The following is a 72,089-nucleotide window of genomic DNA, read 5'->3' on the forward strand; positions in this document are numbered from 1 at the left end:
TACTAGCTACATGAGATTTAACAGACCATCACAACGTCCAGGGCCCAAACTTACCATAGTTGTTTCTGTCACAGTCTGGTATGGAAATTATCTTCTAACGGTCTCAGAAGATTTAATGCCTGTTTGGTTCAAATAAATCAACCAGCTTAGTTCAAATCCTATTTGTCAATATGGAAAATGAATTCCTACCCATGGTAGAGTAATGCTTGGGTTACATCCGACCGACCCTTGCCCTCACCACGTCTTCAACAAGGCCGACGCTGTCATCGCACCCCACCTGCGGGACATCATCAACACCTCCTTCAACACCGCTACCTTCCCGGAGAACTGGAAGCACGCCGAACTCAGCGCCCTACTAAAGAAGCCATCAGCCGACCCCACCGACCTCAAGAACTACCGACCCATCTCGCTGCTCCCGTTCCCCGCTAAAGTCATCGAGAAGACCGTCAACAAGCAGCTGGCCGCCTTCCTCGAGACGAACGGATCCCTCGACCTCTCGCAGTCTGGCTTCCGGGCCAACCACAGCACCGAGACCGCCCTGATCGCAGCCACCGATGACATCCGAGCTCTGCTCGACAACGGAGAAACAGCGGCCCTCATCCTCCTAGACCTCTCCGCGGCCTTCGACACTGTCTGCCACCGTACCCTAGTACAGCGCCTCAGCAACGTCGGAATCCAGGAGAAGGCACTGGAGTGGACCATCTCCTTCCTCACCGGAAGGACACAGAGAGTCCGCCTCCCCCCGTTCAGATCAGAAGCTACCGAAGTCATCTGCGGCGTTCCTCAAGGCTCCTCGCTCAGCCCAACCCTCTTCAACATCTACATGAGTCCCCTCGCAGCCATCGCACGCCAGCACAACCTCAACATCATCTCCTACGCCGACGACACCGAGCTGATCCTCTCCCTCACCAACGACCCCGCCACCGCCAGAGCCAACCTACACGAAGGGATGAAAGAGGTAGCCGAATGGATGAAGAACAGCCGCCTGAAACTGAACTCGGACAAGACGGAAGTCCTCATCCTGGGATCCTCACCCTCCGCCTGGGACGACTCCTGGTGGCCCCCCGCCCTAGGCAGCGCACCCAAACCAACAGACCACGCACGCAACCTGGGCTTCATCCTGGACTCCTCCCTCTCCATGACCAGACAAGTCAACGCCGTCTCCTCGTCGTGCTTCAACATCCTACGCATGCTACGCAAGATCTTCCGGTGGATCCCCACCGAGACCAGGAAGACGGTCACCCAGGCCCTCGTCACCAGCCGACTGGACTACGGCAGCTCCCTCTACGCCGGAACCACCGCCAAACTCCAGAAGAGACTCCAGCGGATCCAGAACGCCTCAGCACAACTCATCCTGGACATCCCCCGTCGCAACCACATCTCCGGACACCTGAGAGACCTGCACTGGCTCCCGGTCAACAAGAGAATCACCTTCCGTCTCCTCACCCACGCACACAAAGCCCTGCACAACCAAGGCCCAGGATACCTCAACAGCCGCCTCAATTTCTACGCCAGCTTCGATCAACCGGCCACGCCCTCGCCGCCGTCCCCCGCATCCAAAGAGCCACCACAGGGGGAAGGTCCTTCTCCTACCTCGCCGCCAAGACCTGGAACTCCCTCCCGACCCACCTCCGCCTGACCCAGGACCACCTCGCCTTCAGGAAGCAGCTCAAGACCTGGCTATTCGAGCAGTAGCGGACCCTCCCTTCCCAAGCGCCTTGAGACCCTCCGGGTGAGTAGCGCGCTATACAAATGCCTTGATTGATTGATTGATTGATGCCATGGAAGCAAATGGTGAAGAGAAACACTTTTTTTTATTGTGCAAACCAAGTTTTTGTGGGATTTCTGAAAGGATTTCCATCCTAAATTTCAATTTGCAAAATGTAAATCTCTCTATTGATGCAGTGGAGTAGGCATGGTACTTGCTGTAAAGACAGTAGCAACTGCCTCTTCCTGACTCTTGTTTTGTGATTGCCTGGTCATTTTGATGTTGGATACTGCAAGGAAAACATCAGTAGTGGCTGCTACCGGGCAGTAGGGGTGGGGTTAAAAAAAGAAAAGTGGAAAAAAAAAACACTTACCTTCCCAGCAGCTGCCTCTCCTCCGCCCTTTTCGGTCAACGAAGCAGGAAGCACCCAGGCTCACATCTCCCCATGTCAATCACTACGCTGCCTTACAGCGGAGTTGTGATTGGTCACAACACCGTTGGTCGGCACTCAGAGAGGGACTAGGAGGCTAGCATTTTCTCCACCCAGGCTGTAATGCAGCCTGATGGAGAACATGCAAAGCACAAATGATGTGTTGGCTGGCCCAAGATGGCCAGCCAAACCGTCATACACACTAAAGAGAGTGCCACCACTCCTCCCCCTGCTCTGTGGGACACACAGCCCCACTCGCCCCGTCAGCACCTTTATATAGCCAGTAATAAAAAATAAAATGATAATAACAATGTTATATCATTTTCTTTTTCCTGTGGAGCAAGGCTCCTCTGCCTTAGCGGGAGAGAAGCCCTGGCAAACACCATAGCACCCATTCGTCCCATCACCACCTGCTTTTTTGCTGTTGGTTTAATGAGTTAATCTGTGATCATTTAACAGCATTGTTTTGCATCAATTATGTTTAATTGTTTGATGGGACGGTAGCCATTTTGAGTACCTATGGTAAGTAGCTGCTTCAATTTTTCCTTAAAGGTTGTGATATTTTCCACTGTTCCTTCTGAGGTCCTGGGAGTTCTAGGGGCCACGTGGCAGCCACAGATATTTGAATGAATTTTCCTCAAAGGTTTTTCCTAGATAATTCTTCTCCCAGCGTCTAGTAACTGGGAAAGGTGCATGCACACATACACAATTAAGGTGAATACCTCCCTGTTGGAAAACAAGGCTTTGTTTGTGAGGCCTGCACAAACAATATGTCTACATTTGACCTTCACTGGAACCCAAACACCCCATTGTAGCGCTTGACTCTCAGAGGGTAGCGTTGCAGAGCAGTCCAAGGCCTACTCAAGGGTGTTGGTGTGGGCTAGTGCTCGCCATTTACAGGTACACAGAAATAACACTCAATAATGGATTGTCCAGTCTGTACTGTGCTTTATAAAAAGGAATAGTACATTTATTACACACACACTACTCAATACTATGCATCAATTTACAAATATACATAAGCTGCTGGAAATACTTCTTGGCACTGCGTAACATCCCCACCCCTCCCGCAGGGGGGGTCTAGTACCGCCACTCACATGCATGATCATCATCTTGCCACCAAATGCAGTGGGTTGACCATAACCTGGAGCAAGGGCACCATCCCAGTGGCGACCCACCCCATTATCTCAAAAAGCATTTATAATGGGAACACCTGCCACAGTAACACATGACTCTGACTGAGCATCTCATATTGACCATACAGTATACACACTTAAATCACTGTGGCTGACAGTCGGGTTGTTCAACTAACACAGTAGCAAGAATACATGGCTCAGAATCACTTAGAATGACAGTACTTTTCATAGCTGATAACAGGTATAATGCAAGTCAATCACAGCCCCTAAGAGGCATCACATTTATAATCACAGAATTATGCAATTACAACCAGGTGCTCTGGCAGGAATGCCGTGAAACATATTTCAAAATTACTTATCATTTCACATATTACACGTGATTTCCAGTCCCCAAAAAGGAACAACCGTATGTAAAAGCACCCTCAGTGCAATTACACCTTTTCACCCGTAAGGGGTTTCACCTCTAAGGAATATCACTCTAAAGACATCCCCAGTTTAGCCTTGAACATTAGCACCAAGCTGTAGAACTGAATTTATAGTATCAGGTGACCTTCAAAACATAGCGGAACCCTTGAGGGGTTATTTTCTTCAAGTCTCCAGTTAATTAGGATGGGGAATTTCCTCTTCTGTGCTGGGGGAGTCTGCATTGCTCCTGCAGCTCCGACTGCACCTTTGCGAGCAAATGGCATTGGCCCCATCTTCCTGGGGCCACACACGCCGAAACAAACTGGTTTCCCGGCAGGCTTCACTATGCCCAGCAAGGCATTATGGGGAGCTTTCTTACTTTACGTGTATATTTGAGTAGTGGCTCTCCCGCTGCTTCGGGGTGAGCCGTGATGCCTCGCTGGTGGCCTCACGCCGCTTCCGCCCTTCTTCGGGGTGCCTGCGTGTAGGTAAGTTGGAGAGCAGCTCAGGGAGCCCACCCCCGGCTGGTCTCGCGGGCTCCCCAACTGGCCAGGACCCTTGTGTGCTGCCGCGGGAGCCGGCCTTCCATTCTGGTCTGCCCACTTCTGCAGGCAGGCTCAGAGGCTGCGGCCAGTCGGGCGGGGCCTCTGGGAAGTACGACTGCACTCCCCCCTCTGCCCTCTGACACCGGGGCCCAGGAAAGGGTCCTGGGCCCCACCTCACCTTTATGGGGAGAGCTACGGAGCTCCCCGACTTCGGCTTCTGTGGGGCCCGGAGTTGGGGACCCGGGCCTCAGGAATATCTTCATGGGGAGCATGATGGCGCTCCCCGGCTTCCGGGCACCATTTCACAGGGCACAATGGCGCTCCATGACTTCCTTTGTCGATGGGGGCCAGGGCGGGCCCCTGGCCCCGAGAGGATCCACTTCAAGGTGAGCGTGATGGCATTCCCCGACTTTACTTCATGGGGGGCCCAGGTTGGAGAGCATGGGTGCTGTGGCACCTCCCTGGGAGGGCGCGACGGCCTGCTTCTCCTTCTGGGGACAGCCCGTGGGACCTGATCCACCCCGGGGGCACATCCAAGATTGGCAGCGGAGCCCCACGCGCTTTGTCATCAGTCTGATCAGAGGTCAAAGGTTTTCTACCTTCTGGGGGGTATATCTCGGCCCCCGGGCAACCGATTTTCATATTCTTGGCCTTTTCTCACTCCTGGTGGCCATCCCTAGCCACTTGGAGCACTTTTGTCACCCTCCTGGCCTCCACGAGGGTGAACACAGGAGGGAGCTGTCTTCACTGGCTCCCTGAGCCAGCCTTTCACCTGGCTCTCCTTCTGGGCCTCTCTTCTCCTTGCGCAGAAGCCTAGGCTTCTCCTCACTGGCCCTGGACGCCCTCAAAGGTGCAGTCTAGAGTCCTGGGACAGTCAGGGGGTTACCCTTTCCAAATGCCCATGGTGCCAGGTTCCAGCGCCAGTCTTCCTCAGCAAGACCATACCCGAGAGTGAGCTCCTTTTCCGGTGCAAGACCTTTTAAGAGAAATTGGAGGGGGCTGGCAGGAAGGCACTTCTGCCCTATCCTGGAGAAACACATCACCCCTCTGCCCCTGCTCCCTTCCTCCTGCACAGGCCTCTGGGATACTTCAAAATGGCGTCGTCCATGGGTCTCTTGCCACATGGTTTCTGAAATGCCCTCTTCCTCCCTTGCTGACTTCATGACCCGGGTCCGGAGCAGGCCTGGTGCCTGGCACCAGGTGACAGCTGCTGATGGATAACCTGCAGCTTCACCCCCATGACTCCCTCCTGGAAAGAAGACCTTCGCCCTTGGAATGCTTGCATTGAAGGGCCAGGCCTCTGATGCTACAGCTTGGGAAGGAAGGTAATTAATCCAGCCTGGCAGGGTCACCCCCACCCAGGCTCTGGTTATGAGATGAGTCAGAGGAATATGACATTTCTGGATGACCCATAAGCAGTACAGATATGACTTTGGACTATGCAAAATACTCCTTTTTACACAACTTACAGTATACTTAGGTGCATGTCTGCAAATTGTAGGCCCTAGGGAACTGAAACTAACCCATGTGGTCTCTGTCTCCATAGGAGTGTAATGAAGTGTTCCTACAGTGAAATAGTAAAGCACACTGACTTTCCCTTACATGTGTCTCCCCACATTTTAAAGGCTATTCCATGCCAGCACCCAACTCTGCATAATCCCTGCCACACCATTCTATATGTAACAGCTCCTAGGCACAACAGAAATCTTCCACGCACAGCCCTTACACGGGTGCACACAGGTGTCCACATATAACCAGTATGGTGCCCCTTACCATGGCTGCAGCGCAGCAGCCTTATCAAACAAGGCGGACACCTGTGAAATCCACATGCAGTCCATTTCATCATGAGTTCACTGTGGGTGAGTCCCAGCTTATGAGGCTCCCCCAGAGTAAAAGCTCAAAAATCAGGTGTTCAAAAAGTGAAAAATCTGGGCGGCTCAAATGGTTAGAACCACCTTCTCACACTCACTTAATGCAAACCTGGTGCAAAGGCCCAGGTCTACAATACCTCTAGACTGTGACGCTTTTCTGTGCCCAGTGAATTTTGGTGGGTTGCAGGGACATGGAGAAATGGGAAGGTGTAGTCTGGTGTCTAAATGTCCAAGGAGGGAAGGAGAGGAAATCTTTAGCGAGGACCGACACACATCCATACCTGAGACCAATTCATAAATATGCGTAGTGTGCTGTTCTGACACACCACTGTACTCAGAATCAAAATGATGGAGTAAGCATCACCATTTGGCCATGAAAGGCCCAAAGTCTTGGAATGCAAACACCCTCACCCACTAGGGTGGCATCCTTCATCATCGGGCTTGCTCCTCAATGAGTGATCACTGCAAAACCCAGTGGGTCCCAGAGTCGCGTGAGAAATCAAGATGGCCGCCGAATTGTGAGCTCCGTGTCGAGGGGGCACGTTTTCGTCGACGAACCCATCTATTCCAGTCAGAAATTACTGGAAATTAACCCTACAGTCTTCTGAAGATTTACCTGATGCTGTGGTGAATTACCCTGATGTTTCTGACGTCGGTAGAGGTGTTTTTCTTCCTCCTGGTTCTGCTGCCATCTCTGCCTTAAGGTACTGCCCAGAGTTCCTGTCAGAGGGGCGGAGCAAGTGTTCAGGAAAGGCCTGGCTTTGGCTTAACCACACCCACAGTCTGTTTTCGCTGCTGCACCAGCTTTTTCCTTGCAGTATTTTTTCTACATTCACATTATTGCCCTGTACTTTGCATTTATTTGCTCCACTCTATTTTATTATACGACAATGGAGAATAACAATGTGCAGAATCCTAATAATAAAAGAAAGCGGCAAATTTCTCCACCTCCTGTAAAATCTAAAGTGGTGGAATCTAAAGAGCCCTCATTGGCATTAATTCTTGACAAGCTTCATGCATTGCGTACCAACACTGATACTATTGTGTCAGAGATTAAAAGCCTACATGAAGATATGGCTAGTATGTCAATGAAAGTTTCAGATAACTCCATTAAAATACAAGATACCAAAGTTAAAATTGATGCTTTTGCACCACTTGTGGCAAAAATTTCTCCTATGTCTACTCTTCTCCTGTACATGGAAAATTGTAATAGGCAATACAATTTGCATATTTTTAATCTACCAGAGGATGTTGAAGGCTCTAATTGCAGACTATATCTGAAAAATGTGTTACCTGGTCTGTTAAACATAACATTTCCGGAGAAATTTGAAATTGATAAATCGCAATCCTTGTCACGCCAAGCCAAGACAAATGATTTTTAAGGTTCTACGTAACCATCATTTGGTCTTGATACGAAAAGCAGCACGATAAATAACATCCTTAATGGTTAATGGCAATAAAATCTTCATTCAACAAGACTTTGCTAAAGAGATTCTTAAAATTCAAAAAGAATTCTCTGACATTCATCCTCAAATGAGATGTCTTGGCTTTAAATTTGGCCTATTTGAGCCTTCAACAATGCGAATCTGGAAAGATAATCTTTCAAAGTCCTTTCAACGTCCAGAAGATTTAAAGATTTTCCTGGAACAACACTCACAGCATTCTATGGATAGGCATGATTCTGCTACCTGAATATTGTGACAACATGTATTTCTGACAAATTTTACTGTACTCTTCACGCTGGGCTCCAACGGATCGGTAATGCTTGTAAAGCGCATGTGTGTTTCAAATCTGTTATTAATATTTATTTGTGGTCGTCTTTTATATGTTTGTCTCTTTTCCTTTCCCTCCTTTTCCTTATACATTGTTCTCGAACTACTATTTTCTATATTTTTCTTCAACTTTCTCTCCTCTTCTTAAATCTTATTTCTTTTTACTCTCTTTTGTTTTTCTTAGGGCTAATGTTCATAATGTTAAAATAACCTCTTTCACCCCTTGCCTGCATCGGACAGCCCCCGGCCGTCCGACGTCATGGTGGGTGTGTGCGTCGGATAGCCGGGAGCCGTCCGATCTGCGCGCGTGTGGGATTATCTCGCACCGCTGAGAAATTCCGGCGGTGGTCAAGGAGTTAAATGTCAAGGGTTTGAGAAATCCGGTGAAAAGTACAAAGATTTAAGATTATTTAGGTAGTTGTAAAACAGATATTTGTTTTATTCAGGAAAACCATATTGAAGATAAAATATTAGATCATATGAAAAAAATTGGGTTAATATTATTGTCTCCTCTGCTAAAGGTAGAAAAAAATGGTATTGCTGTTCTTTTTTAAAAGACTACATTATCAAATGTTAAGTAAATCATCTGATTTAGAAGGTAGATATGTCATAGTTAAAATTAAAATGTATGATTCTGTTATGTTTTTAATTAATGTTTATGGTCCAACTGCTGATGATCCTATGTTTTGGTCTAATTTAACTACTGAAGTTCTTGAGTTAGGTAATGTTCCTCTTATAGTTGGAGGAGATTTCAACCTTATTTCTGACCCTTTATTGGATAGATCCTCTCTCACTAAATTTAGACTTTTCTAACTTCTAATGTTTACCTTTTTCTCTAAGCCGCATAACTCACATTTGAGACTTGATTATTTACTAATTTCCAGACAATAAATTAATTCTGTGGTTACTCCTGCGATTGGTAATATTGATATATCAGATCATGCTATAATATCTTTTGTGTTACAATTTAACTCAAATTTCAAATCACAATCCAGATGAAGAATGAATTCTGATATTGTTCTCCATGACCAAAACAAACTGAAAATATTAGATGCTATTCAGGATTATTTTCAACTTAACCCAGAAGGTTCTACATCCCTGGTGATTAGATGGATGCTTTTAAAGCTTGTATTATAGGTGCTTCTATCTCTCTTATTGCACATGATGACAAAACTTGTGATGTAAGAATTAAAGAATTGGATACACGGATTGCAAAATTTGAAAGGGTTTTTATTACTTCTAATGACCCTCAGTATAGGATAAAATTACAAAAACTCAGATATGAGTTTAATTCCAGTCTTAGCAGAAGAGCTGGTATTCAACTCTCCAATTCTAAAGCCAAACTCTGTTTTAATGCTAACAGATCCGGACGGCTTTTAGCTAATTATCTACGCATTAAAAAAGATAAAACCCAAATGAATTTGATTCATGGCCCCAATGGGGAAATTGCCATATCGCAAATTGATATTGTTAATGAATTTCTAAATTATTATACTACTTTATATACTCAAGCTAACTTTGTTGATTCTTCTATAATTGATTATTTGTTAAATAAATGTGGATTACCCAAGATTCCCCTTTTAACTAACAATAAATGAGATCTAGCCATTACTGAAGATGAAATTAGATTAGCCATTAAATCTCTTAAACAAAAAAAATCCCCAGGACTAGATGGCATTCCAGCAGAATTTTACAAGGAATTTCAATGACAACGTAGTCCTTCATTTGTTTAATTTATTTACCTTTTTTAGCTCCACAGGGACTACTATAGGTTCTTTTACTGAAGTGTTAATTGTTGTTTTGCCTAAACCTAATAAAGACCCTTCACTTGTTTTCAATTATCGTCCTATTTCCTTATTAAATCAAGATTGTAATCTCTATGCCAAAGTACTTGCAACTAGGTTAACCTCTGTTTTAGATTCTATTATTCATCCAGATTAATCAGGGTTTATGAGAAATAGATATTCTGCAAATAATACAAGATCATTACTGCATGGTATTGAACAAGGGTCCAATTTACCTTTACCAGCAGTAGTGTTAGCATTGGATGCTGAAAAAGCCTTCGATAAAGTTCATTGGCAATTTTTATTTCGTACTTTATTTGCATTTAATTTTGGTGATATATTTATTCGTATGATTTCTGCGCTTTATTCTACTCCTACAGCTCGTTTATTTATTCATGGCCAAACCTCAAACCAATTTTCTCTTTTCAGAGGTACCAGACAGGGTTGTCTCCTCTCCCCGCTCTTATTTCTTCTTGTAATTGAACCTTTGCTTATTTCAATTAGGAATTGTAATGATATTTATGGTATTAATATCAAGGAGGTTAATGTTAAAACGTTAGCATATGCAGATGATGTACTTTTATTTATTAGTAATCCTATCACCTCACTTCCTCCTTTATTTGAGATTTCATCTTATTCCATAGTTTCTGATTATAAATTAAACACTAATAAAACTGTTACCCTTGCAGGATATAATCTGGCAAAGATAAAAATTTAAATACTTAGGCATTTTGTTTTCATCTTCTATGAAACTACGACATCATTAAATTGTGAGTCTATTTTAAGTTACATTAAGGATAAAATATCTAAATTGTCTTCACTTCATCTTTTGTGGTGGGGGAAAATGGATTTCATAAAAATGACTATAGCGCCAAAAATATTTTACTCCTTAGCCCTGATTCCTACCCAATTTCCTATGAAGTTTTACAAAGATATAGATCGGCTTCTTCCTAATTTCTTTGGAGCAATAAGGCACCTCAGATTAGTTATAAAAAATGTAAATTACCTAAAGGTAATGGAGGTTTTGGTGTACCAAATTTCTTGTGTTATCACAAAGCTTTTATATTAAAACAAGGTTTTTTGTGGTTTAATCATTCTTATTCGAATAATCCCCCTACATGCCTTTCTATAGAAAAGAGTTTAATTAAACCGTTTCCTTTACCTTCTTTGTTAACTATGTCCAATAAATCTATATTTTTCAATAAATCTGTTATTTTGAAGTCCACTAAGTTAATATTGCATGATTTCGATTTAATTTTCCAATCACCCATGTCTATTACTGAAGATATGTCATTATGGTATAATTCTAATATAAAACTTACCAAAAATGTTAGATTTTGCCACTCATGGATTAAGGCTGGTATTTCTTATCTTAAAGATATTTATCATAACAATGCTTTTATCTCTTTTGATGATCTAAAGGAGACATTTAATTTATCTTCTTCTGATTTGTTTAATTATGAATGTTTATGCAATTCTATTTTAGATTCATTTCCTCATTTTATTCCTCCTAATTCTCAGTCAAATTTATCAATTTATATTCAACCTCTTTCTACTTTGCCTCATGGTGTTTCAATATTGTATAAAAAGTTGACTACATTTAAGGGTGACAATATTAATATGCTTTTAACATTTTGGAATAATGAGCTTTCTTTATCTTTATCTTATTAAACATGGAAAACTATTTGACTTAATAGTATTTCAGGATGGTTACCTGTTTCACTTTATCAAACAAATTCATATATTTTATATAATTGCCTATGGTCTCCACTGAGATTGTTTCAAGCTTAACTCCTTGCGACTTCAAAATGTTGGCACTGTAATTTATATACTGGTTCCTTAGAACATATGCTTTTTTAATGTCCTTCTATTTTAAAATTTTGGACTGACGTTTGGGATGTTATAAAAAAGATACTTAATATTCATGATGATTTAATATTTGATTTGGTAATTTGGAAATCCGTCGTTCTTTCTCATAAATTAACTGACTTAGAAGGTAAACTTTTTAATTTCCTGTTATCAGCAGCGTTAAAATCCATCACCTTATGTTGGAAAGATATTTCATTATTATCTGTTCATATGTGGTGGTCATGGGTTATTTTTACTAGGAGAGGGGCCCATTTATCCTTGAAAGGTGTTAGTCAAAATTATAATTCTTTTCACTTATTCGGGAAACCTATTGATATCTATTTATCTTCTTAAAATGCATTTATTTCTATAAGTTACATATTCATTGATATTTTTGCATAGTTTCTATTTATTAGTAGTTCTATTTTAATGATTATTAATATCAGATGTATAATTGTTCCTTCTCCCTCCCTTTATAATTTTCTGTATTAATATCATAATATATTTTATTATATTGGGCCCATTATAACTTAATGGTGTTGATAATTGTCAAATATTCTTATTAGGTACTTTTATTGTACTATTTTTTGTATTGTCTATCTGTTAACTAAAAATTCAATAAAATATTCTGAACACTACTAAAACCCAGTGGGTCCCAAAGTTGCGGCTCTTTATCAGAGATCTTTTAACTCGATCCTCGCCTGGATTTTGCCACAGCACAGCTGCGGGGCCTGGACAAGTAAGCGCGGTGAGGCGGGGAGGGGCATGGGGGAAGCCGGCAGACAATGAATAGGTATTATTTATCTATTTAATTATACCTATTCCGTCGTCTGTCGACTTCAATCCCCCTCGCACCCCACCACACACCCGACCCTTCGCACAGCGTTTTACCTGTGCTGGCAGCCACTGAAGCACAGATGCCCTTCGATATGTGTTGAAGGGGGAAGAGGTTAATTGGGTGGTGGTGTGGTTAGAATTGGCTACGGGAAAATCCCTATTCTATACATTTTATTCCTGGTGAATGTCCATGCCAAGAATAAAAACAAACATGAACCAAGTGGGCATAGATATTATCACATGGTTTCACCGTGTGGTCAATATGTTTCATGCTTTAGTTGCCCAGAGGGTCATAGGAATTTCTTCAGGACATAAGGTAGAGTAAACCCCAATCTACTAGGTCAAGTTTCATTACCAATTCTGCATGTCAAGTGCCATTAAATGTTGCCTCAGGTTGCAAAACATGTGTAATAAGAAACAAATGTTAAATTTTCAAAGATTTCCATGTTGCTCCCATGACCAAATTGGGCAGAATGAAGGGCCTCTTAGGGTAACTCAGAGCTGCTAGTCCTCAAACCAATCGGTTGCAGTGGGACCGGGGCAAAGTCCCTCGGCTGCCATTTTTGGGAAAGAAGGAATCCTTAAACGAAACTAAAGGACTGGAAGTGCTCGGTATTTACATAACATTTTAACTTGTGTAACATTAACCGATCTGCTACAGTTTGATTTTGTCATTCTTATGTGACCCTCTTTGTAATTCAGCTAATGTAAGCTGCTTGTGTGTAGTGTGAGCCTAGGCCTATGTAAAGCGCTCTCATACCCAATTGAGTCATATTTGCGCTATATAAAACCAAAAAAAAAAGCAGGGACAAAAACTTAACAAATAAACAGAAAGGAGGCAGCAGAAGCAGGGCAGACAGAGCAGGGCACAGAAAACTAGGCCAATATGTATCAGTAAAGGCAAATTGATGTGTTTATGGCAGTAACTTTACATGTTGTCATACTGTTGCACTCGTGGTGTGCAATTTTTTTCTATGCATGGGTATACTCTCAAATAACTTTATTTCGCTAAGCCATAAAAGTGAGTACAATAAAAAAAATAGCATATCATTCTTGAGCATGTATAATTATAATAATTACACACAAATTCTATGCAAATAAATTCATACAGTATAAACTCGATAAATAAAATGTGTAAAAAATCTAATACAAATGAATTCATTAAACATCACAAGGTTCCTCAGCAGCAATGATAGCCCTCCTTTTGTCCCACATCAATCCCAGAAATGTTTGCAATAACTCATACGTACAATAATGATGTATCATAACGTAATTTTCTTAGGGCAATCGTATGGCTTGGGGTGCCCAGCGTCCTACACACTTGTGCAATCCAAAGGATACTTTGCAGGGTCCATCTTTGCACGTGACTCTGCCACTTGCACAGTTAAGGTATGTAAAATTACACTAAGGTATTAATGTTAGGCATGTTACCATCTGTGCCAAGATAGGTTCTCTATATCATTTTAACGATAAACCTTCTGTGATGTAAATGGATTTTATACAATATAAAAATAACGCGAAAGTCCCGATTTTCACGCAAAGGCCCCAAAGCGACTTCGCAAAGTTTTCCTTCGGTGGTACTTGCAAAGATTGCAGATTGAGAACTTTTCAACATCACCCACCTCTGGTTTACAGCGAATCAAAAGAGCATATCACTCAGTATCCTCTCATGTTCTGTTTTTGTATCTAGGACATGAACACATTTTTGTTTCAATTTTCCTCGAGGGTGGGCTGCGCCTGACCTAATATAGAAATTAGGCAACTTGCTCCAACGCAGGCACCCTTGCACCATGATGTCTGCATTGCAGGGATGATTGGGCTTCTGCAGGAAGAACCACTTTCCTGCACAAAAACAATCATTAAAGGCGTTTTGCTGTTGGTGTAGTGCCACCCAGGGACAATCGTAAAGTAATTTTGATTGTACTGCAGTGCCTTTTGTATTGTTGAATTTAAAAATGCCAATAAACAGATTTCACAAAAAAATTAAAGGCGTTTTGCTCTTGCAGAACACATAGAAAGAGCAAAAAACTAGGAGAAATAAAAGTATTTCTCCTCGTTGTGCCACTTTAATGCCTCTTTTTGAAAGGCATACACTTTTGGCACGTCCTCAGATTCACAGATACTTGTGAATCTGGAGCAGTGTCAAAAATCTATGGGTGTTGCTGGGAACGCACACAGGAACAGCCATTGCACACCCCTTTACCGCAGAAAACGGAAGTGCAGAGGGCCATATTTACAAGGTTGTGTTAAGCCATGCAAAGTGGCTTAACGGAGCCTTGTAAATATGGGTTAGCATGGAGCGCCACCAGGGCGTCAAAAAAAGTGATGCTTCTGTGGCACTAGGGGCTTGTAAATATGCCCCCATGTGTTACATATGTTTTGTATGGATTGCTCAAAACTTGGGGGGATATTCACAAAGAAGTGGCGGAGAGAGGCGTTAGCCTTCTTGGCTTAACGCCTCTCTCTGCCACTTCGGAAACGCAAGGCTGCCCCATATTCCCAAGGATATGGTGCAGCCTTGCGTTTTCCTCTGCAATGGCGCTTAGTTTAACAACTTTGCGCCAATGCAGGCACCCTTGCAGCAGAGGGCTAGGGCGTCTGTGTGCAGGGAAGGATTGTTTATGTGTAGGAAGGTGTCCCTTCCTGCACATAAACAACCCTAAATGCAATTATCTCACTTTCATATGTGCTACTTTATGCAGCACACATGCAAGTGACAGAATGGCATTTTTAGGAAAGGTTTGTTTATCTACAGGAAGGGACACCTTCCTGTACATACACAAACCATGGCAATTAGCTTGTTCCATGTGTGCTGCACAAGGCAGCACATCTGGAAAAAGCAAAAACGAGGAGAAATAAAACATTTCTCCTCATTGTGCCTGTTTAAGACATTTTGGTGCTGTCTCCTATCTATGCTGCTCTTGTGAATAGGGGGCAGTGTAAAAATCAATGAATGTTGCGGTGGAACACCCACTACACGCCCCTTTTACGCTAAATACAGCCTGAAAGAGTGCCTTGTTCACAAGGTAGCATTAAGCTACGTTAAGTGGCTTAACACTGCCTTGTGAATAAGGCAAGGCCCATATCGCCATCACAACGTCACTGAAAGTGGCGTTGTGGTGGCGAAAGGGGCTTGTGAATATGCCCCTTGGACTTTTCAGCAAAAGGCTTGGTTGTTGTTTTTTCCACTGGATTATCAGAAGTTGGAAAGGGCCTCAAACTGTATGAAGAATTGGTCACGACACCTAAAAAAGCTTTCTTATTATAAACAATAGGAAACAGGAAGAGCCATCCTCTGAGATAAAACAAAATACATCTGTTTTGCTTGTGCACAGCAACTGCTTTTGAATGACCGGGAGTTTCCAATTCCATTGTTGCATTTACTGATAGTCTTGTCGCTGTCAGTCAGTTGCAGCCTTTTCCAAGCAGAGCCAGATGCCTGTGAATGTTTAATTTGTGCCAGTGGTTATCAGTGGTGTCACTGGCATTCATGTTTGGGGACCGGGTCTTAATTTTCACTCTCAGGCCTTGACCCTGAACAAGAGAGAAAAATGCGGAAAAAGAATAAGGATGAGAAAGACAAAAACAATAGCAAATCGAAGTGATGTAAAAAAAACCTGCATGATAGAGAGAAAGAAGCAGGAAGTGTAGGGTGGTGGAAGAAAGAGACATGAGGTGGTATCAAGACTAGGGAACTCAGGGGCATATTATCAAAGGATTTATCTCCGCTTTTTTGGCTTTAAAAGCCAAGAAAGCGGAGATAAAATGATCTCCCTATTACCTAGCTGTCGCTAACACCAGTTAGCGACAGCTAGTAGGAGATAGCGACCATCTTGTCAGAGATATTTATCACTAATGACATGCAAAGTGGGCGTGCCAAGATGTTAGCGACTGGAAACAGTCGCTAACATCGCTATCTCCTATTACCAACATTTGGAGATATTCGCGCTAAGCGCAAATATCTCCAAAAGCTAACACCTGCCCTGAGCAGTTCTTAGCCATGTTATCCAATGGGAGGTGGATAACATGGCTAAGAGCATTAGCTCGGTAATGCATGAATATCGCTGACTTTACAGCGATATTCATGCATTTCGGCCGATTTGTATTGCTTAGGAGGTAAACCTTGATAATAGCAAGGCTCCTAAGCGATAAAAATCACCGCAACACGGCGATAAAATTATTGCCGCTAAGCCAACATAGCGATAATTATCGCTAGTTGTTGGTAATATGCCCCTTAGTCATTACAGTCCCTGCATTTGGCAGCGCCTGCAGAGTGCTCCTGAAAAAAATGTTGGGTCCCTGCACTTTTTCATTTATTGTCTGAGCTACTCTTTCTGCGCTGCTACTTTGTCATCTTGATCATGTGCATGTAAAGCAGAGAGCTATGCTCTGTGCAGGGAAGAATACCGAGGCCTACGTAAATGACCAAGGGTGGCTGGCATGACCCACGGGTGGGGGGACGAGCACGCAGGTGGGGTTTAAGCCGCAGGCTGCATCATATTAAAAAAAATAAAACGTACCTTGCAGCCACCGAGTCTTGCATCTTCTCTCCTGCTCACCTGTGTCTGACTCCAGGTCGGAACAGGAAGCAGGCAGCCAGGCTTCCATCCCAAAGCCAATCACAAAATCTTCCAATGGAACGTTGTGATTGGTCTGAGCGCCGTGGTATGGCGCTCAGCCAGGGGCTGGAGGAGTGGGCATGTTGTCCATGCAGGCTGCATTGCAGATTGCATGGAGAAGGGGAAAGTGCACATGACTGCTATGGGTGGCCCGAGAGGGCCAACCAAACAGTCATTGTGCTCTCAAGAGTGAGCAAGCCACTTCTTCCCTGCCCTACTCCGTAAGCAGAGCAGCCCCGCCCACCCACCCGCTGGCAAAATGGTAATAGCCAGAAGTTATTACCATTTTATGTTTTAGCTTCTCGCACTGCAAGAAAGCAATGGGGTGACGTTCCTCCGCCGTAGTGGAGGAGCCGCCACTGTAAATGACCAATTGCAATGATATGGGATGAGATGATTGAAACTTTTAAATCCAAAGAGGAGAGCACTGATTAGACTTCCTTCCCTGCCGATAAATATACAGATTTCCTCAGTTTTTGCTTACAAATCCCGAAGTCTGTCCTTCCATTACCGGTCCTTCGACACCTCATGTTGCCCACTGACATTCACAGTAGTACTCAATTATACTATACTGTCCCTAGGGAACACATGTGCGGAGCTAATAAGTCACAAGTAGTGGCATTGCTATATGGTTAGGTATGAGATACACTTGAGGGCATGGCTAAGATGGCGGCCACATTGGACGCTCTCTAGGTGAGCTCTGGTTGGGCCTGTGCATAATCTCGTTTCTTTGAGCTCCGCCGTCTGCCGACATCGGCGACTGCCTGCAGCAGTCCTCCCGAAGTCAGACAAAGTCTGTGTGAGCCAAGTGGGTGTTGAGTTCCTGAAGGCTGTGATCAGCCGCATGATTACCGTGCGGAGCCTATAGTACCATCATGGCAACAGGACCCCCCCATCTTAGCATACATCCCGCAAATAAATACACGCCACACACGTATTAACTTGGGAAAAACTGCTGCAGGTTTATTACATACAACGTTATGTAATCTTGTGGGTTAGCTTACGGGCGATCCAAGGGCAGGCAGTATTCTCGCCACCTGCCCGCCTGATGAGCCAAGCAGCACCGTGGCGAACCACCTATGTACTGCCCCTTCGGTAATCCCCTTCGAGGATCACATGACCATTGGTCCCTCGTACTCACGCCCCTTTCGGGGCGGAGCGTAGCTAGGCAAGCCCCCAGATGCTCAGGCCCACAACCGCCCGAAGGACTAACGGGGCGTCGACACAGGTTCCAGGAACCTCCCATGAGGCCCCTGGAGTTAGGCTCTGACACCCCTATGTGCCATGCTGAGGTACCCTTCTGTACCCATATGCTTTCACATCGCCCTGTAACTCCTCCTGCAATGATAAAATACAACATTAAAAAGTTCATTCCATGTCCCTTTACGCCGACACGCTGGGTAAAAGGTAGGGTGGGAGACAGCGTGTCCACCCCCCAGGCGGACACGGCACGTCCGGTGAATCAAGAGGCAGAAAACATGGCGAGGGGGACTTATGTACCCCTCGCCCTGCCCGGTGCACCGGGCGTGATGTAACATGCCCACGACCCCCGAGGAGACTCCTCCCTTAGCCAACCCCCCCCCCCCTTGGCGGAAAAAAGGGGGGGTCCTGGATTGGGGCCCCCCATTTTCTGGGAGCGAAAGGACGGCAGCCAACCCAGGCCTTAAAGTGGGTGAGGGAGGCTGGGATAGAGAAAGCTCCCCTTGGTGCTGATTGTTTGATCCCGGAGACCAGAGGAGGGCGGGCAGAGTGGAGCCCTCTGGTTGACTGTGTGATGCTTTATATGACATGGAGCCCCAACGCGACACTTGAAGAAGCAGTGAGCACTGAGGAGCCCCACACGGGCCTCATGCTTGCAGGAGGGTGCATAGTGGACTGGCAGCACCCCTGCTGTTCAGGCATCTGAGTGACTTGGCGACTGGGAACATCTGCGAGGACATGGATGGCATCAGGTGATAGTGGACATCTCTTGGAAGCCTGATGCTTCCAGGTTGGTGGCACTGTACTGGTGTGAGGCTCTGGACATTGCGTCTTGGAGGTCGGACTACAGATATGCACACCTGCACCTGTGGGGGCGTCATAGGCCGTGGCAGGCGCATGCACCACCCTGTCTTAGCACTGGTGGGTGGATGGCCCCTTTTGATGATGCTGGTGTGAGGGCCCGAGGAGTGCACCTGTCCTGAATCTACCACTGACCTATTACCCTGCACCAACGACATTTACCAGGAGGAGTCTACATTCCTAAGGGAATACTGGTGACCCAGAAGTGAGCTGCAGGCGGCCCCGGCGACTGTAGTGCTACGCACCTACAGGAGGCGTGACCTGCTGGGTGTCTGGGACTGATCCAGGGTGTGCCCATCCTCCTCCTCACCTCCATTTACAGATTGTAGGGCTGCAGAACTGAAGCTGTGGCAGGAGAAACACCCCAAGAAACTGTGCTTGTGCCCAAACTGTGCGCCTGACCCTGGGCGACTGGCTGGCTGGTGATTTTTCATTGACCAGAGACCCTGCGAGGAGTCTCAGTGGCGAAGTTCGCTCATCTGATCCTCTTGGATGCATTTATGACACCAGTCATCTAGTGGTATTAGACAATAGGGCACTCCTTACGGGATCTAGCTGTCACTCCTACACCTAACACTGTCATGATGGGGAAGCCCAGATCCTCGAAGAATCTGACCCCAGGTCCCGGAGATCCAGCGCCGACTTCTAATCCCAAGGACCTGGCCATGGGTACACCTCAGCACCTAGGAGCCCCACTCAACGTGCACTCCACCCAATTTGAGAAGGTCCTCCGTTCTATTCTGGACACTAAAACGTCACTGGAGGAGAAAATAGACACTATCTCCTCACATGTGACCCTCCTTGGGGCAGACCACCGGAAGCTGGTGGATCGCATAGATGATGCGGAATCCACTCTGACATTCATGCACACCACAGCTGAGAACTACAAACGCAATCAAGTACAATGAAAGAAGAAGGAGTCTTATTACATTGCAGGGCAGAGGTCACGCAACAACATCTGCTTCTTGGGTTTCCCAGAGTGCTCAGAAGGCCCCATTGTTGAGCTCTTCATTGAAAGTTGGATGATAACCTAGAAAATGAAGTCTTGGGTCAGATACAGATAACTCTAAGACCTCAACTGACACCACCTGTTATGGCCCAAAGCTCATGCCTCGGATGACTTACTGTAAATGCCCTCCCACGATTGACACTGCATTTTGGTAGGAGAGGGGGACTGCATGGGCATGCTCCGTGTTTGCCATTTGGGCCTACGACGGCAGGCCAGACACTGTGCTCCAGGGGTCGGGCCCAGCTCACAGAGGCCATGGAAAGAACAGGATCCACGCCTCCGCATGGATTCCAAAGTGAACTCGCTTTATTTGTTATTGTGTACTTACTGCCATTGTTTACAGGTTGGAGAGTATTGTACAGGGTCACACAAGTCTCCTGACCCAGGAGGGAAATGGCCACTTAGGCTTTTTGATGTTATTGCTATTGTTCTTGCATACATGGAGTCACTTTATGGGGCTGCTGGGTGCCGTTGCATCATCACCAGGCGAAGCTGGCCACAAGCGGACGGTTAACCTTGCGCAGGGGTATGTATTCATAGAGCACTTACACATGGGGCACGGCATGTGATGCACACCATTGCCATATACCAAGGGGATCAAGACAGATGGTCACACCCCACATGGTACGCGCGAGGCATTGCACTCCTACCAAGCGCTACCGCATCCACTTCTCCCTTAAGCGCCACCACATGCACTTTGGTATGCTGCAAAAAAGACACCTTACGTTAGCAGAGCTGCAAAAGCTCTGCACTAAATGGGGGGGGCAAGAATTTATGGCCCATCTGCATAGGCCTATGCCAACTTATTTAGGTTGCGCTGAGGGTCCTGTATGTAGTAGAAAAGAACAGGGGAGACACTGGGAGCATTTTGTTATTACCGAAAGGACAGCTGGATGGGGCTCCCCGACACTAGTGGGGGTGTATAACCATGCATTACAATGCATGGTTTTTACCACGCATGCCTTTACATCGCAGTTTTTACAACGCATAGCGTAAAGGGGTGCTGGATAGTGAATAGTTTAATTTACTATTCCAACTCCAGTCCCCGTGGATAGTAGGGAAGGTGTTGGATAGTAAATTAAATCTATTCCCTATCCTAGAGCGCCCCCCAGCGCTATGCATTGTAATAACATGCGTTGTAATAGTTGTGTCGTAAAGGCACTGCGTGGTAAAAGTTGCGTTGAAAAGGATGTTCCCCATATAACCCTAATGTTAACCAGTTAACCAGCAGGGCTTTCTGGACACGCTTACCCTTGTGCTTTTCCATGATTCTCACTCCCCGGAACTATGAGGAGGTGACTTCAATTGCGTACCGGATATAGCCCACAACCGCTCTGTTCTCCCGCTGCATAATGCTGCATGCGCCTTCACAGCTCATCACTTCAACAAATGGGTCAATCAGCGACGCCGACACAATGTGTGGTGGCTTGGGCACCCGTTGGACTGTCAATTCTCATTTTACTCTCCCGTTCATGATGTTCAAACTTGACTAGATCTCTTTCTGTGCACTGAACAGCTATGTGCGCTAATGCTACGACTGGAATATTTGGCATGCACCCTCTCGGATCACTGCCCTTTACAGGTGACACTACAATGAGGTAGACCATGTCCCTGGACACCCACCAAGAGGATGCAAATGGAGGAACTATCAGATCCTCCATTTGGGGAAGACTTGGCAAAGAGCATTACCCAATATTTTGACCTGAATAAAGGCTCTACCGACTCCCAGGCTCTGGAGTGGGATGCACACAAACTGCTTGTGCATGGCCACTGCATGGTGACTGCATGAGGAATATGCTGGCTCCTACAGAGGGAATTTATGTCCCTTGCACGGGACTTGCAGCCTCTGAAAAACAGAGCTGGTGAATCGGACCGCAACAACCAAGCAGCTTCAACAGATTATAGTGTGGGGAACGCCAATAATCAGGAAAAGACTCCAAGAGATAAAATTACTTCTACTTTATTTAAGTAATCAATGTAGAAGGAGCCCACATAAAGAACTGATAACTCCTAAGAGGCCAGGAAATAACTGACTCTCACAGAGTTCTAATCAGGAGACATTCTAGTGACAAGTAAGTATTCTTAACAAAACATTCTAATCCTTAAAGCAATATACATGTACATATACTACATACCCTCCCCCTTTATAATAAAACACAACAAGATACTAAAATAAATGAATAAAATCAATAAAATATATAATCATTGTACTTGACAGGTAATCTGCAAATGCGATGATCACTTACAGGTGCCATGGTACGTTAAGAACTAGAATAAGTAGAAGAGTTGTTGACACCATTTTCTGGAATATCATTGACTTGAGAAACATTAGTAGTGTTGGAGATTTCAAAACCAGGTCCAAAAGTGAAATCAGAATCATTTTCATCAAGTCTGTTGGCCTAGACCTTGTTAAAAAATATTGACCTGATTGTCATTGATTTTTACAACATTGTTCCTGAGAGAGCGCCATTTAAAGTGAATTTTGTAGAGGTGCACCATATGTACAAGTAGTCAGCACCCGGATATATAGAGGACCTTTAATCATGTTTAGATGCGATATATGACAAGGCATTTGAATGAATTGGCATCTGAAAATGTGCAGAACCAGCGTTACAAGGTGCAATTCCATGCTTACTGCAATGTAGAGGTATTTTGAAATGAAATCTTTCACTAATGATAGAAGTGTTTAATTGATTAATAACGTGCTTTTGGATAAACTACAGCGAAATGTATAATCATGCTTTATGTACTAGATAATTAGTTTAAGTTAGAACAAATGCTTTTGTCGTTAAGGTTGGAGGCCTAAGTGAACCAAGAAAGTGCTAAATGTAAAACGTTAGGCCTATAACCAGCAGAGGCCTAGTACATGGAAACGGCGCAGGCCTGTATGAAAATGTCTTGCTTAAACATATAAATGATAAAAATGCTTATGAAAGACCTTTTAGAATGTTGCAACATTTGTAGACTGTGAGTTATGTGCGTATTTCTTTGCAGGCGCCTCATCAAGCAGATAGTAGGGTAGAAGGGCCCATTGTGTATGAGCGTTAGGATGCTAGACTCAGACATGGAGGAGTAGACTAGGAATTTACAGAAGCGACTTGAAAGGATGAAGAGCCTGAGACCCAAGGACGTTTGAATGGACAAGGATGGACTCATGCCATGTGGAAATTTACAGAACTCAACACCTTCTTGAGGGGCGTACCAGAAGGCGTGACATTAACATTGTGGGGTTTGGTATTAGGGACAGTGCCCCGAGGGTGGAGGCAGAGCAGACGAGCTGAGGAGCTAGAGAGAGCGGTCAGATGGGCAAAGAGCATAGATGCAAGTCAAGAATGATAGTCTAAGAGAATGTGGGCGAACTTCACTTGGAAGTCACCACGGCTGACACCTTTTGGATGGGAGGGCGATTGTTGGGTAGGGATGTCATCTAGTATAGAGTAGGGACAGACTAACCTGAATTTATGTCTATTATCCTGATGAGTACCAGAACTCAAGTGATAGCAATTTTGTTTAGCCTGATGGTCCTGGAATTGATTCTCGTTCTATTCATTAGCCGACTGAGACTTTTCCGTAGGATTATGTTTGTATTAGTACCTGTTTATCTTTTGAACCTCTTGCTGAGGTGCCTGTATCTCCAGTTATTTTTGGTTATGTAATAAACCTTTTAAATTCAGTCTTTAGTCAGTGGTTCTTTGGGGAAAGCAATTGGGTATTTCGAATTTGATCTGTTTAGTGTCAACTAGGTTGCCTTATTCACTCTATGACAGGTAAAAAGGTCCAGTCGACCTGTGACGGGATTCTAGAGAATGGGAAGCCGACTCTAGAGGAGAAATCCCGCCGTATCAATTGGTAGCAGAGGATGGTTATCTTCTGAGTGAGGGTAATCTAGAAGTAGGTTGAGATTTCCCCGAGGCCCATAGAACCCAAGGATGAGTGTCCAGAAAATCGCAGATGGTGGATGGCGTTCCATGGAATCTGACGGAGAGTAACAGTGCGGCAAACAGCAGCAGGTCGGAGGAGAGTGAGTATGAAAAGGGTCATGCGTTGTTAGATTGCGGTGTCGTGTTGTATTGTATGTGTATTGTCTTGCAGAGTTGAATGCCTGTAGTGTGAAAGAGGACAGGTTGTGAGCGCGCGCACCCGGGGAAAATCTTAAGCTCAAGGGGGAGTTTAAGTGGTTCGGGTGTATCGAACACCCAAAGTAATTGTCGACCATAGTGAAAGGGGATCATGAGGTACCATTGATCGCCCACAGGACCGGGATAGGGGGAACGTGTGTGTGAGTATGTGAGTAACGGACGCTGGTCGGAAGTTACCGTGAGCTTGTAACCTATCAGAGTGGCGAGTGTCCGGTCGTTCGCGGTCAGACATTTGCCAGTTGGTGACAATTACAGTTAGACTGTGGCCGTACAGTCAGGGAAGTGGTTGCTTGGTCGGAAGCAATCATTTTCAGTGTATGATTGGGACGCATGCGAGACCGCGAGAAGAACGGAGAGAGGAGGGGAACTGCTGCGAAACGGAGGCGAGTGACGTCAGAAGGAGCCGTGCTGTGATAGGGCGGTTGGTGTGGAGCCGCGCTGTGATAGGGCGGTTGGCGTGAAGCTGCGCTGGGATTGGTGGATTGTCATCAGGAAGTACAGCGAGTGTTGTAAACAAGGAAACGTGTGGTTTTCATCATGAAATATTTTAAGATATTGCGAAAATGTTTCAAAGGAGAAAACAGGATAGAACCTCGGGGTGGGGAGGAGGCTCCACCCGAGGATACTCCAGCTTACTACATGGCAACGAATGTTGGGTTGCATACCATATTGTGGCTCGATAATTGGTGTAAGATGACAGATGGAAACGAGGAATTGACTTTTCCTAAATATGGAACGTTTAGACTAGAAGTGTTATACCAGTTGAAAGCGATTATGGCTGCATTGCGACCTTTGCCCAGACCAACACAGTTCGAAGCACTAAATGCATGGATAAGGGCAGCCCACGACAGGAACAGAGATAGGAGACAAGAAAGAGTGAAACGCTCGGTAAGGGCAGTTCAAGATGCTAGATGGGATGCCATGGAAAAGAGATGGAGGGTACAGACCATTGTAGGGGATAGGTTGTATCCGTTGCTGGAAAGTGCAGGCGATGGGCAGAAAAAGAGTACAGAGGATGAGGAAAGCGAGACAGACGACAGCCTGATAGAGAGGCTGTTGTCAGAAAGGCCACCCCCATACAATCCAGAGTTGCAGGGAACGCAAGCACCGGCAAAGCACTGGGAAGCACCAGTAGGGGAAGGCGGGGGTCCAATGGGGAATGGATGGGAAACCCCAGGGGACAAGTTTACCCCAGAAAAGGGAGAAAGGGCACCCCCACCCTCCCCAGTGTCGAGAGTAGTGGGACGGTTTACAGTACAGAAAGTTAGGGTAGAAGAGGGTGTTCATTCTCAGAAATTGCCAGATGCCCTGACAGTACCTGTTACCATAGGTCCTATAGTATCAGTGTACAATCCAGAACAGACTCAAGGTGAGAGTCCACCAAAGAAGGGGAGTGAGAGGAGTGCTAGTGAAAGTAGAACTGATACGGCAGATGGGTGGAAGACATTACCCAGACCGGTAGAACGTAGCACCCCTTTGGTGGCATCGGCAGACTCCTCGGAGGAGAAAAGAGGTCGGAGGGATTCGATGGATTTGAGAGGACCGAGGCCGAGGTCGATGAGGGAGTTAAGGCCAGATTTGAGAACTTGGGAAACAATTGTGGACACCCAGAGCGACAGATCAAGTAATGTGTTTGGGTCAGAGAACGAAGAGAATAGGATGGGTTCTCACTGTGCAGCTAGCGAAAGCAGGCAGGAGTGGGAAAACGGAGGTGTGGGGAGCAGGGGGACGTCTCATCATTCCTCCGGAGATAGGCGGCAGGAGTGGGACTGTAAGAGTTGCGAAGGTAGAAGGGTTCCTCCTAATACACCTGAAGAGAACAGGAGAGGGAGTCAGGAAGGTGGCGGAAGGGACTCTAAGGAAACCTCTAAACAAGGCACATTGAGAGCGGCAATAAAGGCAAGGAGGTTAGATGTGCTGAGATTAAAATCAGAAGTAGAGGAAATAGTGGAAGGTAAACTGCCACTAGAAAGGATTGAACTTTACGAACCAGATGAGTTGTTGTTTGTGGCCAAAGATGTTACTCGGAAGGCTAGTACAGCTCATGAGAAACTTTCTGAATTAGAAAACAAGTATGTGGTAGACTTGACAAAAACGAAAGCCCTACAGGGGGGGCACAGGTTACAGTATTCAGATCAAGATCTAGAAGAAAAGAGGGTGATCGGATTAAAAACCCATATTAGGGAACTGATAATGGGAATCCGGACATGGTCCCAGCTGGAGAAATGGGAGGAAAGGTGGTCAAAGAAAAAGACAGTCAGACGGAGTGCTATCGAGACATCGCTGGGAGTAGGGTTGATGCACGCGGAAGCGTACCCCTTGCGGGAGGTGGCTCATGGGGGATATGTACATGTACCCTGGAGCAGGGGAGACCTGGCTGCTTTTACGAACACATTTCCAAAGTTGAGAGAGAGCCCAGTGGAATGGTACAAGCAAGTAGAGAGGTTTGTTAAAATTTCTAAGGTGCTGTGGATTGATTTGAATACTCTGTTTGATATTGTGGTTCCAAGTGATTTGTGGATAGCATGCAAAGTCAGTGTCGAATGGCCCACAGCGGAGCCAGAGAGGGATAGTGCCACAAATGGACCGCCACCTAGGGTGATGGCAAAGTACGAGCAGGCAATCACGTGGTTAAAAACTAAAGTACCATTACAAGACATTGATTGGGTAAAGATAGATCGTACAAGGCAGGAACCAAAAGAGACGGTGCATGAGTACTATGAGAGGCTATTGCTGATTTTCAAGCAGTACAGCGGATTAGATGTGATGGATCCGAAGGATATGGGACAGTTCGTATCCAAGTTTGTGCTGGGATTGAGGCCTGATATCTGCCTTATGATACAGCAGCATTTGATCTGTTGGCAAAACAAACCTCTAGATGAGATTTTGAGATATGCGAAGTACTGCAGTGACGAGATAGACTCGAAGACAAAGAAGCTTAAGGATAAACTGATGTTAGTCCAGATGCAAGCGGGAGGACAGGGTCAGTCAGGCAATGGCACCATGGGAAGGAGATCAGGGGGGCAAAAGAAAGACGGGGAGGAAGGTCCGAGACCTAGAATAGACATAGAGGCCCTGAAGAAGACGACCAGGTGTCATCAATGTCACGAGGTCGGGCATTGGAGACGCGAGTGTCCCCATAACCCAGACAATCAGGTACAGGAGCAGGAGGAGGAGGAAGTCCAAGCCCCTCCGGCGCGGAAGGTGACAGTGCCTAAGTCTCAGATGACGAAAGGGGGGTCTTCAGCCCCTAGAGCTCAGGTTCCCCAGCCACCAAAGATTTCAGCAGGGAACAAGGTATACCACCAGATGCCTTTCATAGTCGAAGGGGATGAGTGCTATTACTTTGACCCAGTGACAGGTCGGTACCAGGATGGGGAGGAGGGTTGTACCCTTGGAGCAGTACTGGAGGTAGATCAGAGAGGACCGTTTGTGGAGGCAGATGTAGATGGACATCCCACCACCTTCTTGGTTGACACGGGCGCTTCTCGCTCCACTGTGCGGTCTGCGGTAGTTCCCAACTTACTCCTCTCAGGACAGACCATACAAGTGGTAGGAGTAGCAAACCGAAGAATGACAAACCCCCTGACTGAGCCGGTCCCTGTGAAGATTGGAAGTTTTAGAGATCGACACCAGTTCGTGGTGTGTGATTCCAGTCCTGTGTGTCTGTTAGGAAGAGATCTTTTGTGTAAACTTAATTGCACCATCTATTGTACCCCCAAGGGAGTAGAATTGCAGACTAATGATGACGATGCTGATTTTAAGGTTGCAAATACGCAAGTGTGCATTGAATTGTACCCTGCCATAACTGTGGATGAACTCCCATGGGATTTGAGGGATTCAGTCTCGCCGGAGGTGTGGGACTTTACGGGAGAAGAGATTGGACTGATCAAAGGGGTAGAGCCTGTCCGAATCCAAGTGAGACCAAATGCTGAGTTCCCGAGAACACCACAGTACTAATTGACCCCAGAAACACTTGCAGGTATAAAACCCGTGATTGAGTCCATGATTAGACAAGGGATCCTGAAGGAGGTTATGGGTAGTCCCTGTAACTCTCCGATAATGGGTCTGCAGAAGCCAAGTGGCAAATTCAGGATAGTGCAGGATTTACGAAAGATTAACAACATTGTCGTCCCATGCTGTCCAGTGGTACCGAATCCATCAGTGATACTGTTTCAGATACCGTTCCAAGCTGAATGGTTTTCTGTGATTGATTTGTGTCAAGCCTTCTTTTCCATCCCATTGCATGAAGAAAGCCAATTTCTTTTCGCTTTCAAAATAGAGAGTCGCGTCCTAACATGGTGCCGTATCCCCCAAGGGTATACAGAGAGCCCATCGATCTTCAATCAATTGTTGAAAAGGAATCTCGAGAGTCTGGTACTGCCACAGAACTCAGTTCTCGTACAGTACATAGACGACCTCCTTGTTGCGTCAGACACCGAAGATGCATGTAGGATTGATACCATTGCCTTGCTGAATCATCTGGGAGGGAACGGACACAAGGTGTCCCCCAGCAAGTTGCAGTACTGCCTGCAAGAAGTGCAGTATCTGGGTCACAGAATAGAGCAGGGAAAGAGGAAGGTGTCGCCTGACAGGATCGAAACAATCATGAGAATGAACGTGCCCTCGACCCAAAGAGAGGTTAGAATGTTCTTGGGCATGGTTAGCTACTGCAGACAATGGATTGTTAACTTTTCCCTGAAGGCGAAACCCTTGCAGAAACTGACGCACAAGGACGTGAGTGATCCGGTACCATGGGACTCAGACTGTATGATGGCTTTTCTTGAGTTGAGAGAGGACTTGTGTCGGGCTCCGGCTTTGGGAATGCCTGATTACAATAAATCATTTGCATTATTCTGCTGTGAAAGAGAGGGATGTGCATTGGCAGTTTTAGTGCAAGATCATGGAGGAGTCCGTAGACCAGTTGCATACTTTTCGGCTACCCTAGATCCAGTAGCCGCAGCGTTGCCCGGATGTCTCAAATCCGTTGCTGCAACAGGTGTCAGCATTGAGAGATGTGAAAGTATAGTGAAGGGATATCCACTGACAGTGCATGTACCTCATTCTGTAGAATTGCTGATGACCAGGACCAGGACGCAGCACCTGACCAACAATAGGCTCACACGCTACGAGCAGGTTATACTTGCTGCGGAGAATGTGACTCTCAGGAGGTGCTCTGTCTTGAATCCTGCTACCTTGTTGCCATTACCAAATGATATAGATGATGATTGGGAAGACCATGATTGTCTTGATGTAACTGAACTGTGTACCAAACCTAGGCCGGATATTGTTGATGTGCCGTTGACAGACCCTGATGAAATTTACTTTGTGGACGGCTCATGCATAAGAGACAATACTGGTCAGTTGAGAGCAGCGTTTGCTGTTTGTACTATTTCTGGAGTAATTGAAGCAGCTTGCCTGGAAGGAGTACACTCCGCGCAGGTGGCTGAGATAATTGCATTGACGTGTGCCTGTTTGGCAGCCAATGGGATTCGGATCACCATCTTCACTGACAGCCAATATGGATTTGGGGTGGTTCATGACTTCGGTCAGTTGTGGTCCCAGAGGGGTTACATGACATCATCGGGTTCCCCAATCAGAAATGGCGAGTTCATCAGGTTATTGCTGGAGGCTTTGCAGGGTCCTGCAGCAATAGCAGTGGTAAAATGTACAGCTCATACCAGAGGAACTGACTTTGTGACAATGGGGAATAAATATGCTGATGAAGTTGCACGCTATTGTGCGGAGCAAGGATATTCTTTTACTGAACAAAGCATTGAAGGACTAAGGGAAAGGACTGAACTAAGCATGATGCTTGAGATGGCAGACACATGGGAAGAGTTGAGAGACATGCAAGGACAAGCGTCAGAATATGAGAAAAGGGTGTGGACATTGGCTGGCTGTGTCAAGGGAGACTTGTACATGTGGGTTTCTGCTGATGGAAGAGCTGTGCTGCCCAATGAATTGGTGAGCGCAATGGCACGACAGATACATGGTCCTGTGCACCTGGGGAGGGATGCGATGTGTCGTGTGTTCAGGCAGACGTGTTACAATCCCAAGTTTAGACAGGCTGCAGAAGCAGCGTGCCAGAGGTGTGTAACATGTCAACAGATAAATGTGGGAAAAAGAACACCAGTTACACTGAGTCACATAGGAAGGTCCGGCGGGCCTTTCTACAGGATGCAAATAGACTTCATTGAAATGCCGAGGTGCAATAGCCTTAGGTATGTCCTGGTGATTGTGTGTGTGTTTTCTAGATGAGTTGAGGCATATCCCACTCGTAGGTGCGATACACTCACGGTAGCCAAACTATTGCTGAGGGAATTGGTGCCACGATTCGGGGTCCCGACCTCTCTGAAATCGGACCGAGGAAAACATTTTAATAGTGAAGTTGTGAAGATGCTTTGCTCTGCCCTGAACATTGATCAAAGACTGCATTGTAGCTACCGTCCAGAGGCGTCTGGCATTGTAGAACAGATAAATGGAACTTTGAAAGCCCGAATGGCAAAGGTGTGTTCATCTACATCCCTGAAGTGGCCCGATGCACTGCCGTTGGTACTAATGAGTATGCGTAGTTATTAAATTATTATTATTAAAATTTTTTATAGAGCGCGTAGTCACCCTGAGGTATCCCAGCGCTGAAGAACCCTACACCAGTGGGGGCTTGGGGTGGAAAGAGGGGGATAGCAGATTTAAACAGAAGAAGTATTAAACAGAAGCAGTTTTCGAATCGAGGTGGTTAACGTTTAAGGAAACAGGTGAGTTTTGAGTCGTTTCCTGAATCGCAGGTAGTTCGATTCTTTCCGCAGGTCTCGGGGGAGGGCGTTCCATAGACGCGCTGTGTGGATCGAGAAACGTCTTCCACCCGTGCGGGCTTTCTTGAATCTGGGCACGGTGATGAGGGACTCCTTGTCCGATCGAAGAGATCTAGGGGCTTTGTAAGGTTGTATAAATTTCCTCAGAATGGGGGGGCCTTGATTCTGCAGTAGCCTATGGGCCAGGCTTAAGGCTTTGAATGTTACTCGTTCCCTCACTGGGAGCCAGTGAAGGAATTTCAGAGCAGGTTTGGCTGAGGCTCTGGCGGGAGTATGCGTGAGGATCCGGGCGGCCGCGTTTTGAATTTTCTGCAGTTTATTTAGAGTTGCTTCGGGTGCGCCCAGGTATATAGCATTGCTATAGTCAAGCCTGGACAGTATGAGGCCTTGGATGAGAAGTCTTTGCGATGTGGGTGGAAGGAGGGGCAGGATCTTTCTCATCGATTTGAGTAGCCCGAAGCAGGTGCCTGCTACTTTTTTGGCCTGCGTAGTGAATGAAAGATCAGTTTCAATCCATACTCCCAGGCTTTTTACTTCCTGTTTAGGGACAGGGGGGGGTCCCAGACAGGGCGGCCAGATGTTCAGAGGGAAGGTAAGTCCTTTCTGACCCAGAAGGAGAATGTCAGTTTTAGAACCATTCAGCTTTAGGGCTGAGTTGTCCATCCACCCCTGGATCTGCGTCAAGCAGTTGAATAGGTCCGCCGGCTGGTGACTAGGGTGGGAAAGGGAGACAACTAGTTGTGTGTCATCCGCATAGCTGACGATGCTCACTCCGAACGGGATGACGACCTCCTCCAATGGGGACATGTAGATGTTAAACAATGTGGGGCTCAGGGAGGAGCCCTGAGGCACACCACATTGGAGGGGTGTGTCGGAGGAGCGGGTGTTATTTTCCCAGATCTGGAAGGAGCGTTGGGCCAGAAAGGAGGAAAGCCAGGATAAGGCGGTGCCTTCTACTCCTACCTTCTTGAGCCGTTTGACCAGAAGTTGGTGGTTGACGGTGTCGAAGGCCGCGCTCAGGTCGAGGAGGATCACTGCCACTGATCCTCCCTCGTCTAGGAGCGCTCTGGCCTCCTCCACTGCAGCCAGGAGGTACCCCAGACAGGAGGACAGGGCTCTCACCTCACGAAATATTGATGGGGAGGGCTATGAGATTGCCATCAATTCCTACGACTGCTTTGCTGAATATCACAGATGATATAATTCTTGACTATTGCAGAGGACTTTCTGATGTCATGCGTTCTGTGTCCCTTCAGGTACAGGCTGCTGAAATTCCGGCTTCTAGCGACCTTTGTCACGACCTGTGTCCAGGAGACTGGGTCTTTGTGAGAAAACACGTCAGGAAAAACTGCCTGGATGTGCGTTGGAGAGGTCCGTTCCAGGTTATCCTAATAACCACGACATCTGTGAAAGTTGGCGGACTGCCAAATTGGGTCCATGCTTCTCACACCCGACGAGCTCCAGCACCCGCGGAAGGAACAGCTCCCCTCATAGACGAAAACAATAACGAAGAAGAAGATCCGGAAGAAGGGACAAGTCAAGCTGTGGAGGTGCCAGTGGAAGTTGGGGTTTCCCCGAGTCAGGCTGTATATGATCACGACGACAGTGACACCGAATCTGCCCAGGAAGAGGGAAGTGGCGGAGAAGGTGATCTGAGTGCAGAAGAGCCTGAGAGTGGGGACGAACAGGGTGTGCAAACGAGAAGCAGACGAGCAAGAGGTGCAGAAGCTCATTGGCCTGAAAGACAGAGGCGAAGAAATGTGAGACTGGCTTCTGAAAGAGAATTTGCCCCGGTGTCCGAAGAATCTGATCTGGAAGGGGAAGAACGAGGAGCTGAGCAAGGGGGTCCGAGAAGGTCAAGGAGAGTGCGAGTACCTTGCGGAAGATACGCTACTCCAGAGTGGACCTACCCTTTCGCAAATGCTAGGGCTACCAATGCCAGGGGTACTGAGGTCCGGGAGGGTGAGGACAGTGACGGTGACCAGCACGATCCCCAATGTTAAGCTGGAGGTGATGTTGTTGGTACCTGGACTTGAAATTGAAGGCATACTGACGCTCACTATTCCTAATCCCCCTCTCCTGAGCAAGATACGCGATTTACTCCTGGATAGACTGATTTTCCCTACCTTTGTTCCGGACATGCCAGTCTATGATGAAGTTGTGCTCCGCATGGAACTTTTAGATTATGTGTTGCAGGCAATCGGATCAAGTATAATCATCGATTATTGAGAACTTTGAACTTTGAATTTTGATCTTTGCTTGAACTTCGAATTGCTTGAAAGACTTTGAAAAGACTTTGTCAATAGCTGTTAACTTAAGCTAGAGCCAAGTGGAAGAAGAACAAATTTAGGGACTTTCCACAGAGGACGGAGAAGGGTTAGGGCTGTCTGTTGATTGAAGCAAAAGAAGAACTGAAACAGAAATTTCAAGCTGCCAGATGTGGTTCAGGGGACTCGAATAGCAGAGAAAGAGACTTTGGGTGCTTTCCGAGAACGAACTGCTTTGTGCTGAGACCATGGCACCTGGGAACCCGAATCGTAGAGCCAAGTTCATAGTAGGCACTCTTTTAGCTGGAGTGACTCTCCTTATAGTTATAGTAGTTTCAGTTTCCTATTTTGCACCACACAAACAAGTAGAGAATGCTGGGGGGACACCAACACCTATTACCCCTAGCCAGAAGGAAGAAAGAGAAAGAAGAGAGAAGGCCTTGCTGGCTGCGGAGAGTCGTAGGTTACATACAGATCTGTCTAAAGGAAATTTTGGACAGAATGCATATGCAAAGCTGCTGTATGAATACATTGATGCGATGGATGCAAAGGACTGTTATGTGTGTATGCAATTGCCAGCTTCAGTAGATGAGGGTATCAGATACCATCACCTTCCATTGACATATGGGATATCCTGTAGTTTGCTGATTAGTATCCTACAGGTGTGTGGAATTTTTGTAAAACTGTACTTGTCCAAGGGACAAAGGGGTACAATAATCTTCTAGCCCTGTAAAGAAATCCACTTGTCCCACATACTCTATAAAACTAAAAGCTATAAGGACTAGCAAGAACTGATTACTAATCCACTATAAAAGCCAAAGTAAACGTGATCACCTCTGCCTCTTTGCCCTTGCAAACTCTCCTATTATAAAGCATTATCTTCCACACTGTTTTCTTGATATCAGCAGTAAAACATTTGCCATTCCACTAACTTGCCATACGGCCCATACCAATTCCACATCTTCATCATAGGGTTCATCACCCATCTGTTCTCTTTGCTCACAAGGCAATCACACACTTACTGTTAAAGTACACCACTCCCTTACTACACATATACCTTCACACTAAATTCATTGGAATGAATATTCCTCCCACAACCCATCCAATGACCACCTCTCCACTCCCTCATCCCAGGCTGTGTGTCCCTTGTATATTTTACTGCAGGTTCTCCTACACTCTCAGAAGAGGCGTTATTCCCCCTCCAGTTTCACCATAGGCTTCATCCCTTCCAAACCCCTCTCTCTTCTACTGCTTCTACCTTGCCTCTGCTCATCACATGCTGCCGCCCAATGGGGGGTGTACTCATCTAAGGGCTCTGAGCAACCCATTTACCTTAAGCAGCCCATTTTGCTTCCTGCCTTCCAGCCACCATGCCAACTGCCCCCATAGTAACACTAGTAGTAAAGACCTGTAGAGAGCAGCACAGGTCGAGAAATTTACAAGTAGACACTTTTTGTGCCCATTGGATTGATGGCAACACAGTAATGGCAAAGCAAATGGGTCTGTTTCAGAAGGGCAATAGAGGGGAGTGGCGAGGAGCACAATGACTGGCCATGGAGGAAGGAGTAAAAATTGAGAAGCCTGGACAGTTCAGCTCTGAGAGTGGATATTTCAATAGCATAATACCCAAATCAACGAAGGGAATGTCATGAGACTTACAGAAGCCACTGAGGCAGACCTCCAGGGGCGAGGCTGGATTGAGGTGGAGAGAACAGACGCCTGAGCTGGGAAATATTGAAAGAATTACCAGGCAATATTCAAGAGAGGGGGGCTGGCCAGGTATTAGGATACCTGGAGAGGCCTGCAGCAAGATCCAAGGACTACATTGAGGAAGAATTGAGACAGAAGGGTTCTAGTGCTAGGAAAAGGCACACAGGTTCTGGAGGAAACCTTGGTGGATTCAAGGGCAAAAACAACAGAGGATGTTATAGGGAAACGAGGCTGGCAAGAGAAATATAAAGGCAGCCAAACCATGGTGTCTAGTAAATAGAAGGTCAGATAATCTTAGGACAGAGGGAGAGCAGGTGACTAGATGACAGCACAAAGAAAGCAACCAGAGTTGTTTAGGCAGAATCAGCAAATTGGCCATATGGCTTAGTGGGTTAAGATTTACTCCAGACAACTGCTGTGGTCTGCTCACTACTAGTTCAGATTCTGGCAATACACTTCCCTCAATTTTAAGGATATCAAATTGAGTACTATTACGTAAACAATAATCTCTATAATTTATAGTGCTAAAAACAGAAGATTATTAAGCACTATCAATAAAACAAATTATAGGGATGGGTGGACTGCAGAAACAGAGGAATAGGTATAGGAAAAAGTCAACAGTGATACAAAATAAAGTGGAAACGTTGGTGAAAGAGGAAAAGCTGTGTCCAGATCAGAGGGAGAAGTAATAAAGGACATAGGTCAGATAAGCACTGGGAAATCACCTCCGGTGATTAGCAGCGCTGTACAAACAAACCCTAAATAAAATAATGTTAGCCAGATGAAGAGCAGATAATTAGCCTGGAGGACATGGGGGCGATGAGAGGTTTTGCTTGTGATCCAGTGAGAAAAGGTAGTCTATAGAAGAGGCAAAGTCAGAAAATCAAATGTCTTTGTGAGCCAAAACTCCCTGCTCTTAACTTGTATGGTCATGAGCAGTTCTGAAATTGGAAAAACTTTACTTGGGAACCCTTAAATTACGGGATCAAAGTGGGCAACAAAAAGAGGATGAAATCACACGGGGCTGAGCCCTGAAAAACGGTCATCTTGTACATTTTTTTTAAACTGTCACAAAAAAAATGCCACTAAGGGGAAACATGACAGAAAATCTGTTTTGGCTTAATTGGTTTCAAAGTCTCTATTTTAAATATTGTATGGGGTCAAAGCACGTGCTGCGGCGATCTCTGTGTGCCTGGTAAATCTCAAGGAATAATAATAATAACGGTAAGGAAACTCTGGTGGTTAAAACAACTTCTGGAGAGATCTGTGTTTTGTTTAGTCACAGTTTTGACGCACAAAGTTGTACAGAGGAGTAATGTGTCTCCTGCAAAGCACATCATGTCACATGCAGATGACAAATTATTATGTTGTATAGACAGGGAAAGGGGCCACTGTTTTATTACTTGCAGTTCATAATTTGCATTCTTTCTAATATAGCACAGTGAGCTATGAACCGGCATCAAACCCCTGCATGTAAACTGCAAGATATAGATTGAGAACAAACATGGTTCTAACCCCGTTATTATAAGGCTGCTAAAAAGTTTTTTTAAGCATTAATAATGGACCATCTCAGTCACTGTAATATTTTAAACCCCAACTTTGTATTTCTACCAGCTATACAATCTTGGCATATAATCCCTACCAGTAAAGACTATTGTGACTCCTACACCTTGGAACCTTCTTTGTTTTATGCCTCATCATGTACACTGATTTACACTACACACGTGTATGACTAATAGTCAGTGTATAATGTGTGTGTGATGTAAAGCGCTCTGACACCCTACAGTGAGATGAGTAGCGCTATGAAAGTATTACATTAAAAAAACAAGGAATTGCTATCTAAATTGTTATTCATGTAAATACTTATACATACTTATACATCTGACATTTTTACAGTGCATGCATATGTTACATATAGGAGTTGCCAAAAATAAAAAACTAGCCCCCAAATTGTGTAGTCTTTCAAATAAGTAATAACCAGCTGTGTGCCTTTGTGCCCCCGTTACTTTGGCATTTAAGTAAGATCAAGTTGGCATCCAGCCAGGATTATACTCTAACAGAAAGAGGGCGGATGGCACTTTAAACGTTCTCTCAGTTTTGGGCTCAAGAAGGATGAGAATAGTAGAAATCCTGGCAGGGCAGCCTCCGCCATACATCCTTCTAAGGTCGCTGAATAGCATCCTATTAAGTAGTGGTAAAGTCTCTTTTAATAAGCTTGAAAAGAGCACAAGTTAAATGTGAAGCACTATAATATCAACAAGTACTGGCTAATAGGAAAGAACTAGTGAACGGATGGAATACAGCACTATAGAATGTGGTGCTAAAAGTTCAGTGAGTGGTGGGATGAAGAGACAGGCTGGGCACAAGCAACTGAAGGATTCAAAGCAGATATGGGGGCATTAGAGAAGTGGAGAAGTGTGGCTCACTGGTTAGAGGCGGCAGACCCGTAAGCAGAGAACGACCCGGGACCAGGGTTCGATTCCCGACGCGGCAGGGTCGTGGACTAGGGTCAGCGGACTCGATAATTCTCGCCTCGGTGCCTACTCTAGTCAGAGACCACACGCGGCAACTCTGGGCATCAGCTTGCCTCATCTTCACAACGGCCCCCCCCAGATAGCCGGGGATGCTTGGTCGCACCTTAGAGATTCCCATCTGGGACCATCTCTCAGGGTGAGCCAGGACGGGTTCCCCAGCGGTCGAAGCGTGGAGATACTCCTCCGGGAGTCGATTCCTAGCGCTATATAAACCCACAATTAAATTAAATTAAATAAAATTAGAGAACAGCCTGAGGTGAGAATTTATGATTAAGGTGTAGCATTAAGTAGAGGAAGTATTTAGAGAAAAGGATCCAAATACCTGAGCAAAGTGGAGGGAGAGAGAGCGCAGGTCAGACTACTAGCGTTTGGCCGGGGGAGCCTGATAATCCCCATGAGTGTGTGGGCTCCGACTCAGGATAAGCGAGCCACGCTTGGTGAAACACAAATTGTAGCAGCTGATCAGTTAGGTTACTTGAATGGGAACAGAATACAGTGAAGTTAGGAAACTGGGTAAGACAGGGAGAAGGAGGAATGGGCAGCTTGTGGGGCACAGTGAGTGCACTTACCACCACCATCGAGCTCCCGGTGAAGAAAGGAAGGAATGGTACTCTTTCAGTACCACCTCCACTTGGAAACAAATGCCTTTGAGACGAGGTGGTAAAAGAAGCCTTGAGCATTGCTGCCTGCCTCTTGGTTGGGACTTGGTTCCCCTAGTTGAGTTTTTTACGCTTTCAGGAAGTGCCTCCTGGGATCTCCTGCCGTGCACTGGGCATGTAATTTGTTATCAACCTTGACACTGGTAATCTCTAGCTGCCTGAGGTGGAGGCCCCTATCCTTTCAAACATCACGTTGTTTCTGCTGCTCCGTATGAGCCAATCTGGATGCCCCTGAAAACTGCTGGAGCCATAAATGTCAACAGACCCAATTCAGACAGGAGACAGTTTTATTTTAGCAGTGTGCTGCCTGAAAATGCCTCTGCTTCAATGAAGGTCTAGGGACAAAATATAGTCTCAGATCTTTTTTTTATTTATTTTAAATCACCCTCTTTATAATTTCCGAATGTTAGCATGTATTGTCGGAGCCACGATGATGAATTCACAAAATAACAGTTACTTGTGCATTGCTTACTATCGGTCGGCTCATCAGTGTGCCAGCAGGGCAGGTGAAGTGATGAGGGGCCCCTTGTGCTCCTTATTCTAATCTCCTGTTTTTTTTACCTAGACTGCGTGCACCAGGAGTTCTCCTATAGTACTCCAACTATCCAACGTAAATAAATGTAATTCTTACCTGCAGGGCTGTGACCTGACAGGTGCACCGTATCTCTTATCGCGGCCATAAATGTTTCTACAAGCCCGTTATTTTCAGTTTTCTACTACAGAATGAACAAATCTATTCCTCTGGACAGAAAGGGCTTTCCTGTGAAAAATGGCGTCACAAATGACAGCATGCCATCTTTCTGCACAGTAAATAGATGAATGTTGCAGCGGGTCCTTGAATCAGGAACTTTAGAACGCTGTATATTACTGGTTTATAGGCTCTCATGTGTTATTTCTTGCGGAGCGGACTTCAGGGGCTTTTAAGCAGTGAGGCATCTGTGTGTGTTTTTTCAAACAAGTACATCGTATATCCTCAACCTTTTACGTAATTGATGGCATCCAGGGTCACCACATCCTCCTTGTTCTGCTTCCCTCAACTTGAGCTTGCAGCACTCCTCTGACTACTTTTTCCGAGAATTTGCGTACGCAGCATGCCTGTCCACTCTTAAGGACTCATAACGCGGGACATGCAACTTCTCTGACCCCGCAAACACAGGTCTTTAACACTGCAGTAGCATCCGCACGGATGTTTTCTATTGTTTCATCAAGAGCACACGTGCAGCAACTTAGAGCTCCTGGAAGCATGACTAATATGGCATAGCTCACTGGCATCCTGGCAGTGTGAGGTCTCCGCCTCTCGGATTGACGGTGAACACCAATTTGCTCACAGCTGCAGCAAGGATTAGCTTGGTTACCGTAATTACCTACAAAAAGGCGCATTTACTAAGATTTCAGATTCCAATTAGAAATAACTAGTGTGTAATTATATTAGACGCACAAGGGTTACACAGAATGCCTACTTGTCCGGAGGACTAAGTAGACAATAAAACTCCTTGTCCGAAACAAGAATCCTCATGTCCAGGGCGTCGGGCGATATGAATTCCCCACCCCTGATCCTATATGGGCGAAATCACTTTGAATACTTCTTTTCGAATTATGATGCTGTGTTACCAGAAGTCCCGAATTACAAGCATTTGAACAAGTGGGACTATTATAAGTCAGAGGACAGACTTGGATATTTTTTCATTCCCACTCAAGAGTTAGACACTCCATATGCACACCGACACAACTTGACCTGTTCACTATCCGAGATAGAGAAAAAGTTCATTGAGCAAGTGGAAGATAGGTACACGAAGCAAAAGAAGTTGCGAGATTCAGGTCAAGGCAAGGTAGATTGGACCGAAGAAGAGAAACAGCATAAGTCGAGGGGGAGTTAAGGTCCAATAGCTCTAGATGTAGTACAGAAAGGAAAGGTATGTCTTCATCGACCACAGACGTATTATGAAAATGTGTATGTAGGTCAGACTACGTGTGACCACACCTTCACATTAGAATATTATACAAAGGACTTCCTGAAAAGCGTGGTTCAGGTGATTCCTACTGTGTATTTTGTCTGTGGAAGGAATGCGTACGTGAGATTGCCAGAGAAGTGGTATGGAACGTGTTACCTGGCAATTATCTTTCCCAAAATGTACCACACTGAGGATTTTGCTCTCTTAGAGGGAGGGTCCCAGAGGAGGGTGAAGCGGGGGGAGAGTGCTGGAGCAATAATTGGAGACGTGTTTGGGGCAGCGATACCCATGCTAGGAGTCATTTTTAATGACATCAAGATAAGGCGATTAGCAACTGTAGTGGATGAACTATCAATGAGTACAGCCAAGTAATTGGTGCTGGTCGAGGGTGAGATGTTGTCGATAAGGACAATGGTTTTACAGAACCGTCTTGCTCTTGACGTCATACTAGCAAAGGAGGGCGGGGTCTGTAAACGTTTGAAGGTCCAAGAATGTTGTACTTATATACCAGACAACTCTAAGGATCTGGAGAAATATATAAGCAACATTACTGCAATCCATTATGAGATTGAGGATTTGACCCAAGAGAATACATGGGAGACCGTTGGCAAGGGATATGGAAAGGTTGGAAACTGGTTTGCTAACCTAGGGAAGGGTTTCCTGGGATTTGTACTGAAACCCCTCATTATAGCAGTGGCATGTGTGATTGCTTTGTGGGGTTTAGTGAGGTTGTACAAATGGTACAAATCGAACGGATTGGCGAGATCAATCAGAGCGCAAGAGATGCGAATGGAAAGGATGCAAGACAGTCAATAGCGCAGTTTGAGAGCATTGGAGATGCTCAAGCGAGGGAAAATGGCCACAAGCTCCGTTTAGTTCAGTTCTTACCCTGAGTATGATGTGAGGGTGGTGATGACACAGGTCATCAAAGGGGGGAACTGAGAGAGCGCCATTTAAAGTGAATTTTGTAGAGGTGAACCATATGTACAAGTAGTCAGCACCCGGATATATAGAGGACCTTTAATCATGTTTAGATGCGATATATGACAAGGCATTTGAATGAATTGGCATCTGAAAATGTGCAGAACCAGCGTTACAAGGTGCAATTCCATGCTTACTGCAATGTAGAGGTGTTTTAGGAAATGAAATCTTTCACTAATGATAGAGGTGTTTAATTGATTAATAACGTGCCTTTGGATAAACTACAGCGAAATGTATAATCATGCTTTATGTACTAGATAATTAGTTTAAGTTAGAACAAATGCTTTTGTCGTTAAGGTTGGAGGCCTAAGTGAACCAAGAAAGTGCTAAATGTAAAACATTAGGCCTATAACCAGCAGATGCCTAGTACATGGAAACGGCGCAGGCCTGTATGAAAATGTCTTGCTTAAACATATAAATGATAGAAATGCTTATGAAAGACCTTTTAGAATGTTGCAACATTTGTAGACTGTGAGTTATGTGCGTATTTCTTTGCAGGCGCCTCATCAAGCAGATAGTAGGGTAGAAGGGCCCATTGTGTATGAGCGTTAGGATGCTAGACTCAGACATGGAGGAGTAGACTAGGAATTTACAGAAGCGACTTGAAAGGATGAAGAGCCTGAGACCCAAGGACGTTTGAATGGACAAGGATGGACTCATGCCATGTGGAAATTTACAGAACTCAACACCTTCTTGAGGGGCGTACCAGAAGGCGTGACATTAACATTGTGGGGTTTGGTATTAGGGACAGTGCCCCGAGGGTGGAGGCAGAGCAGACGAGCTGAGGAGCTAGAGAGAGCGGTCAGATGGGCAAAGAGCATAGATGCAAGTCAAGAATGATAGTCTAAGAGAATGTGGGCGAACTTCACTTGGAAGTCACCACGGCTGACACCTTTTGGATAGGAGGGCGGTTGTTGAGTAGGGATGTCATCTAGTATAGAGTAGGGACAGACTAACCTGAATTTATGTCTATTATCCTGATGAGTACCAGAACTCAAGTGATAGCAATTTTGTTTAGCCTGATGGTCCTGGAATTGATTCTCGTTCTATTCATTAGCCGACTGAGACTTTTCCGTAGGATTATGTTTGTATTAGTACCTGTTTATCTTTTGAACCTCTTGCTGAGGTGCCTCTATCTCCAGTTATTTTTGGTTATGTAATAAACCTTTTAAATTGAGGGGCAGATTTATGAAGGCCTTGCGCCACGTTTATGCCGCTGTTGCGTCACGCAAGGCGGCGTAAACGTGGCGCATCCCTACGAACGATTTACAACGTGACGCATCTAGGCAGATGCGTCACGTTGTGAAGCCCTGCGCCGCTTGTGGGTGTTCCGGCGCAGGGTGAGCGTTCCGGGGCAGGTGCGCCTCGCAAAAGTGGCTGAGTGAAATCTATGAGATTTCACTCAGTCACTTTCCACGTCAATTCCTTACGCCTGCTTGAAGCAGGCGTAAGGGTGACGCACCATACATTTGAATAGATGGCCCCTGTGCATTGCAGGAGTCATGTCGCACTTGCGACATGACTCCTGCAATGCGCCGCCCGTGCGCCGAGAGATGCGTCACGCATCCTCACTGCCTTGCACCATGGTGCGCCGCATCATAAATGCGGCGCACCATGGGTGGCGGAGCAGTGGCGCACTGTGGCGCATGTTAACTGGCGCATCCCTGGGGATGCGCCAGTTAACATAAATCTGCCCCTCAGTCTTTAGTCAGTGGTTCTTTGGGGAAAGCAATTGGGTATTTCGAATTTGATCTGTTTAGTGTCAACTAGGTTGCCTTATTCACTCTATGACAGGAAAAAGGTCCAGTCGACCTGTGACGGGATTCTAGAGAATGGGAAGCCGACTCTAAAGGAGAAATCCCGCTGTATCATTCCTGTTCCACCAACCTTTATTGTGCAAGAACACTGAAGATTTAGTGACTTTGATGACTCGAACAGGTAAAGTGAATTTGGATTGACCCTTGCAAACTTTGTATGGTTTCTTTATGAGAACCCAATCATTAGCTTTAATGTTGGGAGTAAATGAACTATAAGAACTATCATAAACTTTCTTCTGTGAGATTTGTTTATTGAAAACTCTGTCTTTGATGATTTGAGTGTCTATCATGGTATTGACAATTAAAAAGTCGCGCTCGTGCTCCAAACGGTGCCAGGCATAGCAACTCGATGAATTAAAAGTTGCTGTTGGGCTTAAAAATGTCAATACGACAATTTAATAACAAAGCTTTGACCGACCTTGAAAGTGTCCTCAAAGTGAAGGATAGATGAGAATTGTAGTAGATCGGTCTGGTGGGCTCCTTAATTCTTCTTTCCAAGAAAATGGGATAGGCGATTTTTAACCCCACTCCTGGTACCAACTTGTAGTGTGGGGAACGCCAATAATCAGGAAAGGACTTCCAAGAGATAAAGGGCCAGATGTAGGAGCCAAAATACCGGTCGGTAACGGCCGATTTCGGCCATTACCGACCGGTATTTAGGATATGGCATGTAGGGGGCATGTCATTTACAGAATCGGTAAATTTACCGACTTGGTAAATATACAGAATCGGTAAAATACCGAATCTGTAAATTTACCGATTCTGTAAATGAGATGTAGGTGGCACTTCAGAAAGTGCCAAAGGCCCGTAAGAGTCGGTATTTTACCACCCAATCCTATTGGGTGGTAAAATACCGAATACAGGTGTGCATGCACATCTGTGCATGCACACCTGTGCAATGTGACACACAGACATGCCCTTAGGGCATGTATGTGTGCCACATGTTAGACGTGCCTGTATTTGGGGTGCTAGAGGGTGTCAAAGTGACACCCCCTGCACCCTTGCAGAAATCGGTATTTACCGAATCGGTAAATACCGATTCGGTATTGCCCATTGATTCCTATGGGCTTCAAGGCCCATAGGAATCAATGGGCAATACCGAATCGGTATTTACAGATTCGGTAAATACCGATTTTTACAGATTCGGTAAATCAAATAAAGATTTTATCTACATCTCCCTCCTTCTATTTTACCGATTCATAAATACCGAATCGGTAAAATTCGGTATTTATGAGTCGGTAAAATAGAATTACTTACATCTAGCCCAAAATTACTTCTACTTTATTTAAGTAATCAATGTAGAAGGAGCCCACATAAAAAACTGATAACTCCTAAGAGGCCAGGAAACAACTGACTCTCACAGAGTTTTAACCAGGAGACATTCTAGTGACAAGTAAGTATTCCTAACAAAACATTCTAATCCTTAAAGCAATATACATGTACACATACTACACAGATGCATAAGCAATGCAATTAAGCGGAGGCTAGCCTCAGAAAGCATGATTAAAGGTGTCGCATAACTACGTTACACGCTGAGGGAGACCGCTCGGGGAGAATACTGGCTTTGCCAGTGAAGGAGGATCAATTTCGATCTCTGATAGGTGCAATTAGGTCAGACTAGGGAGCGCTCTTACAGCGCAGGTGGCCATCAACACTGTGTTTCATTACTATTACCAACCTCTGTACAGAATGGTGGACACTCCATCTCCAGAGGGAACACATGGGTTTTTCCTACTACTGACTAAATTGTCCTCCCTGCAGAGGGCTGACCTAGATGAACCTTTTCAGCTGGAAGAAATATTGGCTGCTATTGCCCAAATTGCCCAGAATAAAATGCCGGGCACAAATGGGCTGTATGTCGAGAATTATGCCACCTTCTCCGCATACATACCTCAACACTTACTGGGGATGTTCAGTGAGGCTGGGGTGACAGACACCTCCCGGACTCATTGTGGGAAGCTCTGATTGTGGTCCTACCCAAGCAAGAATGAGACCCATTGGACGTCCGCCCCTACCAGCCACTATTGCTCCTGAAATTCTGGGCTGGGTATTGGTGAACAGATTGCTCCCCGTAATTGGCACCCTTGTACATAAGGATCAATCTTAGTTCACACCCGGACATAGCACCTTCCACAACATCCGTAGGTTGCTATGCCTAATCCAGGACACCACCTCTGAGGCCTACAGCCAATGGCGGTGTCCTTGGACATTAAAAAAGCATTCAACACCTTGAGCTGGGACTTTTTACTGCTGACCCTTGAATACATGGGGTTCAGGCTGGGGTACCTGGGGTACATCCTCACTCTATATAAGAGCCTGACGGCATTAGTCCGGACATGTCAGGTAATATCGGACAGTTTCACAATTCAGACGGCCACTAGGCAGGGGTGTCCTCTGTTGCTGTTGATCTCTGTCCTGGCAGTGGAGCCTCTGACCTGCCACGTGTGACAACATGCCCTCCAGTGGGGGTTACCTGAATTAGGCACACACCACATAATTACGCTGTATGAAGATGACGCTCTGGTTTTTCTGCAAAAGGTGGAGGCTTCCGTAGCAGGGCTGATGCTCATGCTAGATGTTTGGGGACATTTCAGGACTCAAATTAACTTGTTCCCTTTGACCTACCCCCTGAAATGAACAGGATTACCCCAATGCGATTCCATCTTCAGTGGTGCCACAACACCTTTAAATACTTACTTGCCCAAATGTACCATTCGGAGAAGGACATTAAAGAGGGTAATGTGGACAAGGTGTTGAGATCCATCTGTCAGTCACTGCCCTTTTGGCAATCACTGCCCCTCTCTCCAATGGGCCAGGATGTGATCTCTAAGATGCTGGACTGTTCCCATGAGGCACAGGGTCAGACTGATTTGCATATAGCCATGTCTGAACTGGGGTGGCAGAGTGGGCTAAAGAATGGTGATGGATCAAACCCAGATCTTTTGACTGGGTGTGAGTGTTTGATTGGTTCAGATGCTCCGTCCATCACCACCTCCTTTTGTACCGCTTTGGCCGCCATAAGTGTGGCAGGGTATGCTCAGACGTGAGTCCCTTGCTCACTTTGCCACTGGATTCAAGCAAGCCGGGCTGAAGACGGCTGGAATGCCAGAAACCGGTCCTCAGAACCTTGTTTCCGGTCCAGGGAAGGCATGGCTTGGCAGTTCGGGCTGCACTGTTCCCATGAGGCACAGGGTCAGACTGATTTGCATATAGCCATGTCTGAACTGGGGTGGCAGAGTGGGCTAAAGAACGGTGATGGATCAAACCCAGATCTTTTGACTGGGTGTGAGTGTTTGATTGGTTCAGATGCTCCGTCTATCACCACCCCCTTTTGTACCGCTTTGGCTGCCATAAGTGTGGCAGGGTATGATCAGAAGTGAGTCCCTTGCTCACTTTGCCACTGGATTTAAGCAAGCCGGGCTGAAGACTGCTGGAATGCCAGAAACCGGTCCTCGGAAGCTTGTTTCCGGTCCAGGGAAGGCATGGCTTGGCAGTTCGGGCTGGACTGTTCCCATGAGGCACAGGGTCAGACTGATTTGCATATAGCCATGTCTGAACTGGGGTGGCAGAGTGGGCTAAAGAACGGTGATGGATCTAACCCAGATCTTTTGACTGGGTGTGAGTGTTTGATTGATTCAGATGCTCCGTCCATCACCATCCCCTTTTGTACCGCTTTGGCCGCCATAAGTGTGGCAGGGTATACTGAGACATGAGTCCCTTGCTCACTTTGCCACTGGATTCAAGCAAACCGGGCTGAAGACGGCTGGAATGCCAGAAACCGGTCCTCGGAAGCTTGTTTCCGGTCCAGGGAAGGCATGGCTTGGCAGTTCGGGCTGGACTGTTCCCATGAGGCACAGGGTCAGACTGATTTGCATATAGCCATGTCTGAACTGGGGTGGCAGAGTGGGCTAAAGATCGGTGATGGATCAAACCCAGATCTTTTGACTGGGTGTGAGTGTTTGATTGGTTCAGATGCTCCGTCCATCACCGCCCCCTTTTGTACCGCTTTGGCCGCCATAAGTGTGGCAGGGTATGGTCAGACGTGAGTCCCTTGCTCACTTTGCCACTGGATTCAAGCAAGCCGGGCTGAAGACGGCTGGAATGCCAGAAACCGGTCCTCGGAAGCTTGTTTCCTGTCCAGGGAAGGCATGGCTTGGCAGTTCGGGCTGGACTGTTCCCATGAGGCACAGGGTCAGACTGATTTGCATATAGCCATGTCTGAACTGGTGTGGCAGAGTGGGCTAAAGAACGGTGATGGATCAAACCCAGATCTTTTGACTGGGTGTGAGTGTTTGATTGGTTCAGATGCTCCGTCCATCACCACCCCCTTTTGTACCGAGAGATTAAACACATACATATGGAAGGAGGCGGGGTTGGGCAACTAGGAGATCTATACCAACATGGTAAATTTATGGCATTTCAAAACATTATGAATCCTATGGAATAGGGACCGGGTACATTCTGACATTCCACACCATACAGAGCGTTTTGCACATCACATGGAACACTGTAGTGGAATAACAAGTCCATCCCCCACTTTGCATGTCCTATGGACCCATGGTTCCACGCGACAAGTCATCACTACACTCTACACTTCCCTTAATTCCAGCCCTATGGTCTATGCGGAGGAGGAGCGGGACAAGTGGAATGGTGTCCTCCCACAACCGCTCTCGGACAGGGCCTGTTCCAAGGTGCTCAAGCATGTGAAGGAGGTTATTTGAAATCCAAGATTTTGCTCGACACAACTTAATTATGTGCATCATACATACCTCTCCCCACAATTGGTTAAGTGAATGTTTTCGCCCTGGACCCCGAGTGCCCCAGAAGTAAGTTGGTAAATGCTGGGTTCGTCCACATGGTACGGAATTGCCCAATGCTACAAGCGATCTGGCACGAGGTCACCACCATCTTGACGAACTTGCAGACCATGTCCTCACACCAACCCCCAAATTTTAACTGTTGGGTCTTCGCCACAAAGGCAAGGGAGGCAAGCACTTACACAGGCTCATTGACCTTGCATTTGTCCTGTTCAAATTGCAGAAAGTGATGTTGTGGAAGGCACACATGGTGCAGACCCCCAATGCTGGCTAAGCACATTACTGATATGAGCATGTGAGCAGGGAATGCTAGAATGGGCAGTAAATGCTGGGAGACATACCTAACCAACATTGATGTGAAAAATGATATGCGTCCACCATGAAACCGATGCTGTGTCCCACAACTAGAGACCACACTACTGCCTCAGGATGTAGGCTTCCTGCACATGGGACAAAGAGCACTCATAGGATCCATGCATTTGATAAAGGCCCCTGTTAGATTTGGGTGTCTCTGGTTGGCACAGGTAGGTACTTGTGACAAATAGGGACCCTCTCCTCTAGTCAGGGAAAGGGGATTACACACCTAAAATAACCCCTGCTCACCCTCTAGCTTGCGTGGCACGAGCAGTCAAGGCTTATTTCAGAGGCGCTGTAAGTTAAGCAGTTGTGACCACATACAGTAACCCAGTGACAGCACTACAAATGGACACCACACAGGTTTTATATAAAAAATAAGTAGACTTTACATAGAGTTACCACAAGACCATAAACGACAAAAATACACACTATGATTACTCTAAGATGGTAGAATAAGCTTAGTTCAGTTCAGTTCTTAGATGCGACACTCTGCGTCAATGTACCTTAGGTTGCGTTGCGCTTCCACGACAAGCTATGTCGCAGCGATGGTAAATGCGGCAAAGATCCGTTACAAAGAAATAAAGACGTGAAGATCTTCCAGATGCGGCGCGCTGCTAGGGGATGCGAGAAGCTCTCGGTTCGGTGCGTGGACTGCAGCGGCGAGACCCTTACGGTGTGACGGCAACAGCTCCAGCGGCGACGCTCTTCTCCACGATGCGTGAAGCTTCCACTCGATGCGGCAACTACAGCGGCGACATCCAAGATGCGAAGGCAGCACCTCCGACGGCGGCGCGCTTCTCGGGGATGCGAGGTGCTCTTGGTCGATGCGGTGCAATGCGACAGTTCCAGCGGCGGCACCCTCCTTCTCCGGAGTTGCGACGGCAGGCACAGCGACTGCGACACGCTCCGACCTCGTTGCGAGATTCTTCTCCTAAAGCGGTGCAGTGCGACAACCACAGCAGCGACACCATCCTTCTTCAGAGTTGCAACTGCAGCAGCAGCGACGGCGACACGCTTCCTCTTCTTTCCGGCACGCTTCTCTCCGATGCGGTGCAATGTGACAGCTCCAGCGACGACACCCTCCTTCGGAGTTGCGGCGGTAGGCACAGCGATGGTGACACGCTACTTCTCGTTGAGTCGCGCTTCCAGCTCCTTGCTACACGCAGTTCCTCAGACTGCCCAAAACAGCTGCAGGCACTTCCAAAAGAACTCTGGGGAGCTGGGGGTGAAGTCTGTTGTACCTGAGACTTCAGCAGGAGGCAAGCTCTTTTCCAAGCCCTTGGAGATCCTTCACAAGTTGAAAGCAAAGTTACAAAGTTCCTTTCTCCTTACTGTGGCAGTAAGGCAACCACTGCAGGCCAATCCCCCAAGCAGCACTTCAACTTGAATAGTCTCTCCTCAGTTTCTTCAGGTTCCTCTCCTCAGTAAAGGTTTCTTCTTGTAGTTCAAAGTGATCTAATTTCTTGGGATCAGGGTCCCAATATTTATACGCCAAAATCCTTTGATCTCTGAAAGGGGAGGGGCCTATGTCCAGTCCAAACCAGTTCCTGAGCACTCTGTTTACCAGACTTCTCCTTTCCTTTCACGGTGCAGGGCAGAAACATCAGGCGCCTCCAGGGGGTGGAGCCAGCATTGTGGAAGGCAGACACAGCCCTATTCAGAGTTCAGGTGCACTCCTCCCTCCCATCTAGATGCAGGTCTCTCTATTCACCACTGGGTGACTCAGCCTGTCTCTTGGAATTCCCCAGCCCTGTTACTCACAGAAACCAGACATAGGAATACACAACCTAGCAGAGGCAGGTTTGAATGGTTAGACAAGCAAATACCTACTTTCTAAAAGTGGCATTTACAAACACAGAATATTAAAATAAACTTCACTAAAAGATGTATTTTATTATTCTGAGTTCAGGCATACTAAACTCGAATTTCTACCATGTTCTCTGAGCCTGTTAGGATTATAAAGTGTAACAATTCTAACAGCCCATTCTGGCCTATGGAGAACAGGTAGCCTTGCAATAGTGAAAAACGAAGATGGCTGTAATTCACTTTTAGGACATGCCACACGCATCAGGGCTTGTCCTACCTTATACTTACAATGCACCCTGCCCTTGGGCTTACCATAGGGGTGACTGATATGAAGAAAATGGAAGGTTTAGGGACTGGGAAGTGGGTGCAATTGCCCAGTCAGCATGACAGTACCAGACTGCACGCAGGCTCTGCAATGGCAGACCTTAGACACATTTTACAAGGCTGCCTTTGTGGGTGGCACAACCAGTGCTGCAGGCCCACCAGCAGCATTTGGATTACACACCCTGGCACACTCAGTGCACTAGACTAGGGTCTGACAAGTAAACCAAAATAGCCAAACATGGAATCACTAATCCATACATCAAATTACAACAGGGAGCACTTGCACTGTGGCACTAATTAGCAGTGGCACAGTGCCCAAAGCAACTAACACCAGCAAAAATACATGAGGCAACAGCACAAATGGAAGGGAGACCCATGACAATGGTGCCAGGTCTAACAGCCCCCCTACAAGATCCTCCGCCAGGAAAGCCCAACTCACAGTGACCATGGGAGGCACAAGACACAGTACAAAGACATGTGTAATGGAAGCGAACAACTACTCTGACACAAACGTGGAGGCCCCCCGAATTGACCCACCTGCAGCGGTGCCTCACCACATGGGACGGCGCAGCTGCACCTGTAATACACCCTTACTCTCTCGCCCAGGCCCTATGTTCCTCACCAGGCCTCGGTGTTTACACACAATTTGCACTACCTCTCTTCATGAACAGACTCCATCGTTTCAGCTGTTGCAGTTTCTTTCCTTTGTTTTATTACTTTTTCTTTCCCCATTGCAAAAGATGTATGCTGTTAAATCATTGTGATATGATGTTTGAGATGGGGGATCATGGATGAGTTTGTTGCTTTTGACAGGTTATACAGCATTGTTTTCTTTCACGTGAAAGAATAAAAAAATATATATATTTTTTAAAGTACAAGATACACTTCCCCACAGACTCCTCAATTATACTTAATCTATGCTCGGGGCGTAGGGAGTTGATATGACGGTTTGGAGGGGCTTTATGGTTAGATTATTTTCTTATTTTTAATGCCGCGGATCTTACCACCTACATATTGTATGACTGTCTTCGATCCAACTGATGTGGTATACAGTTTGGAATGCCCAACTTGGAATTTATATTTTACGTTATTTCTACTTCCTTGACACTCCACATTGCTTGATATGTACTCCTGCAATCAGACAATATCTGTGAGGATACTCTTCTAAAAAACACAGTAAAGTTTGTTATAAAAAAAAAATCCTGATCATGTGCGTGTGCAAGGCCCAGTCGGTCTCCCATTTTCTTTCTTAGCTCCAACTCAGTGTTCTTGAAAAATGTATAGTCCTTCAATTCTGCATAGGTGCTGATTCAGTGTGCATGTGCTCAAATAGGCCTACACACACATGCACAAACATCTGAAGCCTCTTGTTAAGAACACCTGTTGAGAAGAGCAACCTGCCTATCTTCGGAAGGGCATATCTTGAAGCCTATGGGCCTGCATCCTGACCTCCTAGAATGTCACTCACAGAAGCCACTGTTGTGTCAGGGACCAGGGCTGTGGAAGTAAGGCAGAAGGTAGAATGCCGAGATCAATAAGGAACATAAACACAAGTTTGAAAGGCCACTGATACCCCCTGGCCAAATCATCTGAGAGCAGGATGGCTCTGCCGTATCAAGAGGGAGAGGGTGAACTGAGCACCACTGACCATCATGCATGGTTCCATATCTGAAAGAGACACGTTAGTGATAGATTCCTTACCTTAGAATATCCCCAGGCGTCAGACTGGATCCGGAAATTTTTTGCGTAGCAGTAACCATGCGCGTCGGTAGGCGTCGTCTGCAAATCCGCATCCGTCGTCGGCGTCGTGATGATGTCGTCGGAGTACTTAAGCGCCGCCTCCGCGTGCTGACGTCAGTTCTTCTTTTTTCCGCGCCAGCTAGCGCAGCTCTGGAAAAAGTTGTACCCTAGTCACTTTTTGACTAACCTTTTGAGATCCTTTTTGATCCATTTTCGAAGTTATTCGACTCCGACGGTGCCGGTAGGGATGCTCGGGTTCAAGCCCTTCACCGACTGCAACCGACTGATGTCGGTTACCGACCCCCATCACCGGTGCCTGCACTGTTTGGGCCTGGACCACGGCGACAAGTCCTGCTCCGACTGCCGGGCCCTGACGTCTAAGGCTAGACGGGAGCGGTCCCGTAAGCGACTCGAGCTTCGGCAGTCTGCCCCGCGCCGCTCGAGGTCCCGGTCCGAAAGGAGGTCGAGGGACCGGTCGTGGGGCCAGAGCCCCCACAGTTCTGGGAGTCGTCATCGGTCTTCGGGCTCGAAGTCCTCAGGTAAGAGGCACAAGAAGTCGAAGAGGCATCATCGCTCTTCTGACTCCCCCCGACGCTCGCGCGATGCGGCCGGGGGTTCGGGCGACACCACCCACGCGGCTCCACTGGAGCCGTAGGTGTCACGGCCTACACTACACCCGCCGGTCCCTGGGCAGGACGCGACGCCGGGGGATATTGCAGACTTCCTCATGGCCATGAGGTCGCTCGCTCCTCCGTCAGGTTCCGCGGCGCCTTCGGGCCAAGAGGCTCCGACTGGGTCCCCACGCGGGCCGGGCGCTCCGGCCCTGGCGCCGTCGGGTGCTTCGGCCCCGGCGCCGTCGGCGCCTTCGGTCCCGATGCCACAGGGCCCCGCTGGGTCCGGTTCCGGATCCAGGTCGCCGCCGGTCGACCTCACGACCTCGCTAGCGTCGGCCCCACGGGTGTCGCCCCCGGCGCCGTCCCAGGACGACGTCGTCCCTGGTCCTACCCTCAATTCGGGTCGGGCGCCGCTATCGGCGCCGTTTGGAGATTTCTACTTCTATGACCCGGCCCCATCTTTTTAGCCTGAGTACCAGGCGGTGGAGATGAGGAGGATTGGGAGGGGTCTGAGGACTCTCTGGCACATTAGTGTCAGTCTTCTGCGGACTGGACAGGAGAGCTTGGGGAGGCCAGTGGTCTGGACACTTTGCCCGACACTGGTTTTGTCCCCCCTCCTAGCGTGGCTAAGGAGGAGGGGGCTGCTTCTAGCGTGGTGCTGATGAGGGCAGCCAAGGCCCTGGGCCTTGAGCTCCCCGTCGCGGCCATGAGGACTAACCTCCTCACTGAGGTCCTTAAACCGCAGTCAAGCTCGGCCGAGACTCGGCTGCCGCTTAATGAGGCCTTGTCAGACGTTCTTGTGGGCACTTGGTCCAGGCCCGCCACAGGGCAGTCTGTGGATAGGAACGTGGCCAGACGCCACCGCCCGGCTCCGGGCGACCCTTGCTTTCTGTCTACCCACCCACCCCTGAGAGCCTGATTATCCAGGCCTCCAATTCCCAGACCGCATTCCCGTCGGCTCCCCCCGACCGGGAATCCAAGAGGTACGAGAACTACGGGGAAAAGGTTTTCTCCTCCCTGAGTTTGGGATTGCGGTCAGTCAATACCGCGTGCCTCTTGGGCCGCTACACCCACTCTCTGTGGGACACGGTCGCGGCCGTGCTGCCAGAATGCCCGGTGGAGGTACGGGCTAAACTCGTCACGCCTGGTTGAGGTCCGCTAATTTCACGGGCGATGTCCAAAACAAACTTATGGACATGCCGTTCGATGGCCGTCGCCTCTTTGGCGACAAGGCAGACCATGCGCTTGAGCGCTTTAAGGACTCTAGGGCTACGGCCAAGTCCATGGGCCTCTCGGCCCCGCGCCAGAAAACGGCTGCCTTTCGATCCTTTTATGGCCAAGGAAGGGGCGATCCCAAACATGCTGTCAGCCACGCACCGCAGACTAATACACAGCGCGGTGGTGGGCGTGGAAACCGCTGTGGCGGCGGTCGGGGACAACGACGAGGCCAGTCCACACCTGCCCCTGCAGCATCCACCTCAAAACCCTCCCAGTCCGTGCTTTCAGGCCCATGTGATGCCAGTGGGGGGCAGGGTTCACCATCACCACCTTCACTGGCGCACTGTCACATCGGATAGGTGGGTGCTGCAAATCGTCCGAAGGGGCTACTCCCTCCCCTTCAAGACAACCCCTCCAGCCATGCCACCGCAGTACCACCGTGTGTCGGGGATCACTTGCAACTTCTGCAAGAGGAAGTTACTGCCCTCTTGGCCAAGGGGGCCAAAGAGCGCCTTCCTGGGCCAGAAGTAGGGTGTGGTTGTTACTCCCACTACTTTCTGGTACCCAAGAAGGGCAAAGGGGGCCTACGCCCTATCTTGGACCTACGGAACGTCAACGGCATCCTCCGGAAGGAGAAGTTCAAGATGCTCAGGTCTTAGCTGCCCTAGACCCAGGAGACTGGATGGTAGCGTTGGCATTGCAGGACGCCTATTTCCACCTCCCCGTCCTGCCGGCCCACCGGCGTTACCTGCGGTTCACGGTAGGCCATGAGCACTTTCAGTTTACCGTGCTCCCCTTCGGCCATACCAGCGCCCCACGGGTGTTCACGAAAGTGATGGCGGTGTTCACAGCTCATCTGCGCAGGTTAGGGGTTTCAGTCTTCCCCTACCTCGATGACTGGTTGTTGAAGGCGGGCTCGCCCCAGATGGTCGTCAGCCACCTCCAGACTACGGCAGACCTCCTGCCCCTGCTGGGGTTCACCATCAATGTGCCTAAGTCACACCTGTGTCCCTCTCAGAAGCTCCTCTTCATCGGAGCGGTTCTAGACTCGGCACAGTTTCGGGTTTATCCTCCCGAGCAGCGGGTTTGGGATATTCAGGCTCTGATTCCGATCTTTCAGCCTTTATCCCGAGTCTCGGTCAGGTTGAGGCTGCGGCTTCTGGGGCTGATGGCCTCCTGCATCCTTCTGGTGCATCACGCCCGGTGGCGGATGCGGGCTCTGCAGTGGGACCTGACGTTTCCGTGGGCCCAGCATCAGGGCAATTTGTCCGACTATGTCTTGATCTCGGAGGGCACTGCAAGACAGTTGCAGTGGTGGCTCACGGACTGCGATTGGGTCAGCGGCAGATCCCTCTCCCTACCCTAACCGGAGCACGTAGTTGTGATGGACGCGTCCCTCCAGGGCTGGGGGGGGCCACATGGGAGAGGCGGAGATCAGAGGCCTCTGGTCTCCGGCGGAGTCCCGGCTCCACATTTCCTTCTGGAGCTGCGGGCGATCCGACTTGCACTGAATGCATTCCTCCCCTCTGTCCGGGGGAGTGTAGTGCAGGTGTTCATGGACAATACCACCGCCATGTGGTACTGTAACAAACAGGGCGGGGTGGGGTCGTGGACCCTATGCAAGGAGGCTCTGCGCCTCTGGCAGTGGCTGGAACATCAGGGCGTGACCCTGGTGGTTCAACACCTGGCAGGTTCTCTGAACGCCAGGGCGGACAAACTCAGCCGTCGGTGCATGATGGATCACGAATGGCGTCTGAACTCGGACATCGCGCAAGGTCTCTTTCAGCAGTGGGGAGAGCCTTGGTTAGATCTATTCGCCACAGAAGAGAACGCGCAATGTCATCAGTTCTGCGCTTTGGAATTTCCAAGGCAGCACTCGCTCGGAGACGCTTTTCGTCGCGAGTGGAGTTGCGGTCTGTTGTACGCCTTTCCGCCTATACCACTTCTGCCCAGAGTGCTGAAGAAGATCAGGCGCGACCGGGCCCAGGTTATCCTTGTAGCTCCGGACTGGGCACGAAGGTATTGGTATCCCGAACTACTCAGCATGTCTGTCGATCCCCCGATTCGTCTGCCTCTTCAGGAGGACCTTCTGTCGCAGCAGCAGGGGACGGTCCTCCACCCGAACCTGTCCAGTTTCCACCTACAAGCTTGGAGATTGAGCGGCGACAGTTGAGGCCATTTGACTTGCCTCCTGAAGTCTGTAATGTCATTCTGGCAGCCAGGCGTCCCTCCACAAAGTCGGTATACACCTGCAGGTGGATCAGATTTGTGGCATGGTGCACAGCAAAGGCTGTGGATCCACTCTCTGCCCCTCTTTCTGAGGTTCTCCTCTTCCTTCTTTCTCTTGCCCAGCAGGGCTCTGCTCTGGGCACTGTCAAGGGCTACCTTTCTGCCCTTTCCGCCTTCTTAAGGCTACCTGATCAGCCATCTTTGTTTAAGTCCCCAATTGTAAATAGGTTTTTGAAGGGCATCACACACATGTTTCCTCCTGTACCTTTCGTGATGCCCCAGTGGGACTTGAACCTTGTACTTACTTACCTTATGTGTGCTCCCTTTGCGCCACTCCATAACTGTCCTCTCCGTCTTCTTACTTTGAAGACTGCTTTCCTGGTTGCCATCACCTCTGCCAGGAGAGTGAGTGAGCTCCAGGCTCTTTCTTCCACACCTCCTTTCCTCTCTGTCCATCCGGACAAGGTTGTGTTGCGGACCAGACCCTCTTTCCTGCCCAAGGTTGTCACGGCCTTCCACATCGGGCAGTCCATCACCTTGCCCACCTTCTTTCCGCCTCCGCATCCCTCGAAAGAGGAAGAGAGGCTCCACCGTCTGGACCCAAAACGTGCGCTCTCTTACTATCTGGATCGCACACGCCAGTTCCGGGTGGATGACCAACTCTTTGTTGGTTACGCGGGCGCTAAGAAGGGACGGGCGGTGCACAAGAGGACCATCTCTCGGTGGATCATTTTGTGCATCCAGGCGTGTTACTCCTTGGCTAAGAAGGAACCTCCTGTTGGGCTGAGGGCTCATTCCACTCGGGCCACGGCGACTACAACTGCCTTGGGCCGAGGGGTGCCCTTGCAGGACATTTGTCAGGCAGCTACGTGGGCCTCGCTGCACACGTTTGCGAGACACTACTGCCTGGACAGCCACGTCTGGAGGGATGGCTTCTATGGCCGTTCCGTCCTCCAGGACTTTCTGGTGTGATTATTGGTTCGCAGACCCACCACCGGGGTTGGTATTGCTGGGGTATCTATTCTAAGGTAAGAAATCTATCACTAACGTGTCTCTTTCAGATGCACAAGTTACTACTTGTGTAACGATATATCTGTAAGAGACATTAGTTAGTGATAGATTCCTTACCGACCCACCCATCCTCCCCGTTCTGCGAACCGATATCTAGGGTTAAGGTCATCCCCTTTCAGGGCCCTAGTTTCATGGCACCAGTGTTGGTTTTTATCATGGCTCTGCGTTTCTGGCACGGAAAAGCTGTGTATAAGAACTGACGACAGCACCCGGAGGCGGCGTCTAAGTACTCCGACGACGTCATCACGGCGCCCACGACGCGGACGACGGATGCGGAGCCGCGGACGTCACCTACCGACGCGCATGGGTACTGCTACGCAAAAAATTTCCGGATCCAGTCTGACGCCTGGGGATATTCTAAGGTAAGGAATCTATCACTAACTAATGTCTTTTACAGATATATCGTTACACCAGTAGTAACTTGTGCGACAAGGTGTTGTTCCCAAAGATGAGGACTTCCCTTTTGTCCAAGATGAGTTTGAGATAGTTATCCATCATCCATTCTGTATTGTTGATCATGCATCTGTGGAAGTTGGCTTTGGTGTTGGAGGGATCTTCGGACAGAGAGAGGATGACCTGTGTGTCATCGGCGTAGGAGATGCTGTTATGTCTGTGTGATCTGATGGAGTCAGCCAGAGGGGTCATGTAGATGTTGAAGAGGGTCGGGCTGAGGGATGAACCCTGGGGGACTCCACAGACGATCTTCTTGGGCTGTGAGGTAAGTAGTAAATATAGGAATGGAATTATGGTGTATTCCAAGGTGATTTTACCTTCTGTAAAATGCTGATCCTTTGCTGGGATTTGGTGAACCATGTTTGGAAGAAAAATGTTTTCTCTCATGATTTTCTGATAGAGGTTATGGAAAGTGTTCCCGAAACTGAAATTAAAGCATATTTTCTGTAAATCCATTCTATGGATGGTTGCCCATCGGATTATTAGTCCAGCAACCTCGCCTCCTTCTAATCCCGGAATTGTCCACCCGCACCTTGGAAGTTTCTTCACATTGTCAAGGTGACAATCTTGTTTTTACCCACTGTGCTCTACACACACACTTTCACCATCTAGGCAGAAATTTAATTCAGGCATGTGAATACAACAGTCCTGATGATGATCCCATTATATGCTGTAAGGGATCGAAGCGCCGTCGACCACATGTATAGTTTGACACAGTCGACCAATGTGTCCTATCAGTGTGTTAACTATCGCTGATAGCTTGTTTATGTATTGTCATTGACCAAAGCTCCCGCCTATTTATTGCCTGAAAAACTTTTTGTTTAAATGTAACCCATTTTTTTCGTTTGTAATCGGATACAGGATTGTGTCCCACTGTATTGTGTGTTTTCTATGTAAATCGGATGCAGGATTGTGTCCCACTGCATTGTTTGTTCGCTCCATTACGATTATTTGTTGAATTTTTCTAACTGATTAAAATTGTGTCCGACTGGACAGCAATGAATATAGAACTAATTGAAGACTATATTTTATCTGTATGTTCCTACAGTTCCTCTTAAGGACCATTGTTGCTATTGAAGTTATCTCCGACAGCGACAAATTCGGGTGAATATTTTTTGTGTTCCTTATTGTTAGGGCACAAGAGTTCTTGACAGGGTTTTGCCACCTTTTGCATGCCAAATGGGACATTTTCGATTCTCTTTTGGTTTCTTTTACTTTCCACCTTGATAATAAGTTCCAGTGGAGTGGGAGGGAGGGCTTGGGACTGCCTCATTGCTGAAGCATTTCAGCATGAGGGCAGTCCAATTTATATGCACACAAGGGAAAGCTGGTGCGCAAACTCGGGTCCACAAAGCAGTGGGCATTTTCAATGCAGGCTTGTGGCTGTAATAACTTGAATAGTGAGAGTGAGGTACTCTCAAGCTGCAGTACAACCAGATTTGTTTTACTTTACCAAGTTTGTGATGGCTTGAGCCTAGAGACTCCCTACATACGTGGATGTGTTAGGGCCGTATTAATCTGATTGAGGAGTTTCCTCCAAGGGGCAGGGTGCTTCCCCTCACCTCAGAACTTGTTTAATACTGTGTTTGCCCCCCTTTAAAAAAAATATATTTGTGGGCTGCCACCCCTCTCTCCTAGGCCCTATTTGATGCCTCTCTAGAGACCTCACTAACGTGGCAACTTCTCAACCCTTTGACTAAGATGAGTATTATGATTATTATGAAGTGAGTAAGAGTATGTAGAAGATTACCTTGTCGAAGAGCTGGACAAGTCAGTCCAGAAGCCTGTCAATTGAGCACTAGCACAGGTCCTAAAGCACACTACCCAGCAACTGAATCCCTACATGCAAAACATCAAAGTGAATAGTCTGCAGGCTATTCTGATGTTCCAAGAAGCACAACAGAGCTAACCCAACTAACAACCGGGTAAAGAAGCAATGGCATCTTTCTGAGGTTCTGAAGAAGCTTTCACTGGTTTAATTTTAATAAGCATGATTATAGTGCCTTACTCCCTAACAAGGTGTCTTACTCCTAGTCTCAGCATAATACTTCAGTCATGGATACTGATTTGGACACCAATACACCTTCTGATCCATTGGCAGTCCTTTATCTGGGACCAAAGGAAAACAGAAACCTCCAAGCATAAGCCCGGCAATGGCCTCTCAGCCCCAGGCAGGGGTGCCGTCATCGTACCCAGAGGATATAGCACATTCTCATTCGGTTGAGTGGGTGCCTGTGCCCGAAGTGGCAGAATATTTCCAAACAAGGTTTCACAAATATTTTGACAAGGACATCCGTAACCACCTTCATGCAGTATTTCCTTCTTCCGCCTCACTGGGGAAGGTGGCAGACACACCATAGGTTGACCGGAACATGATTACATTGATGCCCAAATTCTCTAAAGAATCTAAAAAGGGCATGGATTGTGATGGAAAGCATGCTCGTTGATTAGGCTGGACCCTAAGAACTTTGAAGTTGACTACCAGGCTAAGGAGTTTGTTGCTCATATTGATCTGGACACATTGATTAAGTGGGTGCAAAGGGCTGTGTGTCATCTCGGTAACGCTAACTGCGCCAAATCTGCAGAAATAGAGAAAAACATTCTCCTTCACATTAATTCTACATTGGTGGAACTGGACTCGACATGCCCAGTCAGAAATGGAATGCTCTTTGGCGACCCTTTCATTAAAGATTTAGGACAATTTGTAACAACTTGCACTGCCCTAGACAAGGCCCTGATGTCAGTGAAGAAGGTGATCTAGCCTGGCCTTTTTGGGCGTGCCGGGAGATATAGGGCCGATTGTCACGCCATTCATATTCGCAAGTCCCTCAACAAGGGTATTCCACAAATAGAAGAGGTGAATGGCATTAGGATGTAAGAGGCCATACATTCTACCCCTCATGGAACAGAGAAGGGTGGGGCTACTACTACGAAGATGGTTATAGAAGAGCTCACATGTTATTCTGGGGGGCAGACTACTTCATTTCGTGCGCAGTAATGATTATGAAAGATGCTTGGGTATTAGAGACAGTGAGAGGATTCAAACTGGAGTTTTATCGCACACCAAAATAAAAAACGAGACTGATACATTTTCCCCTCAAGAGAGTACTTTAATAAAAGCAGAGGTTGCTAACCTCCTAGCCAAGGAGGCAGTTTGTGTCTAAGAGGCCCACCACAGACAGTTTGTAAGCAATATATTTCTGGGCAGAAAAAAGATGAGTTTCACACACTGGTCTGCTGTGGTCCTGCTAATCAGGACCACAGCCTAGCTGTTCTCTCTCTGAATTGGTTACCTGTACATTAGGTACACTCCAGATTGGTTACTGGGTTACCCTTGTGAGTCCCTAGTATATGGTACCTTAGGTACCAAGGGCAGAGGTACCCCAGAGGCCTTCCAGGGGCTGAAGCATGTATTATGCCACCCCCGGGAAGCCTTCCAAAATGGCACTACAGGTCTGCACTTGCAGCCTGGGTAAGGTGGTGTAAGCACCCCTACTTAGATATAGTATACCTATATCTACCTATATATATAGACACATATTAACCTATAAGTCACTCCTATGGCATACCTTGACAATCCTGAAAGCAGAGTGCTTAGTTTTGTGTGAGAGGGTGCCCTAGCATGAGCTGAGCCCCTCTGCACCTTTTGGAATCCCTTCCTTATAGCTGTTCTATGATATAGCCATACCATATACTCTTACGTGCATTATAATCCTCGCGGTTAATGCTAACTTTGGTTTGGCTTTATAAAAACACTTTGGAATACTACCCCCCAGCCAGTTCTGGTGGTGGGGGTAGCATCCCACCCTTCTAGAGGGAGAAGACATGTACACACTGGTAAACCCGGTAGAAGTTTAAAAGAGCCTCAGCGTCACAAAATGGATGCTGCTGCCACAGACACAAGTCAGACCTCCTGCTGCTGGACGAAACTCCAGCAGGGGAGGCCTGGACAATAGGTTTCCTGTCCAGGGAGTTGCCATTACCTCCCCAGACAGGCTTTAGTGTATTGGGGCAGGGTGGGTTGCATTTAGTGAATGCTTTTCAGACACTGACTGGGGCACACAAGGTGTCCCATGCATTTCCCAGTTCAAACCGGTTGCTGGGGCACTCAGTCCCAGCTCTGGCGCGAAATTGGACAAAGGAGAATGGGGTGTAACCACCCCCTCCCCAGGTCCTCCCATAGGTGAGACCCTAGAGTTAGTCCAATCCCTAAACTTAGTATAAATATAGGAACTCAGTCACTAGGACTTTAGATTACCCTGGACGAAACTCTGAAACATAAATCTTGGACCTACGGCATTCCATATCGACTGGAAGACAGAAGAAATCTCCCTTGAGGTCAAGGAGTGACTCCCCTGTTCAAACAGGAACCAAAGAAGCATCTTGCCAGTCTGCATTTTCGGGGCTCCCACCGGATCCCAAAGAATCTGTGACACAGGTCACAGACTTCCAGACATCTCTGAGGCTGACACGAGTCCCCAGTGAAGCTGATACCTGTAGCTATCACGAGAGACGTGGGACCAGAGATCCTGGACATCCTACACATTTGCTAGTGCATCAACTTCACTAGCTTTCCCAAAGTTTTGCATTGGGCTACTTGTAGTCCAAGCCCTGAGCACCTTTTGCATCGAAGATTGTGGGCCTACACTCCACGAGTGTTCCATGGGCCTGCTTTCAGCATTTCAGCTTGAGGCTCCTTCATGATCCCTAGTCCGTTAGCTAGTGGGTCCCCATGAAGAAATCTACTTTGTTTCTTGGGCTTTCCTGGTTGCTCCAGACGTGCCCTGACTCCCCTCCAAAGGGTGAGTCCCTTAGACCTTGCTGGTCTGCACCGAAACTAATTTTTCATCTTGCGTAGATTGCTGTTGCCAAGGCTTGTTGGGTCCAATCCGGATAACGATGCTGCAGCACTCGACTTCCAACATGGGACAGCTCGAATCCAGCTCCTGGTTGTCGTTCACGCCTCCTGGATATCGTGGCTGAAGAGTCAAGCTTCACCTACTTCACCTTAAAGCACAAGACATCGGCTAGCATCTTCATGTCGCCATCCTGGTCACTGGCTAGTGACCCAGACTCTGTTCCCCTCTGCTTTCAGGTGCTTCAGATCTTCGATCCACCCTTGGATCCATCCGGACACTTTTCTCCTGGACGCCTGCAGCATTTCTTCGCAGCTCTCTATTGAATCAACGACGAAACCCGACACGAAAAGACACCTATGCACCCAGCTTCCCTGGTAGAGGTAACACGAGTACTTCGGTGCTTCCGTGGGTCTTGATTCTCGAAGCGTCCAGTACTGAAAGGGTTTTACCGTAGTCCACTCCTAAGTGTCCTTAAACTGTAACTTTGTAACTTTAACTTTTGCCGTAGAAGTCAATAGTGATTCGCGGCTGTGTTTAGACACTGCACGCGTCCCACGTGGGTCTCCTGCGTCCCTACCTTGGGTGGTTCCTGTTTGCTCCAGCGGTTCTACAGGCCCTAGACCTAACTTCTATCCCTCACGTGGTTCTTATACCACTTTCTTAGTATATGGTTTGTGAGGCCCCTTGGGCAAAAAGTATACTGTGCTAATTTACTGTGTGCTATTTAAGTTCTTGTATTGTACTTTTGTCTCTAGCCTCATAAAGAGACTAGCGGGGTTGTGTGTAGAATAAATACATATGTTTTATATATATACCTGGTGTGGTGCTCTTTGATTTGATCATTCAAGAGATTATAGACTGGTAAAACATTCCTTCAAGACTTAGCCTGAAGGCTGCTCTCCACAGCCACCACTAGGATATATTTCTATAAAGGTTGTCTAAACCTACCATCTATAAGGATCGTTTGGACTGGTGCAAGGTGCACACTAGAATAGTGCACATCATATGCCAGGCCAACTTCTCACATTGGTGTGCAGCATGTGGGATTCAAGCTTGCATTGTTTTACCATATAATCTTGAGAATATCATTTGAAAATCCACTAAAGGTACCATAGGTACATGTAATTCAAGCTTATAATACAGTAAGTTCTACTGAACTTAGAGTTGTGTGTGTTAAGGGCCTAGCACACCCTCACCACAACTCAAGAGAGGTTTAGTAGGAAACCAGATGTAGGTAGGTGTACACACCACACCTCACTAGTCATGTCTTCAAAGGAGGGGCCCAGTGGGTCTGTTCCAGATACCAGTCAAGGACAGACATCTAAGTGTCACACATTTCCTTTCCAGGAGTTAAGAACTTTGCGTGCCATGAGAAAATTGAAGCCAGGATGGTATCCCAATACCCAACGCCTTATAGAGGTGTTAATGCTTGATGACTTTAAGAAAGCATCAGATCCTGAAAAAGTAGGCAGTGGGTTGGTAAATCAGAAGAAGAGAACAGTGGTGAGTTACCTCACCAGGACTCTGATGATGAAGTAGACCAGGTAGATGTCCAAGACCTAAACCTGTGGAATCCAGATCTGCATGTGGATGAAGAAGGCCAAATAAGCTATTTCTTTGTCCCCTCAGGTAGGCTTGGTGGTGTGCCTAGAAGAGAAAGATCTCCTTACCAGGAGTCCAATCATTCTGGTACATCTGTCGGGTCTTCTGCCTCTGCTCATAGGAGGGGTACCACACTTGAGAAGAGGGAGCATAATGCTAGGCTGAGAGAAGCCCAGCTTAGAATAAGGAGACAAGAAGTAGCCTTAGAAAAGGAGACCCTAGCTCTTGAAAGAGAGAGAAAAAAGATGGGGCTAGAGCCCCGTGGTGGCTAGTGGTAGAGATAGGTTTTATGACCATAGAAACTTAAACAAGATTGTCCCTCCCTATCAGAATGAGGATGACATCCACAAATGGATTACTGCACTGGAGAGGGCCTGCAAAGTACAGAAGGTACCCCAGGAGCAGTGAGCAGCAATCTTGGGGCTCTCCTTTGCAGACAAAGGTAGAGATAAGCTCCTCACTGTAAGAGAAGAGGATGCTGATGATTACAAGGTCCGGAAGAGTGCTCTGATAGATGGGTTTGGCTTAACCACTGAACAGTACAGGATACAGTTCAGAGACACCCAAAAGGCACAGACTTAGGACTGTGTTTACTTTGTTGATTGTGCTACTAAGACTATGGAGGGCTGGTTACTGGGCAGTAAAGTGTGTGACTATACAGGATTGTATAATCTGATCATGAGAGAACAAATTCTTAATAACTGTCAGAACCAGCTGTTGCATCAGCACCTGGTAGACTCTGATCTGACCTCTCCCCAAGAATTGGGAAAGAAGGCAGACAAATGGGTCAGAACCAGGGTGAAGCTTAAGGTACAGAACCAAGGTGGTGACCAAAAGAAGCAAGATCAAAAGGGTGGGGAGAAAGGTAAACACCCGAAGTCTTCACAAGGTCCCCAAAAAGCTTCTAATGGTGGGGTCCCCAATCCAAATATAAAGAAGGCCCAAAGAAACCATGGTGCAAAGTTTGTAAAAATAATAGTCACTGGACTAGTGATTGCACCAAAAAGGAGACAGCTTCAGCCACCATGGCCCCTACGGCAACTGTTTCCCCTAGTTCAGCTCCAAGTGCTGGTTCCCAGCAGAAGGGTGTAGTAGGGTTAACCCTGGGATCTGAAATGGACTCTGGCCTAGTCAGAGTGCCAACTCAAGCTGTTGTGGTCTCTGATGGAGGCATGGATATGACCTCCTCTGTGAGTCCCAGTAACCCGGGCAAGTGCAGACAAATACCTTTAATTTATGAGAAAAAGGCTGAGGCCTACAGGGATACAGGGGCAAGTGTCACATTGGTGACACCAGATTTTGTGGACCCTGGACAAGTCATACTTGGTGAGACTTACCAAGTGATCAAGGTCAGCAATGTCAGGACAACCCATGCCATGGCAAGTGTTGATTTCTCCTGGGGAGGGGTAACTGGCCTTAAGAAGGTTGTGATCAGTGCAGACCTCCATGTAGAATGCTTGCTTGGCAATGATTTAGAAACTTCAGCCTGGTCTGAAGTGGAGTTAAGGACCCATGCAGCAATGCTTGGAATTCCTGCACATGTGTCTGCTGTGACTAGCTCACAGTGTTTAAGAAAGACAAGGGAACCCAAAAGGTATGCCATAGGGACATTGGGCAGTATCATGTTACAAAAAACAGTGGTCCCTATTCGTGGACACAATGGTATACTGAGCTGATAATCACACACCTGATAAGTGTTACGTCTTTTGTCCAGCCGGACAAGGAATTTATTTAACAATTTTCTTAATAAAAACGGAATGAACACATTAATAACAAGTGGGCACAGCCGTGACCCACAACATTCAGACAAAACAACGAACAGAATGGTAAAAGGAGCAAAGCAAAAATATGTCTGTGTACTTGTAGTCAGTGTTACAGACAGAGATTGTTATAACCACACCATTGCATTTCACAATATTTTAAATGTCATATTGCATACGGGGGTTTTTTGGTCGGCGACGTTTCGATGCCTAAGTTAAATGAGGAAAAACAACAATTGATGGACAGAATGCAGAACAATGTCATACATTCACCCCAGTACAGAGATCTGTGCCTAAATCCATCGTTTTTTGCACTCCACACCACCCCAGGTCAGACATGGCCATTATGCAAATCAGCCTTGACCCTGTGCCTCATGGGAACAGTCCAGCCCAAACTGCCAAGCCATGTCTTTCCTGGACCGGAATCAAGCATCCAAGGACCGGTTTCTGGCTATCAGCCTTCATCAGCCGGGATAGCTTGACTCCAGTGGTGTGGAGAGCAAGGGACTCACGTCTAAGCATACCCATCCCACTCGGGGTGACAAATGCAAAAACAACAATTGATGGACAGAATGCAGAACAATGTCATACATTCACCCCAGTACAGAGATCTGGGCCTAAATCCATCGTTTTTTGCACTCCACACCACCCCAGGTCAGACATGGCCATTATGCAAATCAGCCTTGACCCTGTGCCTCATGGGAACAGTCCAGCCCGAACTGCCAAGCCATGTCTTTCCTGGACCGGAATCAAGCATCCAAGGACCGGTTTCTGGCTATCAGCCTTCATCGCCCCACCGTCCGCCACAGCGCTGCCGCCTTCTGCATATCGAGCTATTATGCTCCCAATCCAGACGACTTTCCACGCTGGAAACTGCAGTACCGATTCCTCCATCGTTCATGGTATCTGCTGATCCGTTGAATTGCCTGATGCGATACGCAATTGCGTTAAAAGGCAGTGTAATATTTAAAGACAACAATGACTATATTTTTGTCCTGATGATGATGCCCCTCATTTAACTTAGGCATCGAAACGTCGTCGACCAAAAAACCCCTGTATGCAATATGACATTTAAAATATTGTGAAATGCAATGGATTGGTTATAACAATCTCTGTCTGTAACACTGACTACAAGTACACAGACATATTTTTGCTTTGCTCCTTTTACCATTCTGTTCGTTGTTTTGTCTGAATGTTGTGGGTCACGGCTGTGCCCACTTGTTATTAATGTGTTCATTCAGTTTTTATTAAGAAAATTGTTAAATACATTCCTTGTCCGGCTGGACAAAACACATAACACTTATCAGGTGTGTGATTATCAGCTCAGTATACCATTGTGTCCACGAATAGGGACCACTGTTTTTTGTAACGTGACTAGGTCACAGGTCAGAAAGTCTAACACTGGCAGGCACGGGATTCTGGAATAATGGACCAAATGCCTACCAAGAAAAGAAGCAGTAGGGTTAAAACAGTGCCTTTCCCCTGACTCAGAGTGAGGATCAGCCTGAGGAAGCTGATTGTGAGCCTGAAGAAGGAACTGTCCCAGAGAAGCTTGAGCCTGATCAGGTTGAGTTCTTAGGGATGGGGGCCCTTCCAGGGCAGATCTGAGTCAGGCGCAGTTGAGCTGCCCTTCTCTTGAACCCCTTAGACAGCAAGCTGCTGCCGAGGCTGCTGAGAATGCTAGTGGCACCCATAAGATTTACTGGGATGATGGACTCCTATATTCAGAAAGTAGATACCCCACGCCTGGTGCAGCCAGGAGGTTGGTCATGCCTTTGGCTTTCAGGGGCTTCCTGTTGACAATAGCCCATGATATTCCCTTAGCAGGACACCTGGGCCAGAACAAGACTTGGGACAGAATTGTCCCTCACTTTCACTGGCCTCACATGTCTGAAGACACAAAGGAGTTTTGTCACTCCTGTGTCACCTGTCAAGCCAGTGGTAAGGCAGGTGGCACTACAAAGGCCCCCCTAATACTACTACCTGTGGTGGGGGTTCCCTTTGAACGTGTAGGGATTGACATTGTTGGACCAATGGATCCCCAAACTGCTTCTGGGCACAGGTTTGCCCTAGTGGTAGTGGATCATGCCACTAGGTACCCAGAGGCAATTCCCCTTAGGACCACTACAGCACCTGTTGTGGCAAGAGCTCTCTTAGGAGTTTTCTCGAGTGGGTTTCCCTAAGGAAGTAGTATCTGACAGAGTTGCAAACTTTGTCTAGCTACTTGACTGCAATGTGGAAGGAGTGTGGAGTGAACTACAAGTTCAGCACACCCTATCATCCACAATGCAATGGTTTAGTTGAAAGGTTCAACAAAACCTTAAAGGGTATGATTAAGGGTCTCAGAGAAAAGCTCAGGCAGAGATGGGATACCCTGCTACCCTGCCCTTTGTTTGCATACAGGGAGGTTCCACAGAAGGGGGTTGGCTACAGCCCATTTGAACTTCTGTTTGGGACACCTGTCAGAGGACACTTTGTCTGGTGAAGAAGGGATGGGAGCTACCTCTCAAACCCCCTAAACAGGATATTGTGGACTATGTACTTGGTCTCCGCTCCTGGATGGCTGAGTACATGAAAAAGGCAACTAAAAGCCTTGAGGCTAGCCAGGAATTACAGAAAGCCTGGCATGACCAAAAGGCTGTATTGACTGTTTACCAGCCAGGATAGAAAGTGTGGTTGTTGAAGACTTTGGCCCCAGCAGCTCTCCAAGACAAGTGGAGTGGGCCCCACACTATTGTTTAACAGAAGGGAGAGGTCACCTATTTGGTAGATCTTGGAACTCCCAGGAGCCCCAATAGGGTGCTTCATGTCAACAGATTGAAACCATATGTTGACAGGACAGACATGGACTTGCTCATGGCTACTGATGAAGGACAGGAGGAAGAGAGTGACCCTCTCCCAGACCTTTCTCTCTCAGAACCCTGATGATGGATCAGCTGATGGAGTAGCCTTTCAGGCAGCCTCACTGATCAGCAGCAAACTGATTGCAGACAAGTTCTACAACAGTTCAGACTTATGTTTTCACTGACTCCGAGTCAGACTACCTGGTGAACTCATGAAGTGGACATTGGGGACAGTCTGCCTGTTAAAAATAAGATTTACAGGCAACCTGATCATGTCAGGGACTGTGGAAAAACCAAAGGTGGTGATGGACGGAGCGTTGACAATACAAACACTCACCCCCAGTCAACTGATCTGGGTTTAATCCATCACCGTTCTTTAGCTCACTCCGCCACCCCAGTTCAGACATGGCCATATGCAAATCAGTCTGACCCAGTGCCTCATGGGAACAGTCCAGCCCGAACTGCCAAGCCATGTCTTCCCTGGACCGGAATCAAGCTTCCCAGGACCGGTTTCTGGCATTGCAGCCGTCTTCAGCCGGGCTTGCTTGACTCCAGTGGCAAAGTGAGCAAGGGACTCACGTCTGAGCATACCCTGCCAACTTAGGGCGAACAAAGAAAAACCAGGGACTGTATCAGGACAGAAGTCCAGAAAATGTTGGATCTAGGAGTGATTGAACCTTCAGATAGCCCTTGGGCTAGTCCAGTAGTCCTAGTATCCAAACCTCACACCCAGGGTGGTAAGAGAGAGATGAGGTTTTGTGTAGGCTACAGAGTCTCAATGGACTGATGCACTGATGCCTATCCAATTCCTAGAGCAGATGAGCTCATAGATATGTTGGCATCTGCCAAATTTCTGAGCACATTTGATCTAACAGCTGGCTACTGGCAGATCAGGCTAGCTGATGATGAAAAGCCAAAAACAGTATTTTTAACCCCTAGTGGACATTATCAATTTGTGGTAATGCCCTTTGATTTGAAAAATGCACCTGCCACATTTCAAAGGTTGGTGAATACAGTCTTAACAGGCCTGGAAGGCTATAGTGCAGCTTCTCTAGATGATAATGCTGTCTTTAGCTCCACCTGGGAAGATCACGTGAACCACCTGAAAAATGTTTTGGAGGCCCTGCAGAAAACAGGCCTTACTATCAAGCCTACTAAGTGGCAGATAGGGCAGAGTCAGGTTGTGTACCTGGGACACCTTGTAGGTGGAGGCCAGGTTCAACCATTGCAGAGCAAAATCCAGACCATAATGGACTGGGTTGCTCCAACCACCCAGACTCAGGTCAGAGCTTTCTTGAGCCTGACTGGTACTATAGGAGATGTGTCAAGGGGTATGGTTCCATAGTGACTCCCCTGAATGACTTACCTTCTAAAAGAATGCCTAAGAAAGTTCGGCGGACAGTCAGCTGTCAATAGGCATTTGATGACCTGAAGCAGGCCATGTGGACTGCACCAATTCTGCAAAGTCCTAACTACTCCAAAGAATTAATTGTTTAAACAGATGCATCTGAGTTGGGGGTTGGGGCTGTGCTGTCACAATTTAATGATGAAGGCCAGGACCAGCCAGTAGCTTTTATTAGCAGAAGGCTGACCCCTAGAGAGAAACGTTGGTCAGCTACTGAGAGGGAGGCCTTTGCTGTGGTTTGGGCTCTGAAGAAGCTGAGGCCATACCTGTTTGGCACTCACTTCACAGTTCAGACAGACCATAAGCCCCTCTTATGGCTAAAACAGATGAAGGATGAAAACCCCAAACTTTTGAGGTGGTCCATTTCCCTACAGGGGATGACTATACAGTGGAACATAGACCTGGGAGTAACCATGCCAATGCAGATGGACTCTCCAGATATTTCCACTTAGAACATGAAGACTCAACTTGTCAAGGTTAGTTTAATGTCCCTGCGTTTTTTGGGGGGGGGGGGGGTTGTGTAGGAGAGTAGGATCTGCTTCCTATGGTTAACCCCACTTTTTGCTGAGTTTCACTGGTTTATCGACTTTAGACTGGCTGTGGCCCTGCTAATCAGGACCACAGCCTAGCTGTTCTCTCTCTAAATTGGTTACCTGTACAGTAGGTACACTCCAGATTGGTTACTGGGTTACCCTTGTGAGTCCCTAGTATATGGTACCTTAGGTACCAAGCGCATAGGTACCCCAGAGGCCTACCAGGGGCTGAATCATGTATTATGCCATACCAGGGAAGCCTTCCAAAATGGCACCAAAGGTCTGCACTTGCAGCCTGGGTAAGGTGCTGTAAGCACCCCTTACTTAGATACAGTATACCTATATCTACCTATATATATAGACACATATTAACCTATAAGTCCCTCCTATGGCAGGCCTTCTCAATCCTGAAGGCAGAGTGCTTGATTTTGTATGAGAGGGTGCCCTAGCATGAGCTGAGCCCCTATGCAGCTTTCGGAATCCCTTCCTTATAGCTGTTCTATGATATAGCCATACCATATACTCTTAAGTGCATTAAAATCCTCGCGGTTAATGCTAACTTTGGTTTGGCTTTATCAAAATATGTTGTGTTTGGTGTCAAACACTTTGAAATATTACCCCCCCCCCCCCCCACCACCAGTTCTGGTGGCGGAGGTAGCATTCCACCCTTCTAGAGGGAGAAGACATGTACACATTGGTAAACCCGGTAGAAGTTTAAAAGAGCCTCAGCATCACAAAATGGATGCTGCTGCCACAGACAAAAGTCTGACCTCCTGCTGCTGGATGAAACTTCAGCAGGGGAGGCCTGGATAATAGGTTTCCTGTCCAGGGAGGTGCCAGCACCTCCCCAGACAGGCTTTAGTGTATTGGGGCAGGGTGGGTTGCATTCAGTGAATGCTTTTCAGACACTGCCTGGGGCACACAAGGTGTCCCATGCATTTCCCAGTTCAAACCGGTTGCTGGGGCACTCAGTCCCAGCTCTGGCGTGAAACTGGACAAAGGAGAAGGGGTGTAACCACCCCCTCCCCAGGTCATCCCATAGGTGAGACCCTAGAGTTAGTCCAACCCCTAAACTTAGTATAAGTATAGGAACTCAGTCACTAGGACTTTAGATTACCCTGGACGAAACTCTGAAACATAAATCTTGGACCTTCGACATTCCATATCGACTGGAAGATGGAAGAAATCTCCCTTGGGGTCAAGGAGTGACTCCCCTGTTCAAACAGGAACCAAAGAAGCATCTTGCCGGTCTGCATTTTCGAGGCTTTCGCTGGATCCCAAAGAATCTGCGACACAGGACATAGACTTCCAGACATCTCCGAGGCTGACATGAGTCCCCAGCAAAGCTGAGACCTATAGCTATCACGAGAGACGTAGCACCGGAACTCCTGGACATTCTGCACATTTGCTAGTGCATCAACTTCCCAAGCTTTCCCGAAGTTGTGCATTTGGGCTACTCGTAGTCCAAGCCCTGAGCACCTTTTGCCTCGAAGATTGTGGGCCAACACTCAACAGGTGTCCTGTGGGCCCGCTTTCAGCATTTCAGCATTTCAGCTTGA

Source organism: Lissotriton helveticus, chromosome 9 (genome assembly GCF_964261635.1).
Source record: "Lissotriton helveticus chromosome 9, aLisHel1.1, whole genome shotgun sequence".
Taxonomy (NCBI): Eukaryota; Metazoa; Chordata; class Amphibia; order Caudata; family Salamandridae; genus Lissotriton; species Lissotriton helveticus.